The sequence below is a fragment of the Vulpes lagopus genome, chromosome 13 (assembly GCF_018345385.1).
Source record: "Vulpes lagopus strain Blue_001 chromosome 13, ASM1834538v1, whole genome shotgun sequence".
Classification (NCBI taxonomy): domain Eukaryota; kingdom Metazoa; phylum Chordata; class Mammalia; order Carnivora; family Canidae; genus Vulpes; species Vulpes lagopus.
This window is the reverse complement of record NC_054836.1, coordinates 49,880,358-49,952,446: the sequence shown is the minus strand read 5'-3', so window position 1 is coordinate 49,952,446 and position 72,089 is coordinate 49,880,358.

Sequence of the window (72,089 nt, the reverse complement as noted above, 5' to 3'; positions counted from 1 at the left end):
ATGATCTCAGGGTTGTGAGATCGAGCCTGGTGCTGAGCTCTGTGCTCCGTTTGCAGAGTCTGCTGGAGATTCTCTCCCTTTTCTCTTCCCCTCTGCTCCTCCCTTGGCTCTCACCAACCCCCCTCTCTCACATATCAATCAATAAACCAATCAATCCTAAAAAAAAAATATTGAACTCAAGAAACCATCGTAACCCATGGCAAATCAGATAGATTAAATGTTGAGTGATAAGCAATTTCCCTCTCAACCAACTATATCCTGTGATAGGTGAAATTGTATTCAGTCCAACAATGATTTATGAAGAACCACAAGAGCTGCAAAGATCTGTAAGAAACAGTGAGTTGTCTCTTAAGTAACCAACTTTGTTTTAGTAAGATACATCAAGAATATAAAAGCTATTATGTATGGCAGATTATGATAAATTCAACTTCAATTCAAATTATGATAAATTTCAACACTGTAGGTATTGAAAGGAAATAAATGCCACCAGCATTCAACTAGTTAACAGAGGACATGAATAGAAGGAAAAATGCACAGAAGTCAGGAGTAATGGGGGTGAGGAAGGATAAAAAGAGTGGAGTGGATGTACAGGAGAGAGTAACCACAAGAATCTATTTTGATGTGCATCTCTTTGGGAAGGAAGATAGTGGAATCAGAGTTAGAAAGCTATGATTTTGGAACCAGCTCTGTCACATTCTGTATGGCCTTAGACAAGTTAGTTGAGATAACTGGTTAATGAGTTTAACATGAAAAAAAGAAAGACTGGACCTGCCCAGTAAACTCTAAGGTTCTTTCTTAGCTCTGAAGTGCTTTTGTTTTTTGGGTTTTGATCCACAAAGTTGCAAGGACACCGTATTTATGCTTACATGGTTAGAAACATGGGCTTAACAAAGTAGGTAAATAGGAAGGCTTTGTGTCTGTGCTTCATGGCATTAAACAGACACATCTTTATGGCATGTTCGAGTTGTGAAAGTGGCTACAGACATAGAATCGAGATACATGAGATGGCAGGTTGGAAAGCCTTTTTCTGATGTGTATGTAGAACCAAATGACTGAGTGGGACCACAGAGCATGTGATCAAGACTTAATGTGATGACAAAGAAGAATGGAAATCATTATTGACTATGGTATTCTGAGAAATGAACATGATTCAGGTAAGTGCTTCATTTTGCTACTGAAGAATGGAAGATAAATGGAAAGTGGGGTTTGGGGAGAGATTCAAGAGTTAGTTTGTATGATGTTGTGGCTTACAAGTGGAGAGAAAATGTGTCACACTAGAAGACCAACTGGCAGGCTCTTTTGTACCAGGTCTTCAGTATGGTATGGGGAAAGTGAGCAAGACATAATGTATTATTTTTTTGAGTAGGAACTAGCCAAGGAAAGTTGATTTGTAGAGAGAGAAAGCAGATTGAGTAGGGAAAGTAGCATGCAATATTGCTTATTAATTATTTTTTATCAGCAACTAGATTGTACAGCATTACAAATTTTAAATCTTGAATTTTACTTTAGTTTTCATCATGTATTTTTATTAATTTATTTATTTTATGGCATATTTATTATTTTCAATGTTATTTCAGTTTTTTTTCCTTAGCTTTTCTTTTTGTAAGTAATGTGGAAACTACACAATAGAAAAAGTATTCGTTTCAGTTAAGGAGACATTGTTGGCTTAGTGAGACTAAGAATGGCTAATAATGAGTAAGTTTTAAAGAACTTCTCCATTACTAATATGAGAGATGGCTCGAGTGAGGTATACAGATAAATGTAAAATTAATGAGCAACACAACACTTCAAAGATTTGGTTTGTGCATAAAAAAAGAAAAGCTATTCATGCCTGTGAATGAATTTGGGGGAAATCAGGGTTTCATCATTTAGATGTTTTCAACAACAAAAAAAAGCTTTATACAGGAAAATCTATTAATTATTTTGACTAGTTGCATCATGCTTTTTTTCCAGTTAGTTTGTTATATCCTATTTTAGAAACAAAGTAAAATGATGTGGAGCAACTTCTGTGTGTGTGTGTGTGTGTGTGTGTGTGTGTGGTGGGAGGGTGGGGTACGGGGGGGGGGGACTTTTTAACCTAAGATAGCTCACCTGCTAGTTAGACCATAAGTCCTAAATGTAAGTTTATAAATGCATATAAATGTAGTACCTGCACACAGAAGGTCTCTATTTGTGGAATTTAACCAAACATACGTATGTGTGCACTATATGTATATATATTTCCACACACATATTTTTTTATCAGTGTGAAAAAATATATTTGGCTTATATGTGAAGCTTCTTTGAATTCACAACAAATTATAATCAACCTAAGATGCAGGCTTCCAGAGCTACTCAAACTTCAGGTCTGTCTGACAGACTGGCAGGGGAAGTGTGAGCCACCGCCCCAGCTGTCTAGACAGAACTAGCCAAAAAGCCTGCTGTCACTGCTGGAAACCACTATTACACAGCTTGGCCTGGGGTGTGTGTCTTTGATGGCAGCAGGTTCAGGATATGAAAGATGGGCCGTGAAGGTGCAGAAACACCAATTGATCTTGAGATAATGAAAATGGGCTGGCACACTATTTGGAAAAGCCAGAAGAAGACTCACTTATAGATAACTGGGGAAAACACTATACTAATTATAGTGTTAGAGTAAAAAGAGTATTATCAATCTTCAATATTACTTTTAAAGGGTTATTTTCTGCAAAGGTTTAATCTCAAACAAACAAACAAAATCATCTGACCTGGATTCTATTCCTCACATTCCATGAAAGATATTCACGATTGAATCATGCAATATTTTCTCTTTCTTTTTTCTGTAATTAAAAAAGTTCAGTGGTAATATTTACTTTGCTTTCACAGAATTAGTAAAAAAGAAATAAAGGCTATGACATATTGAGATGACATATAATTTCAAAATATTCAGATAATACTTCCAGTTTTTTAGGCAAAAGTAAGTATGTGGTGGATATAATACAACACACATACATAATATATATTATTTATGTTCTATAATATATATTATTTATGTTCTGTAATATATAATACAACACACATACATTATATTATTTATGTTCTGAGATATGTTTATATATGTAATATGTAATATATATGTTTTGTAATAATATATATAACATATTATTTATGTTCTGTAATACATATGTAAATATATAATTTACATGACAAAATTACATGTAGTAGATATAAGTGACTTTCAGCACTTCTGAAATGACTATAACAAAGCACATCACAGAATATTTCACCTAGAATAACTATGTAATATTATCCCCATATTGCAATCATAGCATATCTTATTTCTGTAACAAAAAATCAAAATTAAAACTCTCTCTATAGAAGCAAATTAAATCTAATTCTGCAGCTGAACAGAAGTTAGGGAATGTTTAAGCTTTTAAGTTTAATGATAAACTGTTTCACTTTATTGATAAATAAGTGGTTCATTTATTATTGATTTGCAGCTTTGCATATCTTGTGTTTTCATTTCAGGGATTTCAAAACTTAATTTAAAATATGTAAGTTCTACAACTTGAATGGAAGTGTGGCAAACTGGAAACTAACACCACCTTGTAATTTAGCTCTGAATATTGCTGATTTTTCCAGTATTTGCATTAATTTAGTTTTCATCCTTAACTTTGACTTGTATTATGTTGGCTAAAGAGGCAACATCATATTCACCACGCCAGGCAAGTTAGACAAGATTCAAGTGATAAAACTTCTTGGCAACATGTTGTGAAGACTCCTTTGATTTGGCAGCTTGGGAGTCTGGCAGCTAGAGAGCAAGAATAATGTGGTGCCCCACTCTGGTTGAGCTCTGGGCATCCCCTAAATACCCAGTGAGCCTGGCACACTGGCCTTGGAAGCATGAAGTCACTGGCAGTCAACTGTGCAGGTACACATATGCACCTGGCTGAGGGCTGTTCCACTACACCACTGACTTTCTGCTCACTTCTAGACAGTGAATAGGGAGAAACTTCCTCCTGCAAATTATAGGCTATTCCAGGTTCTATATCCAACTTAAATTTTTTCTTCTTCCTTTTTTTTTTTTTTTTCCTTTTTGAGGTATCTTTTACTTTCACTTCTCTTTTACCTTTGGTTGAGCTGGATCATCAGTGTTAGATCATGGAATGTGACGAGTTAAGGAAAGTGGAGAGAGATAAAGCTAGCGAAATAATTAGAGATCACAGCATAAAAGGTCTGGTGTGATATATGAAGTTTGGATATTACTCAGAGTCAATAAGTAGCAGACAATACATGATTTAAAATAAATAGGTGGATCAAATTTGTGATGCCGATAGATAATTTTAACAGCAGTGACGAGGGAAATTTGAGAGAGATAAAGCTGAGTAGCAGAAAGACCACAAGAGTCAGTTGCAGCAATCCAAGCAATAAATACAGAAGGATTATAAAGGAAACAATAATATAAACAGAAAGAGAGGTAACTGTATTGAGATCATTGGTTGAACTAGAGTAGGTCACCACTGATATATGGATTAAGGAAGAGGAATACATCAGAAATATCCCCCAAGGGACTTTGCCTTCTATGAAGGTGACCCAAGATGAGAAAGTTTAGTGTTGACTTCATTTGGGGAAGGCTGACTTCAAGGTTTGGACATCTAAGTGAAGTAGGAAGTCGTATATATGGGTGCATAGATTAAATATAAGCCCAAGATACAGATTTGCAAGTCATTAGCATTTATATTGTAATTTAAGCCACATTTGTTGGGTGAAGTCATTTAGAAACTGTAATGGTCATTATTGCTATTTTCTGATATTCTGGTTTGTTTTGTGCACATTACAGGATAATACTGGCCTGTCCTCTTTGAAGTTCAGTTTGACCCTATTACTTACTTTGGCCAACAAAATTGAGAGGCAAGAATTGATGCCTTTTGGGGACAAAAACTTTTAAAGTGGTACACCCTTTTCCATGTTCTCTTCCCCCTACCACTGTGACCAGGAATACTCCAAGTGATGGAGAATCTGTTAAGTTGTGCGTCTGAATGAAGATGAGGTGATGGAGATCCGCAGCTGAACTGAGATGAACATGCAGTAGGAAGCAGAAATCAATGCCGATTGTTTTAAGCCACTGAGAATCTAGGGGTTGCTGGTTGTAACTTAGCTTATCCTGTCTTGATAGAGTACAAAAGTGATAAGGAAGATTCAGGGACAGAATCTAAGAAAACAAGCTTAAATGCAAGAAGTATTGAAAGAGGAGCTTACAGAGAAGAGTGAGGATAAATACTCAGAAGAGGTAGGAGGAAGAAGAAACTGAAAAAAAAAAAAAAAAACATACCTGAAGCCTGGGGAGGATGAAAGTTCTCAGAAGGAAGGAAGAGTGGGCGTCATGGACACTAACTGGTAACCTTGGCAAGAGTCATTTCGATAAGAGTGTAATGTGGGCAGAATGCCAACTGTAATGTGCTGAGGAATAGAGGAAAGTGAAGAAGAGATCTAAACTGTACCTTATACTTTTGAGTAGCTTGGCTCTCTCTGAAAGGAGAAGTATTGTGTCAATAGTACTGGGGAGAAAAGACTTAAAAAGTATTTTGGTTTTGCTGTTTATAGATGGGTAGTACTAGGGCATATTTATAAGCTAAAAGGAAAAAGGTGAGAGGGAGAGGTTGAAGAGAATGGTGAGGACAGGTAATAAGTGACCCCTTACACATGAGAAGGGACCAAGACACTGGCTCACTTGAAGTGAAGAAAGTAGCTCTGGAAAATGGTAAAGGCAGGCCGTTTTTATGTCTACTTTCATGAAAGGCAGTGCTTTAAGAGGACTTAGCTATTATAAACCCATTCATTGAACTCTCCTCCATGGAGTTTGGAGTTTACTCTGTGGCTTAGACTCATAATAAGACTAAATATAGAAGAATGCCATTCACATTAAAAAGAAAGGATGCCTTGCAATAGTTCCCTACATTGGTATTTAAAACATGGTATTCCATATTCATTCTATGATAGTAGAGGAAGAAAGGTTTATTTTGAATAATAGTACAGAAAGAAAGGTTTGTTTTGAGATTAACGGCATTTTTGTTACTTCTTTTTCTTCATAGGGTTTGGTGGTAGTTGAGGTGAGGTGCAGTGGTATTTTGTTTAAAACTGTGCACTAAGAAGGCAGATCGTTGTTTGAATTCTTACTGATATAAAATACCAGTGCCTCATTGATCCTAAGGGAAGATATGGATGCAACATTAAATTTCTCTTTAGAAAATTATCATATTATGAATCTCTGATTAGATTCAGTTCTTGTCTTCATATATTGTGCTATTCCCTATAGGAATTATTTACTATGTCTATTTGTTCTTGAGAGTAATGTACTGCATAAACAGTAAGGGTATTTGGAAAAAAAAAAAAAGGTATTTTATACATGCTAACTTGCATTTAGTGTTTTAATGATTATTGTGTTGATAAGTATTTATAATTCTTTTGGATAAGAATTAATGAGTTTTGGACAAAGGCCTGAAAGTCTCAAAGTTCATTTCAAATATTCTTTTCTGTTGGTATTTACAACCCCAAAATAAGAATTCTGATACTTTCTATAACATTATAACTTTAACTTTGATATATGATCAGAAAATGTTCATTAAATTTGCTTTTCACAGTACATACATTTCAATACATTTTTAAAAGGTCTTTTTATGTTTGGAAAGTTCTTTAGGTTTGACTTTGTATGCATTATGAAATAAACCATATTGATCCAAAGTTCCTTTTCTCATTTGATCATTGGAGAACTGATGTAACTGACCCCCTGTACTTTACCCTTCCAAAAAACGAAGGATAATGGTAGCTTCTGGCACATGACATTATTCACCGAGAAATGCCCTGATTTTTTTATTCTGTAAGTATGACTGTCATACAGTAAAATGAGGTTGGAGCTGACTGAACAAGGCAAATAGTGTTAGTTAGGTGATGAGGTGAGAGAGATGAAGAGCTTAGGGGTAGAGAGTTGGTTATGTGGAGTCTTGCTGATGCTTATAGGGACTTTGGCTTTTGCTCAGAGTGAGATGAGGAGATATTAAAAAAGAAAAAAATATACAATGGTAAGGCTAGCCTAGAAATCTGAAATTCAAAAATAAAATATAATACACATGCCGTACTTGTTTATGTGAGAAAATTTGAGATATTTCACCATTGTTAGCCAATTGTTTCCATTTACTTTTTTTTTGTTTGTTTATTGCCATTTACTTTATTCCAATATCCAACATTCTTCTCGGCAGAGTTTCATAGTCAATAGTGACTATCTCATAGGGAGAAGCCATGAGAAGGATTCTAGTTTTAGGTATAAGATGATTCTAAGGTCCTATTAAATACCAGAATTCCATGACTCCATGAACTCTAATAATTTCCATCATCCTCGATTGTCAATTGTCTTATGCCCTAGCAGATTACTCCAAATTACTTCAGATTTGAGGACCTCCCCCAACCGTCTCCCTAAGCTTTGACCTTGCCAACTGATTTACTCAGTGTTTATTTAAATTACTAAGTTTATAACTTATAATGGTAAAATGGTGCTGAGTTAATTATACAAAGTAGGCTGAAAAGTTCTTTTGAAAGCAGTAACAAAGTGTGGGATTGAAAAACTGCCATTTTAACCTAAAATTTAATGAACAGTATTTCAAAATTGCATTCTTCCAGAATGACCCAATAAGCTCCTTATAGACCAATCTCCCTGTAGATAAGATCTACAAACTCTGGACAAAATATAATAAATGACTACTTGAAAGCTCTAGAGTCCCCAGCAGCAGAACAGTTGGCAGATTCCAGAGGACCTAGACTCTAAAACTTGAGGAAAGGGTTCACAGAGGGGTGAGTTTCCAATTTTTTTTTTTTCAGTTTTAACCCTGACAGATTTTACGGCCTATCATAGCCACAGGAGTGTGAAGAAATCCAGGAAACAAAATAACAGAGAGAGATACCCCAAAATTATGTCTGTTCTCTACAAGTGTCTACCAAACCTCAATCCACCAAACATACATGCAAGAGGTATACTGTGAACAGTTAGCTAAGATATAAAAAGATGATTTAAGAGGGCTTGCTGCTTTAGCCAGCTCCAGCCACCACCTGTACTATTTTATGTTAAAAGTCATGCAGCCTCTTTGTGTGCCATCAGTACCCCCAGCCTGAAGGTTTTCTCCAACCATAGATTCATTCTAGAGCCCTGGTACCTTAAAACTTAAACAATGATAACCTGTCTTTGAAGGGATTTGCCAAGTATTTTCACCAATCCTATAAAGAAATGGGATAAGAAAAGAGGTGAATGAAGCTGAAAAATAAAAAAAAAAAAGGTTCAATTTTCCATTATAATATCACCTGACAATGGTGAAAATGGGTTGTGTAAAATGAAGTGAGCCTTACACTTGAAAAAAGATATACAGGGGATCCCTGGGTGGCGCAGCGGTTTGGCGCCTGCCTTTGGCCCAGGGCGCGATCCTGGACACCCGGGATCGAATCCCATGTCGGGCTCCCGGTGCATGAAGCCTGCTTCTCCCTCTGCCTGTGTCTCTGCCTCTCTCTCTCTCTCTCTATCATAAATAACTAAAAAAAAAAAAAAAAAAAAAAAAAAAAAGGTATACAAATCAATCATTCCTGGAACTGCATAAATCAGCCACTGTCAAAATGTATACTTGACCCAAGCCTATTACCCAAAAGAATAGATAAAATTCATCAAAAATTTGAAGATCATGTAACCAGCTTGTGCAAGATGGCAGCAGTTTCTGCCCAAACATCCTTTTTCTTCAAGTAAATCCTAACAGAGACAAAGAAAACCAAACATACAGTTAGCTTCTTTAAAGACTCAAGGGTCGGTTCTTAGGCCAATGGTGCAGTTTCTGGTTATCTGAGTTATCTCCAGCTTTATCCTAGATTGAACCAAATGTAGGTTTTTCTTCCACATAAGGAGAAGAGATTTGACACTCCTCTCTGCCCAAAGGAGAAGAAATAGTAGTAAGATGCATGTGCTATAATGAGGTAAATAATCGGCCATAAAATATTCATATTTGGATCTTTGTCTTTAAATTAGCATACAACGTTCATGCCCGGATATATGAGAACAGAAGCTTAGCACTGACTGTCAAGAAAATTGCTATTACTGAAAATGCTCCATACACTGTTACAATGAACAACATTGCAGCTCTGGTGCAGTGAACTGAAGCACATATCTGTATCGAACAGTAAACAATAGTCATCAATGATCCAAACAGACCTATGCTCAGCCCTGGGAGGGGCTTGGAGGAAGAGAAAATGATAGCAATGACCTTGTGCTCCAGGAAGGTTGGTTTTACAACATGCAAATGGATACGTTCCCAAATAAATGAAAAGCGATATGAGTAAATATAAATATAATTTCCATTATAATATCACCTGACAATGGTACAGTGTTGTGAATGATTATTTTCCCCAGGAATGTTGCTGAAGAATCATTGGAGTGGACTTGGCCTTTGAACTTTTGGATCTTGAGGCTGAGTTTACACATCACTAAAGTTGAAGATTTGTCCTTTTTGAGAAAGGCTCGTCATTTAGTTATATCTCCTATATTCTATAAAATGAATTTTACTGAGCTCATTTGTCCCTATTAATCTGATTATATTTCTACCATTGATCTGTTTTACAGTAAATGTAATTTGATTAAGAAATTCATGACATGGGAAACTTGTACTTAGTTTATGCCTTAATTTGTGATGCATTTATTGAGTGTTTACTGTATGCCAGTCCCTATACTTTTCTGATATCGGCACACCCAATCTGTGATCATCTGGCCTTTGCTTTGACTAGCTGCAGTCATGGCAAGCTAATTCTAACGGATTTAATTGGATTTGAATGAAACATGCATCCCACGATCTTCATTCACTTATCTAACAAATATTTGAGTAACTAATGCATGATGGGTGGTATATAGGACAAAGAGGTTAGAAATTAATGCCATTCCTGTTTCTGTTCCCATGGACTTACTGGTTCATTCTGATTTTATCATGAATCACATATACTGGGGTTCCCAATCTTGGTTGTCTAATTACAATTACCTGGAGTTTTTTTTTTTTTTTAAACAGAGATTCTCACCCTCTACTTTTCTTATTCAATATTTCTGGGATAGAGTTCTAAAATCTCCATCTTATCATTTTATATCCATCTCTATCATTTTACAAGTGATACCTAAATATAATAAAGTTCTTCATCCTATGAAATAAGTAATATCTCCCTCACATTTAATCCATTTAGACATATGAAAACAGATATTCCCTACCCTCATTCTTCTCTCCCTCTTCCAGGATTCATTTGATTTCCAGTCTTATAATTATTATGGTCAAAATCGTGGACTCAACCAGTAATTTGTGAACCCTGATATTATTTTCTTAAAATACATCTGGCCAGATCAAACATGTAAGACACTCCTATATGTTTTGTTTTGTCTTATTTCCTATGAGCATTTAGTTGTTTAAACCAAATACCATAATAATGGCATATAAAGGAATTGATTTGACCTCTATTTTCCTCTTATTTGTAATAATTGGAAAAGACCATAGTTGAATCTTACCAAGATACATTTTTATAAATATATTAAATAATATTTGCAGGAATATAAGATAACTATTTTCAGATATCTTAAAAATACCCACTTATAAATATTACTTCGCTAATTCAAAATGAATAATTTATTAGTGTTTACCCAAAAGACTCAAACAATTTTTTATTTAATTCTGAGTTTCTTTAACTTGAGGAAGAGAAAGGCTCTTAAGTGAAAAAGTCTTACTATGAAATGATTTTAGTCAGATGGTACACCTTTCTTTTTCCTTTTCAGTAAGAAGCTGAATTAAATTAATGAAAACAACCAACTAATAACAGAACCTCCATGAGTTAAGGAAATACTATTTGCCATAAAAGGGTAAAAATGCACTATGGACATGGACATAAAGGGCAAAATTTAGGAGACTATGCACTCCAGACTACGAGCAGTGTTTATGACTTTCCACTTTATATAATTGTAATTTCTCCTTTCTGATTTACAGAGACAGTGTACCACAGTGCTCTAGGAATGTTGCTTCTGTATCATGCATGCGACTCAACTACCCTTGTCTTCATGAGATGAATTGAACCACAATTCCATAGCTGCTCTAGTCATGCTACTTGGTCTAAGGCTTACCTTAGACCACCACTGCCTGCCTGGGAATGTGCGCTGCTGGGCGAGAGGATCCACAAAAGAACTGACAGAGATTAGTCTCTGTGTATGGATGTAATATTAAGGTAAACTAAAAAAAAAAAAAAAAAAAAAAAAGCAGAGCCTCTCTGAGATGTTACAGGTAAAACCTTATTTTAAAGTTGAACACTGCAGTCCCAAAAACCTTAAAAGATGAGAAGTTAGCCATCTGACACCAAAATCTTCACTGAAGATACATACGGGGTTTAAGTCTGGCACATATGAAGACATGGTGGGGGGAATCATTCCATCTAAAAAGGGAGAGAGGGGATCCCTGGGTGGCCCAGTGATTTAGCACCTGCCTTCTGCCTAGGGCGTGATCCTGGAGACCCGGGATGGAGTCCCACATCGGGCTCCCTGCATGGAGCCTGCTTCTCCCTCTGCTTGTGTCTCTGCCTCTCTCTCTCTCTCTCTCTCTCTGTGTCTCTCATGCATAAATAAATAAAATCTTTAAAAATAAATAAATAAATAAATAAATAAATAAATAAATAAAATAAAAAGGGAGAGAAAATTCTCGTTTAATATATTATTCTACATGCACAGAAAACACATGTTTGTAATCACCCATAACAACTATTTTCAATTTTGGGGTATATAATACTCATTTATAAACAGTGCTTCTTTTAGGGACTGTGAATTATGAAACTTTATGGCAGATTCTTGAAAACAAATACTTTTATTACAAAAAAAATTGAAATTTCAGAAAGTACTTTACCTCTCCACTTAAAACAATGTCCTTTGTCAAAATACATATAATTTTTCATTAAAGAAAGAATGTCTGCACAATTATTAATGAAAATATACTGTAAGAGTAAGCATCCTGAAATAGTGTCAGTTCTTAAATGCAGTGCCCTGGTTTCAGTGGAAAAAAATGCCCAGTGTTATTTCTTCATTTATTTTAATGCAATCCAAGATTTTTCCTTCATAGAGAGGTAAATTCATTTTAATAATTTAGTTACATTACAATCAATTTATGTTCATCATGTATGTGTCATTGCCATTTTAAGACTGTTGCTCTTAAGGGACAGCCACTTTCTGCCTTGATCTTTTTCATCTGTCCTCTGCTTTCTGACATGGAGTTAATTTTAATTTTAAAAGATCCTTGCTTTACTGGATTATTGCTAACATTCTCCTCAGAATTCAGAGAAGGCTGAGACATAATGCTGCCTAATTCCAGTAGTTTCTAGGAGCTTAAAAAGAAGAGGGATATCTGGAATAAGGAAATCAAATAACCATCCAAAGGCCATTGGGGGTGAATGAATGAACAATAAATAGTTCCATCAGCTTATGGTATTATCTAAGAGTCAGGAACAAATTCTTCAGGATTGTCACATCATTACTATTGAATTGTTCTATTTTCTAATGTTAGCTGGTCCTATGTTAAATAGCTTCACACCTCAGCTTTAGATCCCATCATTCTAATTATATGAGTCAAAATTTTCAGATGTCATTTAATCTCAACAATTTATCACTCTCTGCAGATGAAATGTGCCTAAATTAACAAATGATGGCTATGTTCCCGGAGCTTTATGCATCAGGCTCCATCAACCTCATCCTTACTATCCTCATTATTATTGGGTAAAATGTGATTATTTTCTTAGAATCGATCATGCTTTGTAGACATATTCTCATTTGACCAAAATCACAATCATGAGCAAAAACGATTGAGATGACTAATTTCATTGGTTTAATCAACACGATTCAGGTTCTAATGTGTTTACATTATTATTTGATATAACTCTACACCAGGCGAAATTGTGAGTTAGGTGAAATTTTTGTCTTGCTTACTGTTTCTAAAAAGTTATATTTTTAAATAATAATAAAAAAAGATATATTCTTTTACACTCTACCTCCCGACTTTGCCTCATTTCCTTCTTTATGTTTTTCCGATTTCCCTCTTCCTTTATTTAGTGTCTGAGGCACGTAAGAAATTAAATGGCAAAATAGTTCACCCTAAAAATAAACATTTACTTTTTTATGAAAACAAATTATACTTATGTAACTATGTTTCATTTGATCCTTATAAACATTTTGCATGTATTCCTGTTTGTCATTTCTTTTGCTATAAGTAACTTTTTCAAAGTCCCATAATGCAGAGTCCTTAAAGATTCTTTAAATCTAGACCCTAAAAGCTAGACTCTCCACAGTATGTGCATTGAAGAAGAAGGTGTCTGTGGAGAATAATGTAAAATACACATGAGTGAAAGCTCTTGAGGGGAACTTTATGCTCCAGAGATGTTTATTTTTATCGTTATTATTATTTAGAACACCATCTGCCATGCCTCACATTGTACCATATAAGTAGATCCCCACTCCAAGCAGCTTTGATATCATAGTATACCATGATATTATGATATATTTATGTACAAAAATCGATAGATATTTGATGGCCAATAAGCTAAAACAACTAAATGCATATGTAGATTGACTAAAGGTGGTACAAATCGGACAATTATGACTGGAAACACCTAGAAGTAAAAGCAGGAGAGAATTAAACAGTAGGTCTCTGTATTTTTCAGTTATTTTGATATTAGTGAAGGAATAAATTATCATAAATGTAAGGAAGTTAAAAGATTCATTACATATTACTTATCTTGATTAATTTTATGTTGTAAAAATTATTCTCGGTTGAATTATCACAAAACTATGCAACAAATAAAGTAGAGACACAATATAAAAAGGATGCACTATTTCTTTTAAGGACGTTCCAAATTTTTAAGTTAAAAAATGAGAATAACATTAGATGGGAGAGGATGAACCATTAGAACTTTTATGAGATATTCTGATTGTTTTTATTTACATTATATATTATGTCTCATTTCAGTAATGAATATTGGACATAAAATTTTATAACAAATTATTATTCTTCTAGTCTATTCCTCTAGATCATTATTCTTGACCATAGAGTAGTCAAGTTTCCAAAAAGTCTTACTTCTTAATTTCTATGGTTTAATTAACATAGAGAATTATTTTTAGTTTTATATCCCTAACTGATTTGCTTCTATGAAGGTTGCTTTTTTATTATTATTTTTATTTATTTTTTTTAAAGATTTATTTATTTATTTATGATAGGCATAGAGAGAGAGGCAGAGGGATCCCTGGGTGGCGCAGCGGTTTGGCGCCTGCCTTTGGCCCAGGGCGCGATCCTGGAGACCCGGGATCGAGTCCCACATCAGGCTCCCGGTGCATGGAGCCTGCTTCGCCCTCTGCCTGTGTCTCTGCCTCTCTCTCTCTCCCTCTGTGACTATCATAAATAAATAAAAATTAATAAAAAAATTTTAAAAAAAAATTAAAAAAAATAAAAAAAAGAGAGAGAGAGGCAGAGACACAGGAAGAGGGAGAAGCAGGCTCCATGCTTTTTTAAACAATAATCAAAAATAAGATCAAATTGAAATATCCAATACTGTAGTATTTTAAAAAATAATCATTTGAACAATTCAGTATTCCTTATAGCTCAGTCATTTTAATGATTAGAATTGTTACACAACCTGAAAATAATTGCTATATATTATTTTACTCAATGTAATATTCACTTTGTATTGACTAATTGTCAATACAATTGTATTGTATTGTATTGGTTGTATTGAATACAGAAACAAATCCCAGTTTCTTTTCATTCAGTATTAACACAAAATGTATTTCAGATCATCTAAATTATTAAATTATCAGCCTAGATGGGGGATTTTATAAACACATAAATATTTTCAAAATGGAAGATTTTATCCTCAAATCTGTTAGTAATACTTAGAATAGTGGACACAAAGCTGCATTTTCTTTATATAAATAAGATTATTTTAAAAGCAATAAGAGCTTCTTCAATATATGAAACCTCTAATTAATCCTTCAAGAAAAATGATATAATAAGCTAAGAGATCTATCTCTTCCTCTATAAACAGCTTCCCATACATGAATATTTTCTGAGGCATGCTTTAGCTCTTGTACTCTTCAGTAAAAATGTGAGGAAAAAAATGATTAAAAAAACAAATCAGGGCTACCTTCTGAGGAAGTTAGAAGATTTAATATTCAAATGGCTCCTTCCAGAGTGTTGCCAGGTCTGTTCTGGCAAGAGATAATACCAAGTCATTTAATTATAGGTAAATGCAGCCTCTATTTTCCTAAAACTCTAAGCAGATGAGATTTAGCGATTTGAGTAACTAGATTGAAGGTGATAAGCATTGGGAATTCAGGACTAGCTTTCTATCTAGTCTCTTCAAAATGGATATGTGAGCCAATTATTTCTTAACAGATGTATGTGGGTCTGATCAATTAGCAGCATTGGAAAGTGGATTTTGTCAAGCAACTGAAACTCTCTTTCATTTCCCGATTCTTCATCATTTAATGCCTTACCCTCTTTCCACATGATCTCTCAAGCATGCACTGCTGTCACCCAGTAGAATAAATTACTAAAAGTAGAACTCAGCCAATAAAAGAGAAGTTTGGGGTCAGGAACCAAATTGGCACCTTTCAAATCACGCTACTTAAGCAATCACTATTGCCATGGAAAAGGCTGACCCGAGCGGAGAGCTGCATGTGTACATTATGACAAGGGAAAGTGAGGGAACTGTTTCCAGTGAATACAATTTTACTTTGAAGGAAGTTTTAGACAAAAATAGACAATAATAGTAGTCAAATGACTCACCAAGAAACTATATGGACTTCTAATTCTCATATTCTCTCAGATATGATTACTTTGATAACTGATTAATTTGTGGTATTATTGTTATTATTTTCCACCTCATATTTTTCTTCTGTTTATTTTATTCTTTTTCGGGGCTTGCATTTAATGTTCATTTGTTTTCATTCTCTTTTTATTTTCTGAATTACTTATGAAATTTTCTCTGAGCACAATTTTAACTATATCCCATGTGTTCAGTTATACAGCATTTTCACCATTATTATGTTCAATCACCCTAAAGTTCTTACTTCTACTCTTCTTTTACTAACAAATTATATGAATGAGTTCTTGACAAGTTTCTCAATAGAAGAATTTTCTGTGTTTTTTTATTTTGTTGTTAATCTCGAGTTTTATTGCATTGCAATCTTTTGTAAAACCTTTATTGGCTTTGGGCCTCTCATATATCTTTTTGTTTTCTTTGTAATTGTTCCCCAGGAACTTTTAAGAAGAAATTACATTCTCTATTTTGGGGAACAATGTGCATGTACTTAGTTGTCTGTATCTGTTCTTTGCCTTCTATAGCATGATTTATTTCTGTCCACACGATATTTTAGTGCATTGATAAAGATGCGTTAAATCTTTTACTATGTTTTCTTATTGATTTCTCCTTTTATCTTTTGTAATTTCTGTTTTCTGAATGTTGCAACTATGGCACTCCATGTATAGACATTCAAGACTGTTAGAAATGTATACTGAAAAGAAATAGTTCAGAATGCTCTTCTTATTCAATACGTTTTGCCTTGAATATCAATATTTATATTGGAAACTTCTCTCTTTTGGTTTATGTTAAAATATTATATTAAAATATATAACATGTAATAATATTAATATATTAAATTATTATATTAGAAATTATTTTTAAAACTATTTTTAGAGCACTTTTAGATTTACAACAAAATTAAAAGGAAAGTACAGAGATATACTCCCTGCCCCCACACATGGAAAGCCTCCCTAATTATCAACATCACTCACTAGAATGGTACATTTTTACCAAGTATGAACTCACACTAATACATCATAATCATCTAATGCCCACAGTTTATTTTAGGGTTCACTTTTAGCATTGTACATTTATGGGTTTGGAGTATACTCTTTTATTTTTAAGTTTTATGAATAAGGTTAATTTAGATTTATCTCTTCTAAAGAGAATGGTGTCTTATTTGGTGATACAACTAAAAAATATTTTCTTTCCATAACCCATTTGCCATCACTAATGTGATAGATATGTTTCATGTTAATTCTGCTATACTATTAGTTTTCCATTTTCAAAAAAATTTACAGAAGTAGTAGCTGGAGAGATAGCCAAGTAAGAGGACCCTAAGATGACCTCATCCCACAGATACAACTAGATAACAGTCGCATCAGCATAAACAACCCTGAAAATGCCCCCAAAACTGGCAGAGCGAACTTCATGACTAATGGTAGAGAAGAGTGCACACTGAAGAGGGTAGGAAGGGCAGAGACACAGTGGGCAAGTGGGCAGTTTAACAGACCGTGGCTGTCTGTGGCAGGGAGGGAGCCAGTGTCACAGAAAAGGGAGAGAAACAGATTATCACACTGGAGGGAACCAGACCAGGGAAGACAAATCCCCATAACAGTTGGCTTTCAAAGCAAGAGGGGCAGAATTTCAGGAGCCCTTATAACCAGCAGGACTTAAAGCCAGGAATTAAAAAAAAAAAAAAATCAGTGGGCACAGCTCTAGGAGAGCCTAGAGGGCAACAAGAATCTAAGTTCCTGTCCTTAAAGAATAAGTGCCACAAGCAGCCCCGGAGGATTACAGTACACAAGTAGCAGTTTGAAAAATTCTGGGGCATGTGGGAGGGAGAGTTATTTACTAATCTCAGAGCGTATTCCAAAGGGGCAGGTTTCACTGGAGGGATTTCTCTAGAACAAAGAAGCTGGCATGTGCCATCTCCCTCTCCCATCCCCAAGTACAAACACATGGCCACCTTCTGAAACCAGTGTGGGCCAATATTCTCTACCTAACTTGCTTAGGCCAAGTCTGACCAACCCACATGTTAGTGGATCCACCTTTCCCAGTCACATTTGCCTCAGTCCTGGTGCTGCAGATCCCCTCCCCCAAAAGACTAGCACAAACCATGCCAACACCATGTCTCCCAACTATTGCATTTTTCAAGGTCTTGATTCTAGCAGTAGCAGTGAAATTGGGCCCTGTGAAAGCCTGAAGTGCATCTTGTTAAAATTGTACTCATCACCCATGTGTGCTTTACGGATCCACACGGGCTGGACAAGTCCCAGAGGCAGTACCTGCAGATCTCATTTCATAAGCAAATCTGCACACCTGTTTAAGCTGCATGCCTATCCCAGCTGGGGACCAAACACTGCCCACAACAGGCAAAGAGAGACAAAAGACCTGAAGGAAAAGGCAGCCAGGATACAATAGCAAGGAACACACCACACACACAGGAGACCCCCCTTGAAGCACCAGATTCTGGTGAACAGGGAATACTGTGCTGCAGGGGACTACAGTACCACTTCGTCTTCTTCTTCTTTTTTTTTTTTAATGAAGTTTAATTTTATTTTTTTCTTTTCATTTTTAAAATTTAAATTCCATTAATTAACATATAGCACATTATTAGTTTCAGAGGTAGAGTTCAGTGATTCATCAGTTGTATATAACACCCAGTGCTCATTACATCACATGCCCTTACATGACCTATTCTTCACAAGGCCATTACTTTCAAGAGCATAAGATGTAGCTGACTTTCCTAACACGGAGAAACAAACACAGAGACTAAGACAAAATGAGGAGACAGAGGAATATGTCCCAAATGAAAGAATAAGACAAAACTACAGTAAGAGACCTATGTGAAACAAATATAGGTAATGTGCCTGACAAAGAATCTAAAGTAATGGTCACAAAGATACTCACTAGACTTAAGAAGTGAGTGGAGGACATCAGTCAGAAAAAAAAGAACCAATCAGAGATGAAGAACACAATAAATGAAATTAAAAATTCACAAGATGGAATAAATAGCAGACTGAGGAAGCAGAGAAATAGATGAGCAATTTGGAAAACAGAGTAATGGTAAGTAATCAGCCTGAGCAGGTGAGAGGAAAAAATGATGCAAAATGAGAATAGATTTGGGGAACTCCACGACTCCATCAAGTGTAATAACATTTACATTATAGGGATCCTAGAAGAAGAAGAGAGAAAAGTAGGCAGAAATTTCTTTGAAGAAATAACAGCTAAACTTCCTTAATCTGGGGAAGGAATCAGATATCCTGATCCAGGAGGCACAGAGATCCCTCCAAAAAAATCAACCAAAGTAGTCCACAGCGAGACATGTATTAACTAAGATGCCAAAACGTAGTGATAAAGAAAAAAATTAAAAGCACAAGAGAAAAGGCAGTTATGTACAAGGGAAGCCCCATAAGGCTATCAGTGAATTTTTCAGCAGAAACTTCAGGCTAGAAGAGAATGGAATGAAATATTCAAAATGCTGAAAGAAAAAAAAAACAAACAAACAAACACCTGCAACCAAGAAAATCAGCAAGTCCTGAAAGAGAGCAAGAGAAGAAAGGATCAGGGTGGAATTATAAAAACAACCACAAAACCAGTAACATAAAGGCAACAAAAACATATCTATTGATAATTTGAATGTAAGTGGACTAAATGCTCTAATCAAAAGATATAGGGTGACAGATGGATTAAAAAGAAGATCTATATGCTGCCTACATGAGACCCATTTCAGATCTAAAGACACATGCAGATGGAAAGTGAGGCACAGAGAAACATTTATCATGCAAATGGATGTCAAAAGAACACCAAGGTAGCAATGTTTATATCAGACATTATAGACTTAAAGACTGTTACAAGAGACAAAGAATGACACTATAAAATGATAAAGGAAAAACAATTTTAAAAAATGATAAAGGGGACAATCCAACAGGAAAATATAACAATTTAAATATTTATGCACCAACATGGTAGCATCAGGACACATAAAACAGTTAATAACAAACATAAAGGAACCAAACAATAATAATGCAATAATAGTAGAGGACTTTAACATCCCAGTTATATCAATGAACAGGTCATCCAAAGAGAAAATCAACAAGGAAAGAGTGGGTTTAAATGACCCACTAGACCAGACAGATTTAACAGATATATTCAGAACATTCCATCCTAAAACAGTATACACATTTTTTTTCAAGTTCATGTGGAACATTCTCCAGAATAGATCACATATTAGGCCACAAAACAAGTCTCAACAGATTCAAAAAGTTCAAGGTCATACCATGTGTCTTTTCTGATCACAATGGTATCAAAGTAGAAATCAACCACAAGAGAAAATTGGGAAAGAGTACTTATATATGGAAGTTAAATAACATGCCAGTAAACAATGAATGGCTCAACCAATCATTCAAAGACATCAAAAATTACATGGAAAGAAATGGAAATGAAAACACAACAGCCCAAAATCTTTGGGATGTAGCAAATCAGTCTATAAAGGGAAGTTTATAGGAATATAGGCCCATCTTAAGAAGCAAGAAAAATCTCAAATAAACAACCTAACCTTATACCTAAAAGAGCTAGAAAAAGAAAACCAAAAAGCAGCAGAAGAAATACTAAATATTAGAGCAGAAATAAATTACACAAAAACTAAAAATTTCCAATGAAAAAATGAATGAAACCAGGAGCTAGATCATTAAAAAGATCAACAAAACTGATAAATGTCTAGCTAGACTCACACTCATACACACACACACACACACACACGGACAAATCACAAATGATAAAGGAGAAATAACAACTTACACCAAAATACAAATGATAGTAAGAGAATATTATGAAAAATTATATGCCAATAAATTGGTCAACCTAGAAGAAATGGATAAATTCCTAGAAATGTATAACCTATAAACACTGAAGCAAGAAGTAGAAAATTTGAACAGATCAATTACCAGCAAAGAAACTGAATCAGTAATCAAAAAATTCCAATAAACAAAAGTCCAGTAGTAGATGCATCAGAGATGAATTTTACAAAATATTTAAAGAAGAGTTATCTATTTTTCTTAAACTTTTCCAAAAAAATAGAAGAAAGAAAACTTGCAAATTCTTTCTATAAGGCCAGCATTACTCTGATACCAAAACCAGATAAAGACCTCACAAAAAAGAGAACTCCAGGCCAGTATCTCTAATGAATATAGATGCAAAAATCCTCAACAAAATATTAGCAAACCAAATCCAGTAATACATTAAAAAAATCATTCACCTCAATCAAGTGGGTATTATTTCTGGGATCCAAGGGTGGTTCAAACTCACAAATCAATCAACATGATACATCACATCAATAAGAGAAAGGATGAAAGCCATATTGCATTATCTCAATAAATGCAGAAAAAAAAACATTTGACAAAGTCCAACATCCAATCATGATAAAAACCTTCTGCAAAGCAGGTTTAGAGGGACCAAAGCTCAACATAATAAAGGCCATCTTTGAAAAACCCACAGATAACATCACCCTCAATGGGGAAAAACTGAGAATCCTTCCTCTATGGTCAGGAACAAGATAAGGATGTCTACTCTCAACACTTTAATTCAACATAGTATGGAAGTCCTAACCACAGCAACCAGACAACAAAAAGCAAAAAGAAAGCATCCAAATTTGTAAGGAAGAAGTAAAACTTTCACTATTTGCAGATGATATACTATAATAGAAAACTCAAAAGACTCCACCAAAGGACAGCTGGGTGGCTCAGTAGTTGAGCATCTGCCTTTGGCTAAAATCATAATCCTAGGGTCCTGGGATTGAGTCCTGTATCGAGCTCCCCATAGGAAGCCAACTTCTCCCTTTGCCTGTGTCTGCCATTCTTTCTGTTTCTCTCATGAATAAATAAATAAAATCTTTAAAAACAAACAAAAAACAAAAGACTCCACCAAAAAACTACTAGAACTGATAAATGAATTCAGTAAAGTCACAGATACAAAATCAATGTACAGAAATCCATGCTTCTTCTTTTTTTTAAAGATATATTTATTTATTTGAATAGGGGTTAGGGCCAGAGGGAGAGAAGCTCAAGCAGATTCCCCACTAAGTGTAGAGCTCTATCTCATGATCCGAGATCATGATCTGTGCTGAAACCAAGAGTCAGATGCTTAACCAATTGAGCCACCCAGGCACCCAACCATTGCATTTCTATACTTTAATAGGGACGTAGCAGAAAGAGAAATTAAGGAAACACTCCTACTTACAATTGCACCAAAAATAAAATACCTAGAAATTAACTTAACCAAGGAGGTGAAAGACCTATACTCTGAAAACTATAAAACACTGATGAAGGAACTCGAAGACAACACAAATAAATAGAAATACATTCCATGTTCATGGATTGGAAGAACAAATATTGTTAAAATGTCTATACTATCCAAAGCGATTTACATTTAATGCAATCCCTATCAAAATACCAACAGCATTTTCCACAGAACTAGAAAAATCCTAAAATTTGTATGGAACCACAAAAGATCCCAAAGAACCAAAGCAATCTTGAAAAACAAAGCTGGAGAAATCACAATTCCAAACTTCAAGTTATATTACAAAGCTGTAGTAATCAAAGCAGTATAGTACTAGTACAAAAAATAGACACATTGATCAACAGAACAAAGTAGCCCAGAAATAAACTCACAATTATATGATCAATTAATCTTTAATAAAGCATGCAAGAATATGCAGTGTGAAAAAGACAGTCTCTTCAACAAATGGTGTTGGGAAAACTGGATAACCATGCAAAAGAATGAAACTGGGTCACTTTCTTATCCCACACATAAAAAATAAGCTCAAAATGGATTAAGGACCTACATGTGAGAACTGAAATCATAAAAAATTCTAGAAAACAGCACAGGCAGTCATTTTTATGATATTGGTTAGAACAACATCTAGGTATGTCTAGATGTGTCAGATCAGAGAGATCGATCGATATCTATTTATTGATAGGAAGATCTATAATAGAATTATTATTATATTCAGCTATAAAAATGGATGAAATCTTGCCGTTTGAAACAACATGGATGGAGCTAAAAGAGTATAATACTAAGCAAAATAAGGCAGTCCGAGAAAGATAAATAACGTATGATTTCACTCATTTGTGGAATTTAAGAAATGAAACAAATGAACAAAGGAGGAAAGAAAAGAGAAACCAAAAAACAGACTCCTAACTATAGAGAATAAACACATGGTTACCAGAGGGAAGATGGGTGGGGGTGGGCGAAACATGTAAAGGGGATTAAAAGTACACGATTTTAATCTTGATGAGCACTGAGTAATAGATGAAACTGTTGAACCACTATATTGTATAACTGAAACTCGTATCACACTATATGTTAACTATAATGGAGTTAAAGTAAAAAAAAAATTTAATTTACATAAGTATTTATTATATAGTATGAGTTCATGACTGTGGTGCATGTGTGTGTGTCTAGCTAGAAAGGCCGAGAGAGAGAGAAAGAGAGAGAAAGGGAGAGAGAGATTTTTGTTTATTTTTGAAGCACATGTTTTCATTTAGCACTGTTTTGGGGAATATTTGGGTGTATCAATACATTTAAATCATTTTTGGTAGTATGATATTATTGACTTAATAATATTCCAACATATAAATTATGATAATTTATTAATTTGGGAGTAAAGGTGACTTCCAAATGTTTTGCTATTATGAATAATACCCTTCTTTTTAAAATATTTTATTTATTTATTCATGAGAGACACAGGGAGAGAGAGAAAGAGAGAGGCAGAGACACAGGCAGAGGGAGAAGCAGGCTCCACTCAGGGAGCCTGATGTGGGACTCGATCCTGGGACTCCAGGATCACGCTCTGGGCCGAAGGCAGGCGCCAAACCGCTGAGCCACCCAAGGGTCCCGGAATAATACCCTTCTATTTGAATATTGGTCCTCAGCTCTAATTAGTTGCTTACAGTAGATTGTTAAAGACAGAAATAGCACATTACAGAGTATGGGCATCTTTACAGCTCGGTATACATATGAACATGTTGTTTTTTTGAAAAATCTGAAATAATTTATATTTTGTCAGTATTAGATATAGCTGCCTGTCTTCCAGCAATGATTTTTGGTTTGTTTGTTTAATCTCTGACATATCATTAGGAAAAAATTTTTTTCTTATCGTTTAGTTCATTATGGCTGCTATACAAATTACCAAAAATTTAGAGGCATAAAACAATGCCTATTTATTATCTTAGAGTCTCTGTGGGCCAGAAGTCTAGGCAGTGGCCCAACTGGTTCTCTGTTCCTGGTTTCACAAGGCTGTAATCAAGGCGTTAAAAAGGCTCTGTTTCTTTCTGGTGGCTTTGGAGACGAATTCCATTTCTAAGCTCATTCAGGTTACTGGAAAAATTCAGTTCCATGTAGTTGCAGTACTGAAGTCCTGGAAAACTTGGTGGCTGTTGGCTCTTAGCTTTTAGAGGGCACCCAGATTTTTCGTTGGAGCCTTTTTCTCCATCTTCAGTTTGTTGTCTATAGTTAAGAGTCTGTTTCCTGGTTTGCCTCTTTCTCTTTCTCTTTTTCCCTGCTTTGCTCATTTGTTCCTTAAATTCCACATATGTGTGAAATTATATGGTATTTGTCATTCTCTGACTTGACTTATTTCATTTAATGCTCTTGCTATTTAAACCGCAATGCTTCATCAATATTGAATTTTCTTTGTACATTGAATCTTTTGTGAATATATAATTACCTTCTCTCTCAGTGTCTTTTGTTGTTGTTGTTTTGTTTCTGTCTTTTTTTTTTTTAAGATTTTATTTATTTATTTATGAGAGACACGGGCAGAGACATAGGCAGAGGGAGAAGCAGTTTCCATGCAGGGACCCAGATGTGGGACTCGATCCCGGGACCCCAGGATCACACCCTGAGCCAAAGGCAAATGCTTAACTGCTCAGCCACCCAGGCGTCCCTCATTCAGTGTTTTGGATATGTATTTTATTTTGCATAAAACCCTAACCCTAAATAATCATACTTATTTCCATTTGATTTGATCTGGTAAAACTATACAATTCTTTTTGTTTTTGACATTTCTCAGAAATTTTATTTTAGTTTCGGCTCAGATAAGCAGTGTAGATTAGATTTATAGTTAAGACTATTTTATAACAAGGGAGAAAAAAAGTTATATTATTACCATAATAGATATGCTTGCCTGTACTTCCCTTGGATCTGGTCCTTTCTAATTTCCACGTTTACTTGTACTTTTTTAATATTTTTAAACTTTTACTGTGTTGACTTTTTTGTCTTATGCTTCTTCAGTGATTTTTATGTTATCAATGTTACTAGAGTTACTGTTTACAAATATTCTCATTAAATTTTTCAAAAATATTTTTAACATTTATTATTCTATTTAACTGTAGAATAGAAAATGAAACATTTGCTGCATTTTATTTTCCAACTACTCTTGTTTTTATACACATTAAGATATATCTGAACATCCAGTTTACCTTAAATGATTTATATTTAAATATATTTCCATAAAATTGATGTCTCCAAATAAATGTATTTTTAGATGTAATTTAATTGAACTATTTTTTTTTAAGATTGTATTTATTTATTCAAGAGAGATACAGAAAGGAGAGAGAGAGAGAGGCAGAGACACAGGCAGAGGGAGAAGCAGGTTCCATGCAGGGAGCCTGACGTAGGACTCGATCCTGGGCCTCCAGGATCATACCCTGGGCTGATGGCAGCACTTAAACCGCTGAGCCACCTGGGCTGCCCTTATTGAACTTATTAAAGGTTTAGTTCCTATTCAGATTCACTAATAATTTTGTATGTTTGTGTTCCTATTTTGACTAAAGTCTGATTTTCTAATAATTGTTTTTGAGGAATATTCATGGCCAGTATTGTTTTAGCCCTTGATATTTTTGAGAATATTTTACCTTTTTCTAGAAGTATCGAAACCTATTATGTTATTAGAGAATTTTGGGGTCACTAAACTCTCATCTCTCAAAATTCTATAAACATTGTTAGCCCATTCATATTTTATGGCAAATAGAAAACCAACAGTTTGATTTTGTTCTTTTGTAGGCAATTTGAGAGACTGTAGAATTATTTTCATTAACCTTTTATAGAAAGAGTAAGAGGATTTTCCTTGGTGTCTCTTTTCATTAATTTGATCTAACTTTAATAAGCTCTTTTGATCTGCATATTCATGATTTTTTAAGCCTCAGGAGAGATTCTTTTACATTATTTTATCTTTCATTATTAATTCTATTCCAGTGTTTGCTCTTTCATAGCGGTAACATCTTTAATCCATACGTTGACTTCTGTTCTCTGTCACTCTTATCCCTTTGTGGGTAACAAGGTTTTGTTGTTTGTTTAAATTTTCTTCTGGTCCAGATAGTAAATAATTTTCAGAAAGCTACAATTAATTTCTTCCAGGCAGCCCCAATGGCCTAGAGGCTTGGCACCGCCTTCTGCCTGGGGTATGATCCTGGGGACCTGGGATTGAGTCACACGATCGGCACCCCGCATGGAGCCTGCTTCTCCCTCTGCCTGTGTCTCTGCCTCCCTCTCTCTCTCTCTCTGTCATGAATAAATAAATAAAATATTTTTTAAAAATAATTTCTCCCAATCTTTAGTACAGTGATATATTCCTCTTGTCCTTCAAGAATATTTTTTACAGAACACATTATTGTTTTATTTTCCTTTTCTTTCTTGCACTTTTTAAAAATGTAATTTAATCAGGTGATATTTATCTAGTTCTGTGCTGTCCAATACAGGAGCCACAGTCATGTGTGGCCATTTATATTAAGATTAGATAACAAGTTAAACTTCTCATGACAGTGCTTACATGAAATTGTGCATGTACTAATACTGTACAGAATTTTAGGGCAACTGGATTTCCACCTGCGAAAGAATGAAGTTGGACTCCTACCTCACACCATATACAAAAACTATTATACATTTAATAATATATATTTTAATGTAATTATGTTGTATATTTTATATATTTTTACATACATAAAATAAAAATATATATAAAATATATATAATATAAATATATGACATGTGATATATTGTAATGTAATTGTTATGTTATATATTTTATATATAAAATATAAGATATATTTTATATATAAAATATAAATTATAATTTATAAAATATAAATATTAATTTATATATAAAATATAAATATAATAAATATAAAATTTATATTTTATATATAAAATATAAAATATATATAAATATAAAAACTATATATAAATATATATATAATGTGTGATCACACACACATATCACACACTGCAATTTACATCTTAAAGGCAGTCATAAGAGACCTTGAAGTTATTAAAGAAATGCCAAGAGTAGACTATGAGGCCTCAGAAGACTGATGAGATCTCTCCAAAATAAAGCTATCCTTGTTTACTCAAGGTAGATTTGTGGAAAGATAATCGACTCCTTATTTATTCATCATTTATTTGTATTGAAATGTCAATGCAGAAACATAAGTAGAAAGCCACCTGTCTTTCCAAAGTAGATACTAATAATGTATGGATTTTGTTCAGCTGTTTTGTCCAGTACCTAGGTGGTCATGTTTAATGTCAGTACTAGAGACTGGCTTCATTCTGCTGCTTGGAGTCCTGCTTTTAATAACCTTAATGAAATGCCATATGAGGCAAATTGAATGGGTTTTGTCTAGCCTCTATTGGTCATATAATCCAGTGGCAGACAGACTGTCATACTTACAAAAGAATTCTCCAGAAACCAAGATAGTGTAAAATGCATTATGGTTGTTGTTGGAAGACAATTCTCATGGGTCTCTTGCATTTTTGTATGTGTAGCAAACAGAACAAACTTTTTTATTTCAGACTACTACCAGGATATACAAAGGGGTTGTATCTATTTCTTTTAGCTATTGTAGAAAAATATCAAAAACTGAGTGGCTTAAAATGCAGAAATTAATGTCTCATAATGATCCAGGCCAGAAGTCTGAAATCAGGTTGTCAGCAGGGCCACGTTCCCTTCAGAGGCTATAAAGGAAAATCTGTTCCTTGCCTCTTTTGGGTTTTGGTGACTATTGGCATTATTTGACTTATGACCACTTGACTCCAACCTCTGTCTCCATGAGTACTTTGCCTCCTCCTCTGTTCCTGTGAATGCTCCCTCTACCTCTATCTTACAAGAACACTTGTCATTTACATATATAAATAATATGTAAACAATGCAAATAATAGTTAATAATAAAAAGTTAACATTTACTTGTTTTACACTATATTTTACATAAACAGTCCATAATAAGCTAGTAAGTTACACATTTTATTATATGATTGTGATGTTGGTACATATCTACCATCTCTCATGCAGAACATTTTGTCAGATGTGATATACATTTGTTAGATAACCAAATGTATGGAGTTTGGAACTCATAGATATTTGGAAGATAAGTGATCAAACTCAGGATACTGTCCTCATAGTCTTACTTTCCATGTGGTAGGTTACTAACATTGCAATTCAATATAAACAATGTCCCCAAAATATCCACTATTGAGTATGACTTGGGTTAAATTAGGTTTCTGGTATTTTGTCCTGGGCATAGTTATCTCTGTCTCTAACTCCTATTAAATAGAGGAGAGTATGACAAATCATTTTAAAGTTCACCTTGCACTTAAATTGATTCTCAGTTCAGGCTTCCATTACTGAAAACAAAACAAAACAAAACAAAACAACAAAAAAACGTGATGCTTTCATTGCATTCCTAGATGCTACTTTCCCCAAGGTTGTGTAGAACTTAACATTTATTTTCAATACTTGGGAATGGATGTGTAGTCTCTGAACTTTCTTTCCAGTTAAAGGGAGAAGAAATTTCTCAATGCGGAGACTTTGCAATCTTTAATAGTGTAGCCCTATTAAGACAAATGAAGAACCATCTTGCCACTCACTTTATTGGAATACTGTGTAGGAAAGGAGATAATATGTTTAAATATTTCACATAGTTTCTTGAGTATTAAATGATAAAGAGAATATGAAATATAAGACACACAATTCACAACATTTAGAATAAAATCCATGACTTTAACACCACTGGGGTCAAATTAGATGTAAGAAATTCACTGGGCCAAACAGCTGAAGTTGATAAACTTACCTTTTGTGTAACTAAATGCTTTTTGTGATTCCTTCTTCTTACTGTTAAATAATAACTTTATTTCTCAAACACCTCCTCAGTCACAATGAATTGAGATTTTTTTTTTAAATAGATACTTCCTCTGCTCCATTTCATGGTATGATTTCAACGGCTTGGGGTGCCTGGCTGACTCAGTCAGTAGATCATGTGACTCTTGAACTCTATCCTGAGTTCAAGCCCCATAATAGGCATTTAGCCAATTGAAAAAACAAAAGAAAACCAGGAGGCACCTGGGTGGCTCAGTTGGTTAAGTTTCTGCCTTGGGCTTGGGTCATGATCTGAGAGTCCTGGGGTTAATCCTTGCATCAGGCTTCCTACTCAGTGGGGAGCCTACTTTTCTCTCTCCTCCCCACTTGTGTTCTCTCTCACTATCTCTCTCTCTCTCTCAAATATGTAAATAAAACCTTAGAATAAAAAATGCTGAGCCTGGGGAGTGGAGTAGTTAAACAAATTTGTGCTTTTTGAAAGCCTTACCAGGTCATGCCAATAAACAGTCAAGTTTGGTAACTACCATGGAAAGTGAATTTTCCCAATCTCTCAGAATTGCCAAACTTTACCACAGGTTTATAAGAATATTAAGAAAGCATATCAATGTTTTAAAAATGAATAATTTTCAGCTAATTTTTCTTTAAGAGGAATCCCTTTAACTTTAAAATATTTTTATTAATATAGATATTTAAAAATGCCATATTTAATAGTAATTTTACTTTAAAATGGCCAAGAAACAATCAAAACCTACTCACTATAGATAAGCTCTGAACAAATACTCTTCACAGATCATGCAATTATGGACATACAGGAATCAAAGCAAATGCTCTTTCTTTGACTAATTCAAGCAACTATTTTCTTTTAACTCTTATTTTTTTTTTTTTTGTTGGAGTTTGTTTTCCACAGAATTCCATTTTCTTGCTTTGAGTCCCTAGAGATATGCAAACTTTCTCAGTTAAGTAGCCACATGAGGTGGTTACAAATCAATCTTAAAATCTCAAGTGTGTGATCATTGTGATTTTGGAGAATACATGGTGTTGCCATTATGATGGATTTGAACCCCAATGAACCCTCAAACTCAGAATGAGTCTGCACCCATCCAACAATACCTTTCTAGGAAACCTCAAGGTTTGCATCACAGTTCTAAGCTGAAGGCTGAGAATAGGTCAGAAGGGCTGAAGGAGATCCCTAAGAAAGAATGGGCCTTCACCAAGTGCAAGGCAACAATCTGCTAAAGGTCAGGGCTAATAGAACAGAGAAAAATTACTCCATGTAACTCTATGCCATCATCAAGAGCAAGGCAAGAACTGCTTAGGAGAGCTGAGAAATCCTTTTTTGATCGCCAGGCATTCTTTCAAAGTCTGGGGAAGAGCTGAGAACTGAGAGTAATCCTTTTTTTTTTTTTTTTTTTTTGAGAGTAATCCTTTTAAGAGTCCTTACACCATCTCTAAATGCACAACAAATGTTTTCCAAAGAGTGATGTCTCGGTAGCAGGAGAATGGAAATCACCTGAAGGCCAGAAAATTGGAGAGTAGAATTGGGTGGCAAACAGATTGTCCCCAAAATTGGCAACCAAACGATAAAGCAGGTAGAACTCTTCCATGGTTTGGAGAGCTGGCAGCTAAGCTATACAGAGACATGCAAATTCTGGCTGATATTCAGATCCAAACCCTGTTGCAGGGAAAGTATGACTGTATGGCTACACCCATAAAATTTTTGCCTGCCATGGTAAAGTGAATGCAAGTAAAGCTGCAGAGATATCTAGACCCAATCAATGTCAGGTTAGATTTGCTCAACTTCATACATTAAAAGTCTAACAGAAAAGTGGGTAAATATTTACTGGTAAATATTATTTTATTTCCTATTATTCATTTACAACCACATCTGATTTGCAACCAAAAATTATGGCATATGTAAAAATGCAGGAAAATGTGAATATCAGTTAGGAGAAGTATAGTCCAGAAGTTAATATTATTAAGCAAGGCATTCAAAGTAACTGTGATTGATAAGTTAAGGATCTAACAGAAAAGGATGCATAGAGATAGAAAGAAATAGTATAATCATTAAAATTAAAAATATATCAGAAATTATTGGTATGGTCTTCCAGAACACTGGGTGAAGCAACAGTTCTATGAATTTAAAGAGAAATAGAAATTGGCCAATCCAAATATTAAAGGATAGAAGACTGAAGAATTAGAAAAAGTAGTGGATGTCTGTGGGACAATATCAAATAGATAATGAGTAAATAGGGTTTCAGAAGAAAGAGAGAGTGAGAAATTGAGCAAACTAATTATTTGAAGATAAAATAATAAAAAGAGAACCATCAGAAAGCTGAACTTAATGATCTTACCAATTAACTGGATATATTGATATTTATAGAACATTCTATCCAACAGCAGCAGAATATGCATTTTTTTCAAGCTTATGTGAAACATTCACCAAAATGGACCACATTCTGGGCCACTAGACACACATTAACAAATTTAAAGAGGAATCATACAATGTTGGCTCACAAATTACAATGGAATAAAACTAAGTTAATAGAAAAATAACTGGAAAATCCCAAAATATGTGGAGATTAAACAACACGTTTTTACGTAACACATTAGTCAAAAAAGAAATATCAAAATAAATAAAAGATACTGAGGACCAAATGAAAATGAAAACAGAAATTATAAAAACTTGTGGGAGACAATGAAAGCAGTGTTCATAGGCATATTTATAGACTTGAACACATATATTCAAAAAGAAGATACAAAATCAATAATCTAAGTTTCCATTTTAGGAAACCAGAAAAAGTAGAGCATATAAAATCCAAGGCAAGCAGAAAAAAAAAAAAAAAGAATTAGAGCAGAAATCAAAGAAATTGAAAATAAGAAATCAACAAAGAAAAATCATTGAAATAAAACATTAGTTCTAGGAAAAGATCAATAAAATCAATAAGCCTTTGGCCAAGCTACCTAAGAAAAAAAGAGAGGACACAAATCATTAATATCAGAATTGAAAGAGGGACACCACTATAGATCTAACAGACATTAAAAGGATAAGAACAACAAAATACTAATGGAGCAGTATCTTGAAAGCACAATTTGCAAAAACTCATGCAAGGGACATAGATGATCTGAATAAGCCTACAGCTATTAAAAAGCTGAATTAATAATTAATAACATTCTAAAACAGAAAGAACATGGCCCAAATGAGTTCACTAGTGAATTTTAATGAACATTTAAGAAAGAAATCATAATGATACTACACCATCTCTTTCATAGAATACAAACAGAGCAAATACTTCCTAACACATTCTATGAGGTCAGCACTGCCTGAATATCAAAACCAGACAAAGATTATTACAATAAAAGAAAACTACAGACCAATATCTCTCATGAATACAGATGCAAAAATATTAGCAAACAGAATCTAATAATGTATAAAAATAATTGTACACTATGACCAATTGGGATTTTTCTCAATATGAAAGGCTGGTTCAACATTCAAAAAGCAATTAATTAAATCCATCATGATAATAAGGGCTAAAAAAGAAAGACAATCAGATCATCTTATCAATATATGCAGAAAAAAGCATTTGACAAAATCTAGTATCTATTCTTGATAAAAACTTAGAGTAAATTAGGAATATAGGGATACTTTCTCACCTTGATAAAGGAAATCTAAAACATACCTATAGAAATGTCTTATATATAACAGCAAGAAACTTGAAGCTTTCCCATGAAGATCAGGTACAAGGCAAGGAAGTCTAATCTCACCATTCCTTTTCAATGTTGTACTGGGAGTTCTAGCTAATACAGTAGGACACGAAAAGGAAATAAAAGGTATATAGATTGAAAAGAAAGAAAACTATCTTTGTTCACAGATGACATAATTGGTTATACAGAAAGTCTGAAAGAAATGACAAAAATACATCCTGGGACTAATAGGTGATTAAAGCAAGATTCCAGGATACAAGATTAATGTACAAAATTCAATTATTTTCCCATATACAGCAATGGATAGAATTTGAATTTAAAACCACAATATTACTTACATTAGCATCCCCCAACCTGAAATACTGAAGTATAAATCTAAAAAAATATACAAAACTTTCTATGAGGAAAACTACAAAACTCTGATGAATAAAATAAAAATTAAGTAAATGGAGAAATATTCCATGTTCAAGGGTAGGAAGACTCAATATTGTCTTGATGTCAGTTTTTCTCAATTTGATTTATAGATTCAGTACAAACCCAATAAAGATCCCATCTAGTTATTTTGTGAATATTGAGAAACAGGTTCTAAAGTTTTAGAGGGAGGCAAAAGACTCAGAAAACCAACATTGTATTGAAGGAGAAGAACAAGTTGGAAGGCTGATACTACCCAACTTCAAGACTTACTCTAAAGCTACAGTAATCAAGACAGTGTGGTAGTGTCAATGGAATGGGCAAATAGATCAAAGGAACAGAATAGAGAGCCCAGAAGAAGAGATTCACATAAATAGAGTCAACTGGTCTTTGACAAAAGAGCAAACGCAATGCAATGGATCAAAGAGAATCTTTTCAACAAATAGTGCCAGAACAATTGGATATCAACATGCGATAAAATGGGTCTAGACACAACTTTACACTCTTCACAAAAATTAACTAAATGTGAATCACAGACCTAAATGGAAAACACAAAACTGTAAAACTCCTAGAAAACAACATAGGAGGAAACCTAGATGACGTTGAGTATGATTTTTTTTTTTTTTTTTGAGGCGGAGGAGCAGAGGGAGAGAAAGAATCTTGAGCAGGCTCCATATCCAGTGCAGACCCCAACATGGGGCTCATTCTCACAAGTCTGAGATCATGACCTGAGCTGAAATCAAGTCAGACATTTAACCAACTGAGCCACCCAGGTGCCTCTGTGTGGTGATAATATTTATTTATTTATTTATTTATTTATTTATTTATTTATAACTTTTAAATACAACACCAAAGGCATGCTCCATTGGAGAAATAATTGATAAACTAGACTTCATTAAAATAAAAAATATCTGCTTTGTGAAAGGCTCAAGAAAATACACAAACCAAGGACTGGAAAGAAATCTTTGCAAAAGACTTATCTGACAAAGGACTATTATTCACAATATACAAGTAACTCTTAAAACAGTAATAAAAAAAAACTTATTAAAAATGAGTTAAAGGTCTTAACAGACACCTTGTCAAAGAAGATATATGGATGGAAAATAGGCTTATGGAAAATGTTCCCCCTTTATATGTTGTTACGGAGATATAAATTAAACAAAAATGAAATACCACTACAAGCTTTTAGAATGGCCAAAGTCCAGAACACTGACAATATCAAATGCTGGTGGTATGTGGAGGGATAGAAACTCTCATTCATTGTTGGTGAGAATGCAAAATGATGCAGCCACTTTGGAAGACAGTTTGGTGTTATTTTGTTTGTTTGTTTTTTACTGAACTCAACATATTTTTTTTACCATATAATCCACCAATTATTCTACCCAATGTTTACCCACATGAATTGGAAATTTCTATCTACACAAAAACTTGCACACAGACATTTAGACCATCTAAATAATTGGAGATTATTTTTATAATTGCCCAAATCAGGAAACAACAAAAATGTCCTTCAGTAAGTGAGTGGTTAAACAACCTTCGGTACATCCGGACAACAGAATATTATTTATCACTGAAAAGAAACATGCTGTCAAGCCATGAAAAGTCAGAGAAGAACCTTAAATGCATATTACTAAGTGAAAGTAGCCAATCCAAAAAAGCTAAAAACTATGATTTCAACATTCTGACATTCTGGAAAAGGCAAAACTATGGGGGCAGTAAAAAGATCATTGGTTACCAGGGGTTTGTATAAAAGAGGAGAGGGATGAATAGGTGAAGCCCAGGATTTTTTTTTTTCTTTTTAGAGGTATTCTACATGATATGGTAATGGTAGATAGGTGACATGAATTTGTAAAACCCCATAGAATACTACAAAACAAAAGAATACTACAATACAAATACTAAACCTTAATGTAATCCATAGGCCAGTTAATAAAAATAACTATATAATAAATAGCAATAATATTGGTCCATTAATTGTAACAAATGTATCACACTAATACAAGATGTTAATAAATGGGGAAACTGGGAGGAAGGAAAACATATGGAGATTCTCTGCACTACCTCCTAATTTTTCTATAAGTCTAAAATTGCTCTAACAAGTATTATTCTATTAATTAAAAAAGAAAAAAAAAACAGAAGAGGAAAGAGAGAGAAAGTCAGAGAGATTTAAAGCATAGGGGAAGGCCTAAAGCACTGCTGCTGGTTTTGAAGACTAAGGGGTCCAGACACTGAAAGTTGTGAAACCCTATAGCTGAGAAGAACTGAGTTTTGTCAACAGCCTGAATGAGCCTAGAAGGAGGTTCTTAGCCAGATCTCTAGCAGTAGCCCAGGCCAGCTAACATCCTGATTTTGGCTTTGTAAGGCCCTAACCAGCTGAGCCACGCTGTGCCCAGATGTCTCACCTATAGAACAAATGGTGACTAAGTTTGTGGTAATCTGTTACGTGGCAATATAATTCTAAGACAATTCTCATAAAACTATTGCCATTTCATAATAGAGAAAACTGAGGCCCAGGGAAGATACAATTAAATTCATATACAAATTAAATAGAATTAGTATGGTTCCATTAATCTAAGCCCTCAGTGGGTCAGATGAAACATCCATTTAATTTAATACCAAAAGATTTTGTCCATAGAATATGAGAGCTAACACATTTCTAGAGAAAATTAATTTGAACCCTATTGATTCAGGGTATGTGATGGATGAATTAAGTGTTGTTTGCATGTTTCTCATTGTATAGGAAGTTTAAAATTAATGAAATAACCTGGAAATTTTTTTAACCTGGAAATTTAATATTATGAAATACAATTCTACAATATTAGTTACTTATACATCTTATTTTTTTAATAACTCAGTTGATTTTACTAATATCAACTTATATTTTAGTCTGTAGTTGTTAAAAGTAGTAAGCCAGGAAATCATAAACTTTTTAAGAAAATATCTCTCAGTTTAAATTCAATCAGCATTTAAACTTTTCCTCTTTCTTTTGCTCTCTCTTTACAATCAAGTATTATTATGTGAAATTTAAGTAAGCTCTTTTTTGTGTATTTGGTATTTCTAAATAAATGAGTTCTTATCAAAGAATATTTTTAAACTGTTGAGATAATCAGTTTAGCTTCATAAGAACCCTGGCCAAAGGACACTGGCTAACATTTAAAGAAGAAATAAAAGACAATTTAGATGATTCAAGGGAAATACCCATTTGTATAGGTGAAATACAATTTGGCTTACATAATGAAGATTATTTCTCTGTTTTTCATGTACTACGATAGTTTATATCTGTAGAAAGCCTTTATTACACCCTTTGAGAATTGCTTCATTAGTAAACGTGTTTTTTTGTTCTTTCAACGTACAAGCAAAATAACTTAATATTTAAAATTTATTACACTCTTGTTATTTTAATGACTAAATAAATATCAGAAAAAGATCTTCTATCAACAGATCATTCAATTAGCTTAATCACGACATCTGACTAATCTTCACACATTTCAAATTATTGCCTTTTGTGCTAGGTTTGATTACTCCAAACCAAAGATAGGTTTGATACTCTACGTATGATCCTCATGAAACCCCTGAGAACTCACTAGGTCGCAAGAAACATAAAATAATCTGAAATGTAGCAAAAAAATTAGTGGTTTCAAAATAGGTTACTCATCTTGGAAGACAGTTAAATAAAAATGACTCATTGTCAAGTGTATTTGGAAAATGCATTAGTACACTAAGGGTTCTGAGTTATTCCTAGGTGCAGATAACTGTTTAACTCAATATTTCCCAAATTTCTTTTACCTTGGGAAGCCTTTACTCAAATAACTACATTAGCTAAAGTTTCATGGAAAGGTATTTTTGAAACATTGGCAGAGAGTAATTCCAGGAATATAACATGTGTTTGGAAGGCAGAGTGATATAGAGGATAACAGCACAGATTCCATTGCCAATAGATTGGCTCTGAAGCTAAGCTCCAACACACGTGGGCTATATAAAATTAGTTACATATTTAGAGGACCAGTTCCCTTACTGATTAAATGGGAGATAATAAGGAAAAGCATGGCATGCTAAGATTAAAGGTTCTGGAGCTGGAACATCTGGGTATGGATCCTTGTTTCTCTAGATACTAGCTGTATGATCTCAGCCAAGATTATTTACCCTATTTGAACCTTAGTAGGATAATCCTACTGCCTACCTCAGAAGACTATTAGGTTAAATTTTAAAATATATATAAAGAAATTAAATGAATACTCAGAAGAATAAGTTTTCAGTAGTAACAGGTGATATTATAATAGTTTACATGGTTGTGGTGATAACTGAAACTATGACATGTTTAGAAGAATGCCTGTCATGATTTGAACTCCACAGATGTCATTGATCCTTCTCTCTTCCTCTTAATTAGCATTGATGCTTCCTTCTTTTCTAAGTTTTGATCCACTTTGGAGTTTCTGAAGTATTTTAAATAATTATTTTGTTGAATGATGTCTTGTTTCCAAAGGATTTAGAGAAAGCAAATGGATGTGGAAATCAAGTCAAAGTAAAACTGAGGATGTAGAAACAAAACTCTCTCAGGAAATGTTAGGAGGATATATAGTAATCCATCCCACAAGTTGCTAGAAATAGGTAATTTTCTCTTAGCTTCCTAAAAGCAAAGTTAAAAGGTGAACAAGGTCAGTTATAATAAGCTTTTACTATTTCCCACATTTTAAAAATATCCTGATTTTTTTTTTTGAACTGAGACCCAAAAATATCTTCCATGTGTCCAAAATAAAGACAATCCTGCATTAAACACATAGCATTCTTTTCAAGGCAAGGTGATACATAGTCAACACTTCAGACAAATTTTCCACAAGCCTTTCTGATGGTTTAGGAAAACTGGAACAATGAATTAAATAAGTAAATAATCATAAGATGATCCAATGAACTGAGTGGGCATCCTCACTGATAATCACTTCAGACATTCAGAGTCAGAGGTTCTATTTTGTGCTAAAGCCTGGAGTGCAGCTAACTTTTGCTGCCAACTGAGGGCAAGACCATACTGTGAGTGAAGAAAACAGTGACATCCTCATATAAATATATTATGACCCGATATCTGACAAGATAGTCTACATCATTTCTGTACTACGTCTCAGGCATAAATTGAGGTTTTCTTCAGAAAATAGTAAAGTCTACTCTAACACACAGAAAAAATGTCCAAATTACCTGCCTATAGACCAATCTCAATTCTTTTTGCCTAAAAAGTCAAAGTAAATATTACCAATTTCCAAATGAACATTTAAAAAATCTCAATAACATACCCCACCTACATTTACTATCTATTAATGTGGATTATTGGATCATATTTTCTTATAGATTAATCATAAATAAGCTTGATAAAGAGAAGTTGGAAATAAACTGGTTAGATATTATTGTTGTATGCACAGAAAGATTTAATTTTAGAAAAGTTTTCGTACAAGTTTAAGAAAATTTGGCTATGATATCTTTGTTTTCTACCAAAAGAAATTGTCAACTTATCCTCAAGGGCCTATTATCCCAGTCATAGCGTATATTCAGTATATTCAGAAAAAGTCTCAGTTTGAGCAAGAGTAATCAAGGGAATATTTCTTTTATAGTATTTCTATTCTAATTGAAAAATGTCAAAATTCAGGAATGTTTAAGAGCACAATCAATACTATTATGGAAAGTAACAATTTTGATAGATCAAAACATTTACAAATTTATTAAGAAGGTTCTTAAATGCCATATTGATGGTAAAAACAGTAATAATAGTGATATTAATAAGAGCACATTTTAATATTCAGTGTTTGTTATAAGGCCTTTCAATATATCCCAAAGACTAATGTTACCAAACTAAGATTCCTTTTCTCTATAAAACACAAGATGTTCGTTTTAACTTATAATTTAATTTCCATCCTGAGCAAATGAAATTCTTAACTAGGAAATATTGCAATCATTAATCTAGCATAATTAAAAAATGATTTTCTTTAAAAGCTACAGTGTGGATAGATAGCATGTAATTTGAAATTAATTTTAAAAGGAGCATAACAGATATACCAATTCATGGTGGATTTAATATGGATAAAAAATGATAGTAAGATACGAGATATGGATTAATTTGCAATCTTTAAAGCATATTTACAGGTCATTGATATCAGGGAGCAAAACTTAGCTTTACTCAGTCTTCCTTATCTTACTTGTTTGAACATCTTGGATGGACAGTAGTCAGAGTTCCCATCCCAAAATTTACAGCCAGACATCTGACATCCTTGCCAACAAAGAAAAGGACATACTTCATATTAATAGGGAGAAAAGAATAATTTCACATAACAAATGGATAAATGGTGAAGAAGAAGAAATTTTGTTTACATCTTCACAGAACATTATTAGGCTTATTGAATTCTATTTTGTAATCACATTTGATTTAGCCATATAGATTTTTTTTTAATAATCAGGGTACTTATACAGATCAATTTTGTTTGAACATAGCTCAGTATTAATGTTGCCCTATGCTGAATAGAAAGACCATTTTATTATTTTTTTTAAGTTTAAGACTATTCATCACAGTACTGTTATTGCTAAATTCTAAAGTAAGTCTATTGTTATGTCATTGACTTTTCTTATCTGTTTTCAGCTAAGAGGTATGCATCAAAATCCTACTGTGATGAGAAGACAAAGAAATGCTAAAGTCTTCTAGAAAAAAAAAAACTCATTCGGAAGACATAACATAAACCTATGGAACATCATAATCTGCCTTCCGTCAATGTTGAATGAAATGTTAAAACAAATTCTATAGGCAGTAACAGCCAATGAACATTTGAAGAAGAGATAAGTGAAAGATGGAGCGATAAAAGAAAGCTTAATGAAGGAGGCGAATCTAGGTGTTGAGTTATGGTTGGCATTTGGATAGGCTGCCGGAAAGGGCAAAATGTTTCAGGAAAGACAAAGCCTTCGGTTTAAGACTGTGTAAGTACACATGAGGCTCTATGTAGATAGTGTGTGGACAGAAGAGGTGTTTGGGTGGATATGAAGAAGCCAGACTGGAGGAGGAAAAGTGAGGTCTAATAATAAGATGAACAGTTGAGGCATCATTCTATTTACAAAGGAGTAATAGTAATGAGGAAAATACTGTGTTATTTACATTAACTTGAAAGTTCACTTCTGCTACTTACTCTTCTAAGTAAGGAAAACTGAGGAATAGCTATTGGGAAATCTCACTGAAGGTTCAATTACATGTGAACTAGTGAATTCAGGTATCAATTGTCTCATCCTAGTATCATTCTATAGTCAAAGACATTTTCCAATGACTGTGGTAAAGGGAAAAGGAACAAAAGTCCTGCATCTGGAAGTCCAGTAGGAAAGAAAATCTAAATATCAGGTCAAGTGAAAAACTTGGGAATATATCCAGGAGTGTTACTTGGGAACAGTTTTCCCTTGTTGTACTACATAAATTGCATCCCCCTCTGTGAAGTATAGGATCTAGTTATAAATTCTATATGGTGAGGCAACCTTACTAACCCCAGTGCTCTGGCTGCTTAAGGAGTTCACTGCCTCTTAGAAGTTGGACTAATACCCATGGATATCAAGTTTAATCATTCCAACCATGACCTTTTTAAATGAAAAAAAAAAAAAGTTATCACTACCCTATACTTTTGATAGAAACCGTAGGGGTGCTAAGATGTTCCACCTCAGGGTAGTTGGGTAGGGCCTATGGACGCTCAGTAGGTCTAATTTAACTCTGAGCTGATTTAATCCATAGAGTCATTCAAATATCTATGTGTCATAATATGGGAAAAGAGTGAGAAACATTGCTTTATGTAATAGCAGCAATATTTGATCAACATCCTGATTTTTGATTCATTCCTTCATTCAAGAAATATTCCCTTTAGGAACATTTGAGGTGCTGCATCCTTATGAATGTGTGGTTCCTGATGACAAAGAAGGCCTTAAAATGTTTCCCTTAGCTTCATTAACATTTAGACTGGCTTCTTCCAGACTCTAGAAGCATTTACTGACTTCCCTTTCCCTAGAGCTTTTACTTTAGAAAACTTGTAGTTGGGATGCCTGGGTGGCTCAGCCGTTGAATGTCTGCCTTCGGCTCAGGGCATGATCCTGGGGTCCTGGGATGGAGTCCTGCATCCGGCTCCCTGCCTGCTTCTCCCTCTGCCTATGTCTCTGCTTCTCTCTGTGTCTCTCATGAATAAATCAATTTTTTTTTTAAAAAAAGAAAACTTGTAGTTATAAATCTCCTCTAGGTATTTAAGATGTAAATCTTAACACCTCTTACCAGTTTTATAGCCCAGGGATGTCTTTCTTAAGGATCTGGGAACTATCTATTTGCAATGTAATCATTAAGGAAGATAGCACCTCTATTTCTCAGTTTGTGGGAGGGTAGGAACCAACTTCTACAGAGCTTCTTGCTTCAAGTTATTAAATTATCTCCTGTCATAAAGATAGGAGAAAGTTTACTTTCCCCTGAATAAACTCAATTGGCGAACAAATGACCTACGATCTTCCTCTCATTGAGGTTCTTAAAAACCCTACAGGCTTTGGTTTTAGCGGAATTGAATTCAGATTGAGTTCTATTTTTTTTTTAAGATTTTATTTATTCATGAGAGACACAGAGGGAGAGGCAGAGACATAGGCAGAGGGAGAAGCAGGCTCCCTCAGGCTCATCGGGCAGGGAGCCCGATGTGGGACTTGATCCCAGGATTCCAGGATCACACCCTGGGCCGAAGGCAGGCGCCAAACCACTGAGCCACCCATAGATCCCCATGTTTTTTTAAAAAAATAGATTTTTATTTAATCATTTGAGAGAGAGAGCATGGGCGGAGGGGGAGGAGCAGAGGGAGAGGGGAAAGGGAGAAGCAGACTCCCTGCTGAGCAGAGATCTGGATGCAGGACTCCATCCTAGAACCCCAGGATCATGATCTGAGCTAAAGCAGACACTTACCTGAACTGACTGAGCCACCCAGGTGCTCCTACTATTAACTCTTTTTAAAAGAAATCCATTTTCTGTATTTTTGGCATCATTTTTATGAGTAATATCCAACTGTTCATTTGTACTGTTCATTTTCCAGCCTGCTCACTCATTTTCTGTAAGACAAAGGTTTTATATCCATAATAAGGAAAAACACTCTAATTTGTACATGAATGTTACATTCCATAATGACTCAATTACTTGCTGAGCATGTTTTCTTTAAATGTTACTGTGTCATTTTAACAAATACACTGTATTAATTTCTGAAGAAATGTGCAAATCATTAAAACATCCTACAATGACATCATCATAAACTTTTGAAATGCTTTTTATCCATTTCATTGCTTTATTTATATGAAGCAGCAGTGGTATTTGCAAACCGGCTGTAGTGATAACAGGTGTGCTTGTCCCCTGGATATCCGATGGATATATTCCTGCTTAAGTGGTAGTCTAATCACCCAAACTCCATGGAAGACTAAATTTAAATCAGATGTTAATTGCCTCCAGAGTTCAGCTGATCTTTGCATTCAATTATCTCCCCTAAAGCCAAGTGGAAAAATGCTTTGACTCAGGAAATTGTATATGAAATTCACATCTGCTATAAGGAAAATAGGTTTACAAACTATGCATTTAACAAGAGTAAACCCTAACTCATTTTCAAATCTAATATTTCTCCTGCTATGTCTTCTAATGTTGTCTTCATCAAATGATTTCTATAAAGTAATTGTATCTAGAAGATCTTTATTTTGTGATTCTAATTGTCATTATAAGGTTCTTTAAATAAGGGACTAAATTGTTTTTCATTATTCTATATTTGGCATCACCCAGCAGAGTCTGTTGTCTATGGAATATGTTCGACACATCTACGCCAGCCTACCTTACAGATTTATGGTAGCATGTCCTTGAACGAATTTTTTATTTTCTCAACTCTCCTTGTTCTTCAATTAACTTATTTTGTAGTTTTTCCAGTTCTTCTTTCTCCTCCCAACCTTAATACAGGCATTCTAGAGTGAACAAATTCATTTCATGCTCTGCTCTATCATTAATATTATGTCACCTCTGCACAGGTGACTTCCAACTCAACGTCTTCAGTCTTGACCTCTCCCAAGTTTCATTTCCAGTTTTCCTGTTACAGATTGGCTGCACACGATAGTCTTTCTGGCAAACAAATTCCATCCACCACCTCCTTCCTCATTTGGCTGTCCCCTTATCTTCTTTTCCTGTATCCTTTTTCACTACTATCTTAATGGGTATCCGAGCCCAAATTTTTAGAATGAACTTGATTCCTTCACTCTTTTTCCTTATATTCTCAAGTGATCTAACTTTATATTTAATCTATTTCAGCTTTCTAATTTCCTTTTCTGATAAAATTTCTAGTGTATTGAGCTTCATAATTGTGTATGAAATTATTATTATATATTAAATTTATACTTCCAAACAGAGTGAGCACCTTGGTCTAGTCAGTGAGCATTAGTGACATCTATATACACTCTAATCATATTCTTCATTTTCCTCTATTTCCTCCCATGTTTTATAAATAATAACTGTCAAGATGCTCTTTCATTGTCCTGTCTAGTTTATACTTTTTATTTAAAATGAAAGGGGAAAATCGTTTTTTTTTTTAGAGCAATTGGAATTAGTTATTTAAGAAGGACACTGCATAAAAGTGTTAAATTTCTGAGTAAAACAAAAAAAAAATCCATACTATTACAAATATCTTTTTTATTGCTAAGTTAAATTAAAAGCCAGGAGTTACAAATACCCAAAAAAGGAAAGATCAATCAACTTACTCGTGGAGATAAAATCAATTGATGGAGAGCAGAAACAGTACTAAATACTTTATCCCACACAATAAGCCCCAGTTTACACATGGCACACAATTCTTGGAAAAAATAGATGCAAATAAGGTTAGTTGAAAACCCATTCAATTACCAGAAACTTATCTCACACTCTTCTTTTCCATCATGAAATGCATGTCTATAAAACTATCTTTTTATTATTTTTTTTATTATTATTACTTTTTAAATTCAGACAAGCACTGAGTAAAAGAAGCTCAGATATAATGGAAGAAAAGAAATACCATGTTTTTTTTTTCCCCTTTAAACTCTCATAACATAAAACAGGCAAACCAATTTAAACTAGATTTAGAAAATAAAAAGTTGCTGTCTGCCTAGTTTAATCCCAGCGAATTTTATATCAGAACAATAAATCCCTGAAAATGCAGGCTTCCAATGGAACCTTGTTAAATATTTAATCATAGGCACTAGGCCCATAACCATAAGCCATGTTCCTTATTCTTATTTATTTCAACAGTAACTTTTATTCTTTTTATGGAAGAGATCAAATGATGAGGAATAATCACTCATGTGAGCATATGTGTGCTTACCAATACCATCATGGCAATACTGCTGCATACAGATTTAGTTGTATAAGGATGAAATTACAGTAATGACTACTTTTGCAATGGAAAAGGAAGAAAATCTTTCCCCTCTACATTTGCTAGATGTGTAAGATTACGATAAAGGCATATACTTCTGGGTTGTTTTAGATTTATATTAAAAAATAAAAATGCCATGTTGAGCCATCAGAAGGCATCAATTTAATGCTTGAGTGTATAGCACCAATATGGGAACAATTCACATATTTTTTTTGCTTGTTTTTGAACTTTATTCAAATGGAATCATACAGAATGTACTATTTAATGTTGGGCTTCTTTCATTATGTTTGTAAATTTCAAGCATATTTTCAAATGTGGTTGTAGTTCATTTTTATTTCTTTATAGCATAACATTATAAAAAATGTAACCCATTTTCCTTATCCTTTCTATTACTGATACACATTTGGGTAGTTTCAAGTCTAGAAAATTACCAAGTAATGTTGCTCTGAACATTCTTTTGCATGGTGAATATATGTAGGCATTTCTATTGGGTTCTTACCTAAAAGAGGAATTTTTGGGTCATCAGGGCTATGTAAGTCCATCTTAAGGAGATACTACCAGTTTTTGAAAGTGGTTTTAACAGTTTACACTCACAACAGTGAATGGAAGTCCAATGGCTCTCTATCCTCACCAATGCTTGGCATCGTGTATCGGGTTTTTTGTTTGGTCTTGAGAGAGGCAGTGGAGAGCCAAGGGGACGGCCAGAGGGAGATGGAGAGAATTTTAAGCAGGCTCCATCTTACGGCCCTGAGATCATGACCTGAGCTGAAACCTAGAGTCAGCTACTTAACTCACTGAGACACCCAAGCACCTCACTCACTGATTTAATTTGCATCTTCCTGACAAGTAATGATGTTGCTCATTTTTTTGTGTGTATTAGTGCACATTTTAAAGTTAATTTTCACTCATCTTTCAGAGATGATTTTAAGTGTCACCTCTTTAAGTTTCAGCATTACTCATGATGAGTGACTGTTGTATGCCTCCCATTTCCCCTCTTTTTAAACAGAAATATCAACTACGCTGGTGTTAAATAGAAAAGTACAAGCCTAGAGTGGCATCACTGAGGCCCTAGTCCCCAAACTTGGGCTTAATACATAAGGGAATTGGAGTTTCAATCTCTAACCCCCATAAAATGTAGTTTTCACCAGTTGGTCAGCAATTTTCTGATGAGTGAGTCTACCACTGGGCCCTCTCCATTCCCCCGAAGGCAGAGGAGATAACCTGCATGATGAGATTCTCTGTTCTCCCCCCTAAGGAAAAGAAACCTTGCCTGAAACAATCCTTTTCTTTAGCTAATAACTTAGTTGTCCCACCTTTATTCCTATAAAAATCTTTCATTTTGTACAACTTCTCTGGAGCTCCTCTCTACTTACTAAATGTAATGCTGCCTGATTCATAAATCATTTAATAAAGGAAAATTGACCTTCAAATTTACTAAATTTTGTTTGTTTTTTAATGATGTCTTATGTCTGATAATTATTGCATGCTGGGTCATCATGGAACAGGTCTCTTTAGGGCATAAGTCTTCAAATCAAGAGGAATCATACTAAGGAACCAAACTCAAGGATGCTCATTCACACCTACACCTGATTTAGATAAGATAAGATTCTGCATCTTGGACTTGATTTTCTGATGGGATAAGATTTTGATAGAAGTCTTTGGAGGAACGTAAATAATTTATGGCCAAACTCAGTCTATGGAAATTTTAAAACATGGCTGATAATTCTTTAGTACTCTTCCCATTGAGAAGTGGAGGTATATGCCTCTTGCCCTCAAGCGTGTGACTACTTAAACAATAGAGAATGATAATAATTATGCTACTTCACTTCAGAAGTTAAATCATAGAGGGCCATTTAGCTTCTGCCTTGCTTGCTGTAACATTCACTGATTCTATTTAAGGTGTCCAACTACTCTGAAGCTATCATGCTACAAGGAAACCCAGGTATATAGACAGAGAAGCCAACTTGAATCATATCTCAGCTGAGCAAGTTTTCAAATCATTCAGCTCAATCATTGCAGCTCAATAATATAAATGAAAATCAGTGGTTCACAAAGTTTAGCCCATGGACCTCTTAAGAGCCCCTAAGATTCTTTCAAGGGCTCTGTGAGTTCAAAACAATTTTCTTAATAATACTAACACCTGGCTGCCTTTTATATGGTGTTGATATTTGAAGTGGCACAAAAACTCTCTGATGTCTTAGCATGAATCAAGGCAGAAGAACCATATTCTAAATTCCTCACCATCATACACTTACAGGAAAAAAAAAAGTCTTTTTCACTTAAGAATATCTGTGGCTATGCAGAAAAAAATATTAATTTTATCATCAAAATCATTTAGTACTCATCTTTTTAATATTCTATTTGACAGGATGGGAAATATGCCTAAACTACATTGCTGCATACTAAACTATGATGCTTGTCTCAAGGAAAAGCACTGGTAGGACTGAGCTGTGGGCTGAACTAGGTTCTTCTTTCATGCAACACCATGAAAGAATGACTAAATGACTGAAAAAACTATGGGTACTCATCATTAGGTTTCTGAAAAATATTTTCTCAAAAAGAGAAGAATCATTTCCAAGAAATACATTGACAATATAGATTGTCAATGATAAATTTTGAGTTTTTATCTGCCCCTATCCACTTAATGGCTTCCTGAGACTTTTCTAATGACAAAGGTGATGATGTTAATAAATATCATTTTTTTATTTTTATAATGAAATGTATCCGTATTTGCAAGATCTGCATAGCTCAGGGAAACTGTATTTTCCTAAAGACCTGTGCACACTATAAAAATCATTCAAAGGTAAAAGACCTATTCAAAGTACAAGATATATCAATGGATTTTAACAGAACACATGCAAAAAGTTCACAGATACAGTTTCAGATTCCATGCTGCAATTGAACTTTAAGAAAATACTTTTCTTAAAAAGTAGCTTTGGTGTAGTATTGAAGGAAAATATCCTCAATTATCTGAAAAAGCTCTTAAAATATTCCTCCTTTTTCAAACTTTACATCTGTGTAAGGTCAGATTTTCTTTGTATACTTCAATTAAAACAACATATTGTAGTACTGGACATCGCAAGATATGAGAAACGATGTTTTTGATTAAGTCCGAAATTAAAAGGTTTTGAAAAAATATAAAAGTAAGCCACTCTTTTCACATTAAAAAAATATTTTATTTATTTATTCATGAGAGACACAGAGAGAGAGAGAGAGGCAGAAACGCGGGCAGAGGGAGAAGCAGGCTCCATGTAGGGAGCCGATGTGGGACTTGATTCTGGATCTCCAGGATCAGGCCCTGGGCTGAAGGTGATGCTAAACCACTGAGCCACCTGGGCTGCCCAACTCTTTTCACATTTTATCTATTTTGGATAAAATAGTTATTTTAAAATTTTTTAATAATTTTTATTTTTATAACTTTTATTTATAAAGTTATATATGATATCAAAGAGCTTATTATAGCTACTTTATATAAATTATAGTTTTAAAATTTGTTTTCATTTTTAATATGGTGAATATCAATGTTATAATCCACATAAACACTGCTTTTTGATCCTCAATAAATTTTATAAACATGTCAAAGTGTACTGAGACCAAAAAACAAAAAATTGCTCCAGATGATTCCAGACACTAGGTGTTCCAGTCAGTCATCCCAGCCTTTCAAGTCTTCCCACCTGAGGCCACAGACATCATAGAACATATACAAGCCATTCCTGCTATGTCCTTTCTGAATTCCTTATCCACGGAGTCCATGGCCATAAAAGAATGTTGATTGTTTTGTGCCACCAAGAGGCTTATTCTACAGTGATGTTAGATAATTGAAGCCCTCGCTTGTCTCTCAGCTTTCCTACCCAATCCAAGTTCTTACATTGAGGAATGCATCCTTACATGTAAGGAGGCCAATGCATCCACTCACATAAGTTGGGAGACAAGGAGTTTCCTAGATTGTTCCTACTCCCTCATGCCAGTTTCCTGGATTTACCAAGTTTAATAGATCTTACCTATTAGGGAGATCAAGAAGTCCTTCACTCTTTTCTCTTTTCATCACCAGACATTTAATTCAGGCACTTAAATTTCTCCTTCTAAAGATGGCAATAAAAAAAATAAGAAAGATGGCAATAGCTTTCCAATTGATCTTCCTAGCACCAGTTGCTTTGCAGTCAGACTAGTATTTCATGTTAGGAATACTTTTTTTTTTTTCTTTAAAGGATAAATCTGGCAATAATAGCTTCTTGCTAAGGAGGTTTCAGTAGCTAATCGTCATCTTCAGGATGAAGAATAACTCTTTAAGGAAACAGCTAAAGCTTGTGTACTATGACTCCTACTGTCTGTTTGGTCTCATATCCATCATAAGCCTTTCTTCATTTTCAATATTCTGCTGCACTAACAGTAGCTTCCAGAATAAACCATTATCTCTAAAATCTCTGTGCTTGTGTATTCACCTTTCCTTCTGCTATATCCTGCTAGACTTTCAAGATCCATGTGAATAAATTATCTCTTCTTGGAAGCAATATATGAGTTCTAGAATTCATTCCAGAAGAATTAATTAGATTTTCTGCCCTGTGTATTTATATCACACTAGTTTATACCTGCATTTTAACATGTTACAGACTATATAGCTTATCCTGTTCTGAGAGTTCACTGAGAGATGGAATTACATTCCATCTTTGTATTTTTGAAATCCCTTTATCTACCACAGTGATGAACAAATATCTATAGAATGAATAAAGAAATTGTTTTTACACAGTAGATATTCCTAGAAGAATTTGAAAATAATTTAACCATTCATAGTGAGAACATAGTATTAAACAAAGATTCAAAGTTAAAGAATTATACAGAGTCTTTCAGTAAGTGAATAATTTTTTAAAATGTCACTCACAGTCAAGGTAAATATTGATAAGAAGACATCACAGATTCTCTTAGTTTTCAGCTAAGATTGTACTCCTTTTTTTTTTTTTTTACTATTTAATATCTGCTTAATCCAGCATTCCAGAGCTGATTAATAATACTTTTCATACTTTCCAAGATACAAAACTACATAGTAACAGCAACTTAATTCTATGTTCAAATATGCTTTTCAGTGCAATATTCATGCTTCAAATATTTATACAGTATTTTAGTTTAGCACAGTGCAATTATTCTCTGTATATTACCAACTGACAACCTATCTGCTTCCTTAACAAACTTGATTTCAATTTGTGCTGTGGAAAAAAACATGAAGTGGAGTATGGCAAATAGAAAGGGTTGTGACCAGAGAAATGACTAGCAGACTCCATTAGGTTTTTAAAAAGATAATTCTGGCTACCATTTTGAGAGTAGCCTTTAAAGAGAAGACTTCAAAGTGTATTGGGGTGCCTGGGTGGTTCAGTGGTTGAGCATCTGCCTTCAGCTCAGATCATGATCCCAGGGTTCTGGGATTAAGTCCCACATCAGGATCCCCACAGGGAGTTTACTTCTCCATCTGCCTATGTCTCTGCCTTTCTCTGTATCTCTCATGAATAAATAAATAAAATCTTTTAAAAAAGGAGGTGTACTGAATATTTTCCACTTGCACCTCCAGATTGATTCTCTATCCTTGTCCACCTACTTCATGACCCAAGAGGTCACCCAATATGAATGACATCAACTGACTTCCTTTCTCCAGTTTCTAGTTGGATATGTCCAATATAAGACCATCAATTACTCTCTGAGTTCAGCCTCACATGCTTCTATTCAGCTTCAGCTGAACACTTAACCTATAGGCTTTGATTCACTTATTTTTAATGCCACTGGACTAACCTTAAACAATAGGGAATTGGACAAGATGGATGAATGTTTTTCCCTGGTAATCTTTGGTTGACATATCTAAAGTCATTCTTTATGTTCCTGAGAAGTTCTAAGAAGGATCAGGCTTCAGTTGTCTCTGGGGGAATCAAACTCGGTAATAGAACACTTGTTCTGACTTTACATCCTGTCTTATTTCATTCTTTCCTATTCCTCCTTCACACTCATTGTCACCTACTAAAAATACCTGCAGATGAGTAATTGTTTCAGTCTTTGCTTTTAGAAAACCCAGGCTAAGGCACTGGTAGGGAGGCACTGATAGAAGATCTAGAAATTATAAGAAGAATGAGGTCAAGATACTGATTTTTCTGGCTTCTCCACCAAGTCACTGTGTGTTTACTCCAACCTGCTACTGTAAGGGCAAATACAAGATAAAAATAAGAGGCTTAATTTTCCCTGTTGAAAATAAGAGAAGACATTTCTTTTCCCTCCCTTTCTTAAAGTATTTACTTTAGAAACGTGTAAGTTATTTTTCTATCTCTGAAATGTATGTAAATCTTTTTAAGAGCTAAATAAGGCTCTTGGCCAGCTTTATAACCCAGGCATGTCTTTCTCAAGGACTTTTGAGCCATTTATTTGAAATGTGGGAGAATAGAAGTCTAACTTCAGTGGGCACTTTGCTTCAAGTTGCAAAACTATCTCCTATTATACAGGTATGAGAAGTTTATCTTTCCTTTGTGTAAAGCCAATTAATTAACACAGATGGTCATTACAAATATCAGGTGAATTGAGGATGAACTATCTGGGACAAATGGTGCTATCAAGTCCTCTTACTTGAGGACTAGTTATTGTCTTTCTTGAGAACATGTATATAATGGATAGTGTCTGCTTGGCTATAAAAGGGTGAGATTTATATTTGTCTTCACAATCATTTAGCAGATTGCCTGTGATGCACATCAAATTCTAGTTTAATGCTTATTTAATGGTAAAACAGTTTTCTTTCTTTTCTACTTTTGTTAAGAGATTTTCTAGGTTGTCTGGAGATTTATTTTTTCCTAGAGTGGGGAGAGGGAGAGAGAATATAAACCAGGCTCCAGGTCCAGTGGGCCTTGATCTCACAATCCTGAGATCATGACCTGAGCTGAAACCAAGTCAGATGCTTAAGCCACCAAGCCACCCAGGTGTCCCAGGAGATTTTCTTTTATTATATTTCCCTAATATTCCCCCAAACTATAGACCTTGTCATAGTGCTCTCATGGTTCTGGTAATTGCTCCTTCTCCTAGACCCTCTAAGCCTAGATATGGTAACAGCTCCCCCTCTATTACTAGCCCAACTACTGCAACTTTTTCTATTGCTTTTCTCAAACTATGTCAGTGACTTGGTAAAGAGTTCTTTTGCTAAACTCTCCTAAAATTCCATGTTTGAATGTGGCATTAATTTCCTTTCAGGACCTTGACTAACAAAATAGAAGAGAGTAGAGGCAGGAAATCATGTGGGATATCATAGGGTAATTCAAGTAAAAGATGATGGTGATTGGAAATAATAACATGAGACGTAAGAAGTAGATACATTCTGAAAAAGCAACAATAACAACAACAAAAAGAGCCATCAGAATTTGCTGATGTATTATAAAAGAAAGAGGACAGATGACTCTAAAATGTTTAGATTGATGAACTCAAAGGATGGAGTTCTCTTACTGAGATAGGAAATATTTAAAAGCATCTTTGGGAATCCCCAGGTGACTCAGTGGTTTAGCACCTGCCTTCGGCCCAGGGTGTAATACTGGAGTCCTGGGATTGAGTCCCACATCAGGCTCCCTGCATGGAGCCTGCTTCTCCCTCTGCCCATGTCTCTGCCTCTTTCTGTCTCTCTGTCTCCCAGGAATAAATAAATAAAATTTAAATAAATAAATAAATAAATAAATAAATAAATAAATAATCAAGAAAGCAGCTTTGGAGTAGGGGGAAGCATGAGCTTATTTATGTATTTGTTAAATTTGAGTTGTATATTTGATATCCATGTAGCTATGTTAAGTAGAACATTGCATGTGCCTGTAGTTCAGGAGAGAGTCCAGGCTGAGAGAATAAGTATGGTCGCATCAGGATAAAGATGATATTGAAAATCTTGGGTCTAGATTAGGTCATCAAAAGAATGTGTACAGACAAAGGAAGGGGATATCCAAAGACTAAGTCTTGGAACATTCCAATATTTAGAGTTTGGGGGAAACCAAGAAAGTGTAAATGGTGAGTAAAGTAGGAAGAGAAGCAAAATAGTATAGTTGTCTCAGAAGCCAATAAAAGAGTGCTTAACTGTGTCTCACATTTTAATCATTGTTGAGCAACATGAGGACAAATTAAATTTAACAGTATGGGAATCACTGGTGAGTATTTTTCATGGAGTGATAGGGACAAGTAGTCACTGGAGACTATGTGGAGGCAGAAAGTATCTATTGCTTATTTTAAGAAAAAAAATGATATTTTTATAGAGAAACAGGGCAGGAGGAAATGAGATCCAGTGCACCAATAAAAAACAAAGAGAAAGCACAGTTTACCAAGAGTAACATTATAGAAGGTAGAGCGCATGACCTTTGATAATTTTGATAGATGCATTTATGGGAAATCTCTTGGATGGTCTTACTTCCTGAGTGAAATAAGAATTAAAGTCTACTTCTTAGAGTGAGGATGGTAGAAGAATTAGAAATTTGGGAAGAGAGAAAGAAAGCATACTATGGACTTCTATAGAAGAGTGGGAGAATGAAAGGAATAGAAAAATGTATTCTGATTGCTTGACTCTACTAAGAGACAGCTTGATGTTAGTGATAGTGAATAGATGATAGTAGTCAAAATGGTGTGTGCTTTTCTCTAGTACCAGTGTGGCTGTATGGTTTCAGGTACAGTCCAGCCCAGGAGTTGTATTTAATTAGCACTATGCTTTATTAGGTGAGCACTGAAAGAAAGAGAGAGAGAGAAAGACTAAGAGACTAAGGGAAGGAGGGAGGTAAGCAAAGGAGTTGAGGATATATTCAAGGGAGTGATGATAGTAATAGATCATGAAATATATGCTGGGTAATGGTGGGAAAATGAATATGAGATTAGTAAAGAATAGGAAAAGTCAGTATGATAAATGGATTTTAAATCCTAAGTAGTTAAAAAAATTACTTATGTCAGAGTATGAGAGGAAAATATCAGATAGATGGGAAGAGGAACGGACTAGTAAAGTGCTTAAAGTTGTATTAAAAACAACAGGGCAGCCCGGGTGGCTCAGCGGTTTAGTGCCTGCCTTCAGCCCAGGGCCTGATCCTGGAGACCCAGAATCAAGGCCCACGTTGGACTCCCTGCATGGAGCCTGCTTCTCCCTCTGCCTGTATCTCTGCCCCTGTGTTTGTGTGTGTGTGTGTGTGTGTGTGTGTGTGTATGTCTCTCATGAATAAATAAAATCTTTGGGGAAAAAAAAAAAACAAAGCATTTTTTTATATAATGTAAAAGAGGATGAAGGACAGGGTCATTTTTGACTAATGACCTTATTAAAGAAGGGATATTGTATAAGTCTAAACACAGAGAAATCTGACGTCAAATTCCAAATCTACCACCTAATAGTTCTGTAACTTTGAGCAGATCACTTAACTTAGTCTCTGTTTCCTCACATGCAACTGGAAGATGACAATAGCTACCTCAGTGGATCTTTGTGAGGATTAGCTGAGATAATTCTAACTTGTTTTATATACTACCTGGCATATAATAAATATTCATTATTTGTACGGACATACAAATGTTCATCCAGAAGTTGTTTGTTGCAGCAAATTTGACTTAAATCACATCTAGATTAAAACATTAAGTATTTTAATGTTTGAAATGGTAAAGTCCTACAACCACTTTATGGTAGTTACAACTCAATGTTAAGTGAAGTTAGTATATACACATAATTATATTTTAAATGAGTCCACATTTTCTGACAGCATGTATATATCAAAACCAAAATATTAGTTGAACATAATGTGAGGGTGACTTAATTCTGACCATGTCTGCATGACATAAGCATAATGAAACCTGATGAGTTTTATTTAAAAAAGGATTATATCTCTGCACTTCTGAAGATACTATATTATAATTTTAGAGGATAATAAAAGGCATAGTACATATTAGGTGCAGAGTGAGCTAACAGTCTTGTTTAATAACATGTTTTCATTCACTCATTCATTTTTTAGTCATGATCTGCGAGGTCCCAGACACTGTACTGGGTACAGGGGAAACAGGTACACTAGAAAAATAAAATGTACATTCAAGCAGAAGAATAACAACTATCCCCCACAATAAACAATATAAACACAGATAGAATAAAGCACTTGGAAAAAAGAAAAGAAAAGACGTTAAAAAGAGCAATGAGAGAGTGCCCAGAGTTGGAGGGATGCCCTGAAGAGATTACGTTTGAGCAAGGGCCTGGATGTGAGAGGCAATCAGCCATGTAGAGATATATTGAACAAAAGCATTCCGGGTGGAGGGAATAGCAAAGTATGATGTAGTCTGAGTTAGGGGACTATCTCAGGAAGAACAGCAGTGAGAATTCTATCTAGAGGGGCAACAGAAATATATACCTGGCACATCTACATGTGAATTCGATGTCTATTTTAGCTGTGTTAAACCTGAGGTGACCTTTACACATCCTCGTCAAATGCCAGATAAGAAGTTAGAGTTATGTTCTGAAGAACGGTTTTAACAACCCAAGTATTATCACTATATGAGGCAAGAATGAACTAGAGTCAGTTTTGACTCTTCACTTTGCCATAAACTCCAACTGAATACTTTTGAAAATTCTAAGATTCCACTTTCAGAATATGTACGGAACTCTTTTACTCCTATCACCTAAACCAGTAACATCACCTTCACCCTTGATTATTAAAATAACCTTTGTAATGTTTTGTTTTCACTCTTGGGACTTTTGGTTTATTCTTAAAACAGAGGACAGAACCATATTTTTAAAATGTATGCAAGACGGTGTTCTCTTTTTTAAAACTGTTCTATTGATGCATGAGCGACATGCAAAATGCTGCATATATTTGATGTATACAACTTGATGAGTTTGGAGATAAGTAACTATACATCCATGGGGCCCTCACCACGATCTATGCCATAAACATGCCTATGTCCATCACTTCCATATGCTTATTCCTGCTCTCTTTATTATTATTTTTATGATAAGAATACTTAGCATAAGATCTAACCTTAGCAAATCTTAAGTATACAATATAGTATTATTAACTACAGGCACAATGCAGTATGTAGATCTCTAGGACTTATTTATCTTATATAACTGAAACTTTGTACCCTTTCACTCATACTTTCCTATTTCCCCCTCTTCCCCACCCCTGGCAACCTCCATTCTATTCTCTGCTTCTACTAGTGTCTTTTAGATCCCACATAAGTAGTATCATGTATTTTCCTTCTGTACCTGGCATATTACACTTAGCATAATACCTTCAAGTTTATCCATGTTGGCAAGATTTTCTTTTTTGAGGCTACATAGTATTCCCTTATATGTATATACATTTTCTTTACTCGTTCAACCACTGATGGACATTTAGGTTGCTTCCACATCATGGCTATTGTGGATAATGTTGTAATGGCAGTACACATAACACTTCAAAATCCAGATTACAATTCCTTCGGACATAGGACAGATGTGTAATTGCTGGATCATATTGTAGTTGCATATTTTTAATTTTGGGGGGGAGCCTCTGTACTGTTTTCCATAGCGGCTATACCAATTTACATTCCCAAGTACAAAGAGTTCCCTTTACCTCCACATCTCCACCAACACTTGTTCACCTATTTTTTTTTTAAATAATAGCCATCTTAAATGATGTGAGATATCTCCTTGTGATTTTGATTTGTTATATTCCTAATTAGTGATGTTGAGCACTTTTTCACCATTTATAGGTCTTGGGAGAAATGTCTATTCAGTTCCTTTGCCCATATTTTAATTGAACTATTATTATTATTATTATTATTATTATTATTTTTAAACTACTTATTTGAAGGAACCCCTCTATATTTTGGACATTAACCTTTGTCATATATCTGGTTTGCAAATATTTTCTCCCATCCTATAGGTTGCCTTTTCATCCTGCTGATTGTTTCCTTTGCCGTGCAGAAGATTTTTAGTTTAATGTAGTCTCACTTGTCTATTTTTGTCTTTGTTTTTTGTGCTTTTGGTGTCATATCCAAGAAATCATTGCCAAAACCAATGTCCAGAAGCTTCTGTCCTACATTTTCTTCTAGGAGTTTCATGGTATTAAGTCACTCTTCTGTTCATACATTCCAGTAACTCTACTTTTCACTCTGAGTAAAGAGCAAGAATCTTACAACACCCCCAAAATTTGTTATGATCTGGCTTACCATTATCCCTTCAACTTCTCCTCCTACTACTCCCATGTACTCTGTTTTGGCTTTACCTGCCTCAACATCACTTATTGCGTGAGACTTACTTTTACCACTCTGCTCTAAATTCCTCCTACCTGCACCTTCAGCACACCTGATTACCTTCCTTTATAATTTCTCATACACTTGTCTTCTAAAGTTCATTATTATTTCCATTGATAATAGTCTTTCCCTTCCCATTAGAAATATAAACTTGATGAAGGCAGATATTTTCTGTCTTCCTATTCACTGATGTTTTCCCAACACAAAGAACACTGCTTGGCACAAAGTAGGCATTCAGTAAGTTTGTGTGGAATGAATGAATGAATTAGTAGTTTGGAGACTGAGAATTTATGTTTTAAAATATTCTCTTAATAGTTTATATAATTGTAGTGGCCCTTAATACTACTGAAGTGAGGAATAGTCCTGCTTTGGTAGCCTTAAGACCCTATGTGAGTAATAATTTGTGAAAATGGCAGTTTCAAATGGGCACAACAAATAACTATGTAGGTCTATCTCTCCTTTCTATCATAAAGAGATCTTGAAATAGTATTAATAGAACTTATCTTCCTAAAAATCCAACACATTTCCATGTTCTTAGATACCTAAAGTTCTTTCTTTAAAGCCTCTTTCAAGGTAGGTGGGATGGTTTCTATGAAGAGCATATCTGGTAAGAGAAGAATACCTGGCTTGAAACCTGTTAAAATTGATACTGTACATTCTAAGGCCATTCCCTTTGTATTTCTATCCAAAGACAATAACACTACTTACTTTTCTGGGTTTGCAAATCTTACAGAAGATGTATAGTCTTCATTGGCAAATCTGTATGCTCACCCTGCCTACTTTCTGAACCAAGCTACCCTGTTCTTCTACCTATCATCTAAGGCTTTATTTTTAAATTTAAAATAATTGCTTTAAATAGCAAAAAAAAAAAAAAAAAAAGAAATATTTACTATTTGCGTGTGTGAATGTGTTGATCAGATTTAGGAAAAAAGACACACTAAAATATTGCTCAGAAAAATAATAGTAGTCTAGATAGAAAGTAGTCTAGTACATCTCAGTGGATTAATAGAATGACTGTGAGACCAGACTACTAGAGTTCATATCCCAACTCTACCACTTAGGAAATAAGTGTCATCTAATACAATTATTTAATTTTTCTGTGCTTCATTTTCTCATCATAGAAGTATTAGTAACTAACTTCATAAAAGTATTGTTAAAATTAAATGAGTTAATTAGGGTAAAGAGATCTATATGATGTATAGGACATAGAAAATACTTAAAAAGTGCTAGCTATTATCAGTTTTTTGTTGTTGCATTGCAAGCATATCCCTAAAATCAATCTTGTCACTAATATCTTTGACATCTCATATTACTAAAATAATAGTAAAACAGGAGGATTTTGTAAGTGAAGGACACGATCAGGAAGATGACTGGAAATACTTCTGGTTTAACTTAGACATGTATATAATTTTAAAAGTGAAAGAATCCATGTGACTTGGTTGAACCTTGATTCTTTCTGCAATCCCTTCTATGAGCACCTCCAATCCTTTGTTTCTTGCCTGCTTTTTCAAGTTTAATTCCATTGCTGAAATAAATCTTTATCTTGCATGTGTGGTGACTATTAAATACAACAATTGATTGCTGCTGTATGTTCTACTAATGAGCCATAAGAAATTCTCTCTCCTGTCATTTTTACACAGCTGACTTCATTCACACTGCATAAATGAACACCTAAAAACAAATCAGTGTCAGTTTTTATTAATATGTAGCAGTTTTCAGATTACAGTTATCACAACCAGAAAATGTATTTGTTGGTGAAAAGTGAAGATTAAAAAATGATGAATTTCTGAAAATTGTATTTCGATTGCACCTTTCAGTGAAGTAAATATTGGAGATAGTATAGTAAAGTGGAAAGAACACTGGGTGAGGCAGCAGATTTGAATTTGAATAGCGGATCCTTCCCATTACTAGTTATGTGAACTTGATAAAATTGTTAACCTTTCCAAGCCTCAGATTTTCTATTTGTGAAATATAATCCCTTTCTCACCAAACCCAGGCTATCTAGAGCAATAAGAAACCACATTTTCAGCCCAATAAGAGGAAAAATAGTTGTTTGAGGATGGAAATTAGGATGTTAAATTCCCAAATGCTTGGGGGGATAAAGTGGGTATAGAGGAGGGGGATGTTTGGCTTGCAAGATCTGATTACAAAGAAAAATGAGGTCCCTGGGCCACTAAGTTGTCTTTGTGTGTGTACTCACTGGCTATTCCCTTTTATCCAAGGTGATGTCTCTTAGTTGCTGGGTCCTTGCACTCATTACTTGCCTTTTGTGCTAGTCTGTTCATTTGCCTTGTGCTATGCTCTTGAGGAGCTCTGGTCACCCCGCTTTGTTTCTCCTGGACTCCTACTCATTTGCAGACATCTGAGGGTTGTTATATCTTCCACTTAGCTCTGCTAAAATTATCCACCTTGCACCTCTGCTGCAGAGTCACTTAGCTCCACCCGAACAGGGCTTCTGATAGACCCACAGGCTCTCAATTCAGAAACCACATCTCAAAGGAACTGAGGAGGATTTGGGTGTGCCAACTAGAGCCTGACCATTGTGCTCTATTCTCTCATCTAGTATGCATTATCCCATTTTGTAATGGTGCTTCTGCTCAGGGTCTCCTCCTGGTGTCCTAAACCACTCTGGAACAAGGTGAATGCTTTATGCTTTCTGCACTCCCTTCATTTTACTAAACACATATCTAAAAATGGCCCCAAGTGAACTAACTCTCAGCATATTCAATTTGGGCTGACTATAGGACTCACTTATTAGTGGCAGAAGTGATCATTCAAAACTTCTGACTCTAGGCCAGATGAAGCACAGCAGCTTTCGTCCTAGTCCTTTGCAATGCTTTCTCAGGAGAAAGCTAGGCATTGTATGAGAAATGTGAATACCCTAAACCTGCCCTGTGAGAAAGCTCATTAGCCATGTCTAATGACCACACCAGCTTCAGCTGTGCCAGCCATTCTAGAGGAGGCATCAGGCATGTCGTGAAAGGGGTCTTTCAAATACTCGACTCTCAGCCTTCATTTGATTGCAACCTCAAGGGAGAACCATCAAGCTGAGCTCATCATCCTACAAACCAAATGAGATAACAATAACTCACTGCTGAAGCCAGTACGCTTTCGGAGAATATGTTCTGCAGCAACAGAAAAACAGGAAAGTTTCTCTTTCTTAAAAGCCAAAGAGGAGGGGCACCTGGCTGGCTCAGTGGTTGAGGGTCTGCCTTTGGCTCAGGTCATGATCCCGGGGTCCTGGGATCGAGTTCCACATTGGGCTCCCTGTGAGGAGCCTGCTTCTCCCTCTGCCTGTGTCTCTGCCTCTCTGTGTGTCTCTCATGAATAAATAAATAAAATCTTTTAGAAAAGAAGGAACCGAAACGGAAAGTTGGGACATATGTCTGCTCTTCTCATAAGCTATAAATACATGTAGTTATGGTCATGGTGGTGCTGTTGATTGATGCTGGGCAATTTCTGTTATCATTGGTTTTTGCTTTATCTTGTTCTGTTGTTTCTGTCCTATCTAAGCTTTAATATAAACTGGTTTCTCTTCACCAATAGTCTCTAAACATTTTTGATCTAATATTCCTCAAACAAAACAAAACAAAACAAAATCATGTTGAAAGTGCATGTGCAATATATTTACTAAGGAAATGCACCCAAGATAAAAATGATTATGGATTGGGGGAGGACACAGAGAATAAAAAAAGAGGCCAAGCAAAAGTGCAATTTCAGGTAGTCTTGGTGGCATAACTCTAGTCTCCCATCCTGCAGAGAAACCCTAGAGCGCAAATTATGACTCAAGAGTTTGTCCTGGCTTGAGGCAGCAGATCTGGGTTTTTATAATCTTGCCCTGTTTCGTCAATGTCTAAGGGCTTCTTGGGGAGTGGGGCAAGGGAAGATAAATTCCCCAAACTTCTAGCTTTGTATGCCAGCAGGCAAAGAAACTCCAGGAACAGCTGTCATCTGAAGAGAGCTACAGGTGTGTAATTTTGAAAGAAAACAGACAGAAATTGGGGAATCTAAAATAATAAAAGGGAGCCAAGGGGATTTCATTGGTACCAACATACCCACTATACCCCACAATGTGTGTATGTTATGGTGGGAACACATGGAAACACATAAAAGGACACGGATTTGGACTATAATTCACACACAAAAGTTTTGAGGTTTATTACTGACAGGAAATTCATGGAACATCAAAAAACTGCTTTGTGGGTGAAAGGAGAGATAAAAAAAAAAAAAAAAGGAAGTTCTCAGTCCCAATTCACTACACTGCTTTAAAAACAATCTAGTAGTCTGGAATGCATAGAAATCAGTCCAAAAGAATTTCTTTTTTTCTTTTTCAGAAACTTCAAGATAATGAGCTAACAACAACAAAAAGCAAAAAACTTGATATGACAAATGAGCAGTCAGAAAAGATTTTTTTTGAAAGCCAGACTGATATACAAGTGATAGATATAATATTCCAGCAAATCATAGAATATGAGTTCATAAAAACCTAATAATACTTGGCTACTCTCTGTGACATAGTTATGTCTCATAGGCTTAATTTAGAGCCTTGTTCTTTTTTTTTTTTTTAAGATTTTATTTATTTATTCATGAGAGACACAGAGAGAGAGAGGCAAAGACACAGGCACAGGGAGAAGCAGGCTCCATGCAGGGAGCCTGACATGGGACTCCATCCTGGGTCTCCAGGATCATGCCCTGGGTTGAAGGCTGTGCTAAACCTCCGGGTCGGCGGGGGTCCCCAGTTTAGAGCCTTCTTTTTTTTTTTTTTTTAGAGCCTTCTTAATATTCATTGTAAAATGGAGAGTCTACATGAGTACCATCATAATGTAGCTGTACGCTTGCCAACTACTTACCAGTGTGAAATGGCCCCTCCCACTCCACGAAAGTGTCTATCTACTCATTAGAAATTATATTAGTACAGTAATAAAGAATACACTTTATTTACTTATTTATATGTATAGATATATGTTTTATACATGTTTTTATATAAATTATTCAAACATAAATCATAAATCAGATAAATATAAAATGACTGACTTTTTAAAAATACCTTGCCAATAATGATCATGACAGCATCATGATATTAATGTCTATTATTTCCAGACACAGGAAACCTAAAGGTTAGTTGTTAGAGACTAAAAATAATATCCATTTTTAAGATAGTCGTCATTTTTTTTAACTTCTTGTCAGAGGTCAATAGACTGCCATTTTTTTATTTCAGAATATGGTCAAGTGTGTTCTTATACAAAAAATAGTATTTATGCTGTCAATTTCTTGTCTATTTGTTTTGTGGTCAACACATACTTGCATTATGGCTATTACCTTTAATGCATGGCTTTACTGCATTAATTGTTAAAGCAATTTATCTATTTTGTAAGGATTATACGTGGTTGAAGTAAGAGGGTGTGCCTGTAAATCCACTTATCAGGCACATATTATTGCAATATGTCACAGTATGCTGAAAATAAGCCAACTGCTGAGGACTTCATTGCTTATTACTATAGAGCCCCTATAAGTTTCTTTGAGTAGCTCATAAAACATAGGTGAAATGTGGCCCTCTGACATAGGGACAGAGTTAGGGCACCTTGGAAAATCTGTAAGTCAAATATTACTAAAGCATATTATCTGAAATATTCTTAGATAAATATTAAATTTAAATACAGGATTTAGTATATACTCAAATCAAATCTTGTGAAATCTTTAGTTCTTTTATCTGACCTTTTTCTTCCCAATTTCACCTAGGCCATATTGGTGGGCTAGGATTTTATCAGAATCTACACTATGGAGTAACTCTATAAGCAGAATCCTTCAGTTTGACATTTTAAAGAGATAGAATAATTTAGCAAATCCCCTCTCACCATAGTATTTGGCTTTCAAGGCAAAAATTTTTTTTTTTTGGCTGAAAAACTAGTGAATATTTATTGCCACAATTAACTTTCTTTCTTCCAAACATTCTGTTTATGGAAGAGGGGGTTTGGTCTCATCAGTTTTTCAAAACTTTGAAAAAGTGGAAGTACTTAGATTCAGAGTAGACCCCTGCTACTTCCCTTATCTCAGGGTAGAAAGCAAGTAGGGAATGCATACTTTTCATGATTTCTACTGTTTCCCATGTGTCTCCTTTAGCTACTCTCACTCAAGATTGTTGTAATACTTAATATAACACAAAAACTGGAATGCCTGGGTGGCTCAGAGGTTTTGCGCCTGCCTTCGGCCCAGGGAATGCGTGATCCTGGAGTCCCAGGATTGAGTCCCAGGTTGGGCTCCCTGCATGGAGCCTGCTTCTGCCTCTGCCTGTGTCTCTGCCTCTCTCTCTCTTTCTCTCACTCTCTCTCTCATGAATAAATAAATAAAATCTTAAAAAAAAAAATACACCTAACAGGACTTGCAAATATTAGGAACTCTAGGTGCCATAGTAGGTGTTTTTTTTAACTGTGTGTGCATCTCTGTAATAGAATTTGCCATTTCAACCATTTTTAAGCATATACTTCAGTGGCAATAATGATATCTGCGATGTTGTGCAAGCACTACCATTACCTGTTTCCACAGTTTTTTCACAACTCCCAACAAAAAGTCTGTAACCATTAAGCAAAGAACTGCTCAGAACCTTTCCCCAGCCTCGGGTTACCTTAAACCTTTCTGTCTCTGTGAATTTGCTCATTTTAGATATTTTATATAAGTGGAATTGTACCATATTTATTCTTTTGTGTGTTTCTTAGTTCTGCACCGCTGAATGTCTTTATTTTTCTGGGGTGATACCTTTTGTTTGCCTGATTGTCACAAGCCCTGTCAGCTCTTTTTTTTTTTCTGTCAGCTCTTTTGCTCTTGTTCTCACCAAATGTTCCTCTTCCATGTAATTGTGCATTCAACACTTCATAATATTAGGTACAATATTATATACTATAAAAATACACAGATGCCTGCAAGTATAAGCAGAATCTTCCGTAATCTCTTTGAAAATATTGCTATATTAAACTACCCATTATGAAGTGAATTAATTGAGAGAAAAAGTTTCTTGCTTACAATATTAATTAATGAGATAGCACATTCTGCTAAATTTGCATATCTTACTAGTAGCTGAAACATGCCAATTGAGTGATTGTCTTAATTAATAGTTGTTCAGTGGACCACGGTGTTGCATTTCATAAAGAATTAAGATAGACCACTGACTGTTTAATTCTCTTAGTTCTGACACAAGTTACAAATCATACTAAACTACATTAAAATAATTACAAAGTTGTATACACATACATAAATCTGTTTATTTAAAACAAAAGAATAATTATGTTTATATGTTTTTTAGTGGCAAACAATAAAACTTAGTCTTTCTTTTTTAGCACTTATACTGAAAAATTCAGTCCAACTTAGTCGTCTACTCTAGAAAATAATAAGCAAGTTTACTAAATGAAATGCAAAAATGAAATTACTGCCTGTTTTACTTAGAAAATTTGACTATAAGTTAAAAAGCCGGAACAAAGGTTGGTATTCAGAATACTAAAAATATATGTATTTTTTCTGGAAGCTGTGTTCATAGCATATGATTAGATTATAACCAGATGAAACAGCCTAAGTTTATTAGGCTTCTGTGGCTTTTTTACCAAGTAGTCAGATGTGGTGTGGGTCTCTGATTTTTAGAAGAGTAACTTTGGTGCTGTGTTCTGGGTTTCTTTGATTACAAATCTCCATCATCAAAGAGACAGAGAAATACATAGTTCCTTACTAATGGTATGAGCGTGGTGGTTATGGGCCATCCGGAAATTGTGTCTTCACAGGATTGCCTACTTGCTGCTTTTATATATATCACTGTGCTAGAACTCTGGGTGGCTTTGAGACAGCAGCATAACTGAGTCTTCTTGTTTATTCAAATATAATAGTTAATGTTTACAATGTTTACTCTGTGCCAGGAAATCTGCTAAATCTTTTTCATGCATTAACTCACTTAATCCTAGTAACACTTTGAGGATAGCTACTATGATAATCAATATCATCTTCTTTTAAGCTGAAGAAGCTGAGCCTTAGAGACACTGACTTGTCCAAAAATCACGTAAGGATGATTTCCAAGAGGCCATTTAGTTGGAGTTCAGACATCAGGATACTGGCACCAATGGTTACTAACTTTTTTTTTTTTTTTTTGGTTGTTGATCTCTTAGGAGCAGAAGGGAGCTATGAAAATAAATTGTACTTCCTTCTTTAATATCAAAATTAATAATTTTTCATTAGAGTAGAAAAAGATCCCCAATAATTAAACATCTAATCTCTGACAAGATATACCATAATCTTCATGTTCAAAATCTATTTTCTAAGCCTTTGAATTGCATAGGCTAAAAAATTGCCCTTCAGAATATTTCTATATTTTTTTACAGAAAATACAGAATATAAAGTTTTCCTGCCCACTGTTGCCACTCCTTTCCAAGCAAAATATGAATATATCTTCTTTAGTGATGTTCCAACCCAATCTTGGATCTATGTGGAAGTTCTGATCTTCATTTATTAAATACATCCGGTCCATCCATGAACTCTTCTTGTTTTTTGTTTTTATTAACTCCTTTCTAAAGTTGCTCTGCTTATGAATGCGAGACTCCTAAAAAACCTCATCTCCCTTATCTAAGCAAGGACTCCTAATATACTGTAATAGCAGTCACCCAGGAAGACCTTGGGGAGATGGTAATGCTGGTGAAGGAAAAGGACTGAGCTGGGGCAAGTAGTAAGAGAGAGAAAAGACTGCCCCAAATGTAACCCTCTAAGCAATTTCAAAACATCACTGTTGTAAAAACACATTTATCAGAAGTCTTTACAAAATAATACTGCGTGTGTTTGTTGGAAGGGACACTTTTTCTTTTTTTTGAACATAGGTGACACACAATGTTACATTAGTTTCAGGTGTACAACTTAGGGATTTGATAAGTTTATACACTATGCTATGTTCACCACATGTATAGCTACCATCTGTTCCATTACATCACTATTCCAATATCACTGACGGTGTGCCTTAGGCTCTGCTTTTTATTTTATTTCCATGACTTACTCCATAACTGGAGGCCTGTATCTCCCTCTCCCCTTCAGCCATTTTGCCCAACTCCCCACTTTCCTCTGGCTACCATCAGTTTGTTCTATTGGTTTATAATTCTGATTCTGTTTTATGTTCATTTTTTCTTTTCTTTTCTTTTTTTTAAATTTTTTTTTTAGATTTCATTCATGAGTGGTATCTTAGGGTATTTGTCTTTTTCACTCTGACTCATTTCACTTAGTGTAACATTCTCTAGGTCCATCCACGTTGTCTCAAATGGAACGATCATCCTTTTATGGTGGTGTAATATTCCACTGTGTATATAAACTACATTCTCCTTATCCATGTGTGTACTGATGGACACTTAGGTTGCTCCCATGTCTTGGCTGTTATAAATAATGCTGCAATACATATAGGGGTGCATACATCTTTATGAGTTATGTGTTTGTTTTCCCTGGGTAAATACCCAATGGTGGAATTATTGGATAATATGGTATTTCTAATTTTGATTTTTTGACAAACCTCCATACTGTTTTCTAGAGTGGCTGCACCAGTTAATGTTCTCACCAACAGTGCATGAGGGTTCCTTATTCTCCATATCCTCACCAGTACTTGTTTCTTGTTTTCTTGATTTGGGCCATTCTAACAGGTATCAGGTGACATATCATTGTGGTTTTGATTTGCATTTCCCTGATGATGAGCAATATTGATGTTTTTGTGTATGGTGTTCAAAAGTAGCCTAGTTTCATTCTTTTACATGTAGCTGTCAAGTTTTCCCTGTACCATTTAAAAAATTGTCTGGGTCTTTGAGTAGGACGGTGGGATGGTGGGGTAGAGGCCCTCCTTCAAGGAGCATGCTCTTGACTGAATTCTTAGAAGAATAATATTATGTAAATAGGCTAAACATGGTCCCCATGTAATGATCCAAAATGGTCACTATGTTGCCTAGTTCTTTACAGCAGGCTAGGATATTAACCCAAAGTCCACTGGTGCCAATTAATTACCAATCAATTGCTTCAAATATAGTTCAGATAAATAAAATTGAGCCATTTAAAGCCTACTTACTTTAAATATCCTGTGAAACTGCACCCAGTATCTGTTAATAAAATAAATACTATACTTATAAAAGATCCTGAACTACTATTGCCCTTGGAGCTCTCTGACCAGAGGCTCCCCACCTTACTGCTGAGTGACGTAACCCAGACATCTTATCACCTAGACATTTTTGTTGGTAGACATATAAGATCCCTTCCAAATTCCCCTTCTCCACTGGGACATTCCATGACCTATTCCCCTTCTGGGTGGTAGCCCTGCCTTATTGCTTCTAAAACCTCTCTTGGTAGGAAGTACTTCCAATCTTGCAATCTTGTCCAAACATTGCCCAATAAAGCTTGTGTGTTATCACCTCTCATGGTTCTATCTCTTTCATGACCAAACTTGAAATCCCCTACTTAACCACACACGACTCTGGTAACCTGCATCAAATCTTCATTCTCCATAATAGAAAATCAATAAATTCCACCAATAGAGGTTTTCCTTCTCTGTCTCTCCTCCATGTGTCTTTCAGCTTCTTCACCAAATAAATAGTAAACAGAGATTTAAAGCAATTTGATAGCTTGGGATGCTATGGCAGATGGAGCACATCACAGTAAATCTTCCTAGAAATATGAGGGCAATGGATACCTTGAAGTATTGACAATCAAAGAGATCCTAATGCAAAGCCAGCCATCCCAACACTTTGAGCAGGGGCAACCTTACCTGATGTGTTGGTTGGTAGCTAAACTTAGGCAGGACTTTGTTTTATGTCTTAGTTTCTTTGAGATTATCCTACTGTTAACACGTTTCTTCTGCATGTTATTGTTTATATCAGGTATTATGGTGAAAATTCCAGGGTATACCTCTAATTGTATGTATATAAATGAATTATGTGCTTTTATTTGCAACAAGAAATAAGCGCAGCTAAGCTATTCTCTCTTTGATATAAATGAAGCTTTTCTTTCTAAACACTCTTGATCCAATATTTAAAGACTATCTTCTTAAAGAGTGAGGTCTGTTTATTTTTAGATTAAAGACTTCAGGTTATAAGGAAAAAGGAATAGTTTCATTTAGAATAAAGCATGAGACCTCATATGATAAAAAGAAATGATGTGATAGAAGACACTTATGAGAACTTCTTAGGAAAGTCTGGCAGGAAATTAAATGTTTCATCTAAGCTCATTTATCATGCATTCACCTTTAGCTCATGACACATTCCCAGTAATGGTGACATTTGCACACTAATTTAATTGCATATTCTTTATTTAGGAATGATACTCAGTTTATACTTTCTAAATAACTATAAAATCATATTGGTCATTAATTTCAGTCACCTTTAATCTAGCTTTAAATATATATATATATAATTATGGTAGATATCAGGTCAGCATTTAAAAGTTACTTTTGAAATTAAAGAAAAAAGACCTAATAGTTAAACATGTCTTAAAAATGGCTGAATGAGGGGCACCTGGGTGGCTCATCAGTTAAGTGTCTGACCCTTGATTTTGGCTCAGGTCATGATCTCAGGGTTGTGGGATCAAGCCCCACCCATCAGGCTTCATGCTCAGTGTGGAGTCTGCTTGAGATTCTCTCTCTCCCTCTCCTTCTACCCCCTGCCTGCATATGTATGCACTCTCCCTTTCCTTCTATTTCTCTCTTTCAAATAAATAAATAAATCTAAAAAAAAAAAAAAAAGCCTGAATGAGGGCACAGGAACTGAATCTGAGAGCCTAAGTGGATTAGATAAGATAGAGAAATAACTGTTTTACCTATCAACAGCTGAGATACTCACACATTTCCTGGGGCACTATCTGTATATCTCCACACTTATAGATGCCATGGTGTGCCATAGTAAGTAGTTGCACAGACTTTAGCTGCAATGTGGTCCTACTGTGAATCTGATTGGACAGAGGATCTAGAATTTACAGTAGTGGCAAGATGGAGGAAGCCTACTATATAGCCCACTTGGGATAAAATACACAAAGCAACTCTGAAAATACATTGAATCCAGGAGAAACACATCCTCCTGACTGAATAATTGGGAAAAGAAGCTGCTGTGAGCCAGAAAGTGTGCTAAAAGTCCGTGTTGTTTCTCTGTTTTTCTGTCTCTCCTCAGTCTCTCTTCTTTCTCTCTTCTGGTTCTGCCCCAGGCTATGAATCTGCACAGTTTTGGTGGTGGTGGCTTTGGCACCTAAAACTCAAGAGAAAATAATTTCTTTGCAAAGAGGAAATATGAAAATTAGATCTGTGGTGCAAAAACCATTGGAGTTGTTGTTGTTTTGGGTCTCTTTTCTTTCAACACTTAACCAAGGATGAGTTCATTAGGTGTAGCTATGCAACAGTGTGGGAGACTAAAATGCTGGAAGAAAAATATCTACTTGTCAGCAAAACTAGGAAAAAGGACCCCTGGGAGCCTGCAAGTATGAAGGAAATGCTAGAGAAGAAAGATATAGAGAGGGGGGTCCTGTAATTCTGTGTATGAACCTTTATAAGCCTCAGGCCCACCCCTTGCCTGCATACATATATAATGCAACCAAGAGGTATAACAAAGGTTTTGAGAACTGAGCTACAAATCTTCATAGAAAATCATGCATGTTAATGTTTCAGGAGCTTTATTAAAAATCACCAAAAACTTAAAACAAGCCAAACGTTCCTCAAGTAGGGAATGGAGAAACAAATTCTGATATATCCATACAATGGAATATTACTTAGCCATGAAAAGGAGTGAACTATACATAAACAAATGAGTCTCAAATGTTTCGTGTAATGTAAAAGAAGTTAGACTCAAAATTCTACACATTACATGTATGTTTCTACATATTTTTGAAATAAAACCTACAGAAATGGAGAATAATATTTACCAAGCTTTAAAGGTAAGGGGAACAGAGGGGCCCCAAGAAGTCTGGCTTCCTTGGATGCTCTCTCCTTAAAGGCTCTGCAGAGATGGCTGGGACTGGGGGAGTGGGTGCTTGCTGGCTACAGGGCCCCACTGAAGATTGTTTCTAAAGCCTTATAGCCTTCCTGGTGACCAGAGGGCACCACGGTTTTCCCTCCAGAGGGTCCCAGGCTTGGGACCAGCTTGTTACAGTACTCTTGGACAAGGGTGTTGTGGGCCCTCTGGCCTTTTTTACTTGGTCCAGAGCACCCAGAGCCAGCTTACGCTGGAAGATTCACCTCTGCCCAGGTTGTTGTCACACTCTCTCCTCATGGGAAAGACTGGTTGAGGTTGCTGGTTCAGCCTTGATCACACACAGACAAAGCCTGTGCTAAATCTGGCCTTTTCAAAGGCTCATCACCCCTTTCTAGTCCTTCTCTCTAGGCATCTAGAGGAAACAAGATTTGATCACAAAAAAAGAGGAGGTAATATTATCTCCTTGAGCATGAGATAAGTTTTTGGAGGTGAACTAATTGTTCTTTCTTGTTTGTGGTTTAGATTACATAACCATTAATTTGTGAAAATTAGCTGAACTATATACCAGAAGAGTGAATTTCATGTAAATAAAATAAATGCAAATAAAAAGAAATATAAATGTAAATAAAAATAAATTTTACGATGGCTGCATATAGGTTAAAACTAGTACGTTGTGTTAATAAAAAAAAAAAGAAAACAAAAAAGATAAGCTAAAATGTTCAAACACTCTCTCTAAATGCCAAAGTATATTGACTGGGGTTAAGTTGATTTGCCTGGCAAGCTAGAAACCCTAATTTACTGGTTGATACAGTGAGGTCATTAAGACAAATTAAACAACAAGGCAAATCTTGTTATTTCAGCGAGTGAGAGGACACTGTCTTTGAACCATTGTTGACTTTGCATCAGTGCTTTTGGACATAGTTTTACTATGTGAAAAGTACTATATGTGAAAATGTAAGTAATTTGGTCTCTCTCAATTAGGTTTTCTGAAAAATAATATCAGATCTTAATTTCATTTTATACCTTTCACTCTTACAAATGACCAAATAAATAAAGAACACTAGAATCAGTTAGGATCATTTCTTGACAACATTTCCTAGGAAAGTTCTGGAACTTTAGATAGTGAATGCCATGTTATGCAACTCACGTTGACACTACCTCCAATCTCCCTGAATTATAGCACTAATTCCCCAGCTGTGAGAAGTCTAAGAACCTTCTTGGTTGGGAATTTCCCTTCATTCCAGAGAGTTGCCTTGACTAAGATCATAACCACCCCTCAAGGGCAGACCACATCCAGTGAATGGTCAATAAAGAAGTATAAAGGTCTAGCTCCCTTGATCATAATGGAACAAATGGGAAAGGCTCTCTGAGCTTTAGACCTTGGCATAGTATCAGCTGAGGCTTCTGTTGCAAATGCATCAGAGTTGAACTTCTTTCTTTTACCTCCTTTCTGTTTCTTTCAGTGTCCCAAGATGTTGATCTTGAGAGTAGTCACTGATACATTTATTGCATGGAAATCTCTACATCAGAGCCTGTTTCCCTGGGAACTTGACCTATAAACGTGGTGCCAGAGAGGTGTCAGTAGTAAACTATTAGAAGGAAAACAGACTCTAAAAGGAGATATTGAAACTAACTGGCTGGCAGTGAGGAGTCCATCACCAATGATACTTGGAGCACTAACAGTACCTGGCATGCTTTTCTGTGGTGTAACTTTCACAAGTAGAAGAAAATTCACTAGAAGATGCGGTATTTCAGGGTGAGGTAGTAATTTGAGGGATTATAGAATTGAATGGGTTATTCAATGTGCAGTGCAGAGTGAGGTTGATTAATCACCAATTAAATATTAAATGTGAAAACCTTGGCAGTATAGAAAGAAATTTTCATCTCTCACAAAGCTAAGGATGAAGGGTTGACAAAGCTAAGGATGAAGTCCGTATCTTAACCTTTCTAGTTAGCAAAGCTGAAGAGCAGACTGGATTCTCAATTCTGAAAGATCTTCTATGACAAAGTGAGACCCTGGAACCTTGGAATCAGGATATCTGTGTTGATACATTTGAAAACTTAAATTCAAATGCATGTTTTGACCTTCAGAAATACCTCAATTCCCAAAGATGATGCAGACAAATTTTCTTTGCAAGAAAGTACATACTCCATCAGAATACATTGCCATCTGCTCTTCTGGCCACCAATATAACCTTTCCAGGAAAGTACTGGGTTTGTTAGAATAGAAAGAGACTAGTTGCAGAGGAACTACGTAAGTTAACTAACACATACATTAGTTAGAGAATGCATGGGACTAGATCCAGAGAGTGCTGAATCAAGGAGAGGTGAAACGTTAAGTTTTGAGAGTTTACCAAGATTGGAGCATGCTTCCATTATATGAAATTTCACATCCTA